Source organism: Trifolium pratense, linkage group LG1, assembly GCF_020283565.1.
Source record: "Trifolium pratense cultivar HEN17-A07 linkage group LG1, ARS_RC_1.1, whole genome shotgun sequence".
Taxonomy (NCBI): domain Eukaryota; kingdom Viridiplantae; phylum Streptophyta; class Magnoliopsida; order Fabales; family Fabaceae; genus Trifolium; species Trifolium pratense.
This window is the reverse complement of record NC_060059.1, coordinates 10,086,368-10,155,411: the sequence shown is the minus strand read 5'-3', so window position 1 is coordinate 10,155,411 and position 69,044 is coordinate 10,086,368. Positions and strand designations below refer to the sequence as shown.

At 32.0% G+C, this 69,044-nt stretch overlaps 5 protein-coding genes and 2 pseudogenes across 7 annotated transcripts; 4 read left to right on the top strand and 3 right to left on the bottom strand.

Annotated features, from left to right (window-relative positions):
* Positions 1-11,757: 11,757 nt before the first annotated feature.
* LOC123888097 (F-box/LRR-repeat protein At4g14103-like) lies at positions 11,758-14,463 on the top strand. Its single transcript, XM_045937063.1, has 4 exons — positions 11,758-11,859; positions 12,958-13,923; positions 14,057-14,228; positions 14,381-14,463. The coding sequence occupies exons 1-4, from the start codon at positions 11,758-11,760 to the stop codon at positions 14,461-14,463; spliced, it is 1,323 nt and encodes a 440-aa protein (XP_045793019.1).
* Positions 14,464-17,024: 2,561 nt separating this feature from the next.
* LOC123902617 (beta-ureidopropionase-like) lies at positions 17,025-19,387 on the top strand. The gene is made up of 6 exons (XM_045952385.1): positions 17,025-17,407; positions 17,638-17,745; positions 17,949-18,137; positions 18,211-18,438; positions 18,523-18,747; positions 18,835-19,387. Exons 1-6 carry the CDS (start codon positions 17,303-17,305, stop codon positions 19,198-19,200), a joined length of 1,221 nt encoding a protein of 406 aa, XP_045808341.1. The 5' UTR covers positions 17,025-17,302; the 3' UTR covers positions 19,201-19,387.
* Positions 19,388-21,231: 1,844 nt separating this feature from the next.
* On the bottom strand, positions 21,232-22,325 carry LOC123903067 (putative bark agglutinin LECRPA3). Its single transcript, XM_045952940.1, has one exon. It carries the CDS (start codon positions 22,274-22,276, stop codon positions 21,434-21,436), a length of 843 nt encoding a protein of 280 aa, XP_045808896.1. The 5' UTR covers positions 22,277-22,325; the 3' UTR covers positions 21,232-21,433.
* A 7,020-nt stretch (positions 22,326-29,345) lies between these two features.
* LOC123902643 lies at positions 29,346-30,501 on the bottom strand (annotated as a pseudogene).
* An 11,501-nt stretch (positions 30,502-42,002) lies between these two features.
* LOC123920694 lies at positions 42,003-43,247 on the top strand (annotated as a pseudogene).
* Positions 43,248-49,835: 6,588 nt separating this feature from the next.
* LOC123920701 (thioredoxin-like protein 4B) lies at positions 49,836-53,812 on the bottom strand. Of its 2 annotated transcripts, none has more exons than XM_045973006.1 (5): positions 53,601-53,812; positions 52,678-52,848; positions 52,398-52,555; positions 51,624-51,690; positions 49,836-50,815 (listed from the first exon to the last, which is right to left on the bottom strand). In XM_045973006.1, exons 2-5 carry the CDS (start codon positions 52,807-52,809, stop codon positions 50,717-50,719), a joined length of 456 nt encoding a protein of 151 aa, XP_045828962.1. In that variant the 5' UTR covers positions 52,810-52,848; positions 53,601-53,812; the 3' UTR covers positions 49,836-50,716. The 2 variants fall into 2 exon arrangements, with proteins under 2 accessions (XP_045828962.1, XP_045828971.1); XM_045973015.1 differs by having other exon boundaries at positions 49,836-50,169; positions 53,601-53,738.
* Positions 53,813-61,098: 7,286 nt separating this feature from the next.
* Positions 61,099-63,551, top strand: LOC123920682 (geraniol 8-hydroxylase-like). Of its 2 annotated transcripts, none has more exons than XM_045972978.1 (3): positions 61,099-61,179; positions 61,760-62,650; positions 62,753-63,551. In XM_045972978.1, exons 2-3 carry the CDS (start codon positions 61,766-61,768, stop codon positions 63,335-63,337), a joined length of 1,470 nt encoding a protein of 489 aa, XP_045828934.1. In that variant the 5' UTR covers positions 61,099-61,179; positions 61,760-61,765; the 3' UTR covers positions 63,338-63,551. The 2 variants fall into 2 exon arrangements, with proteins under 2 accessions (XP_045828934.1, XP_045828939.1); XM_045972983.1 differs by having other exon boundaries at positions 61,099-61,163; positions 62,753-63,549.
* Positions 63,552-69,044: the final 5,493 nt, after the last annotated feature.

Sequence of the window (69,044 nt, the reverse complement as noted above, 5' to 3'; positions counted from 1 at the left end):
ACATGTTAAAACATTCGATATATTGTATAAAAAAAAATAAATTCAATACTTATTTAAAAGTTTAAAAAAATAATACAAAATATCTATTTTTATTATTTCTTAACACCTTAATATTTTTTGTTTTTGTTTTCACCACCAGCATCGGATCTACTGGACCGCCTAATCTAGTTCGAAGATCATTTTTGACGTCAAGAAATTTTAGCCCCCTCCCGATCGCAGTTGCGGAAGTTCGAACCGTGATCTTTCGTACTCATTCCAGCGTCAGTTACCACTATATCAACTAACAGTCTTATAACACCTTAATATGTGCTTTTATGAAATTTAAATTTAGAAAACGTTTTAATTTTAATTATAAATTTATTCCGCTAATTTTAATATAAGAGAAAGTGTTTTTTTATTTTTTTGACGCAAGAAAGTGTTTTTTTAGTGAAGAATATAAAAAAAGTTATATCAATAAAAAATATTTTTATTATTCAATATTCCAAAAACCAAGAAAAAAATAATAGTCATTTCATCCCAAAATATAAGCAAAAGTTGGTTAATAAAAGTGAATGTACTTAGTCCAGATTTTTAACCAAACATATTAAGTTTTTTTGACTCGTTTTTACTTATATTTTGGGACGGGTGAAGTATGTACTACTACTAGATGGCTCAATTTGTTGGGGGTGAGAGAATAATTTTTGTTTTGAATAAATTGACGTAATTAATGTATTGGGCGTATACTAAACGGAATAATGGAGTTGAACATGACCAAACAAACTATTCAACACGGAAAGAAAATGAGGTGAGGACAAAATCTTTGTGCAAATGTATTCTTTTAAATAAAGTAGTAAATGGCAAATAAAGTAAGCAGTAATTGTTAACATGGCTCAAAAAAAAAATGGTAATGATGGTAAGTATTCAGCGGATAAAAATATGTGTGTGTAAAGTTTTTTTTACTCTGTGTGTTTATGTTCATTAAACTCTAAAAATATTGTGTGTAATATATAATAGTTAAAGTTTAAACTCTAGTATATAAATTATTTTGTATGTGAGACAAATCACTCACAATTGAACCCAACAATGTTTCATATAGTGTGAGTTCTCACCTCACATACTTGATCCAATATTAGAATTTACTCTCACTCCTCCCACCAATTCGAATTAGGGCTCATATATGTATTTCTTGGAGACGAGGGACCACTAACTAGAAACAACAATAAGACAATGTTCCAATATCATAAGAAATAGAGACGTCACATATCTTATACATCTAACGTTTAACTCATTCATGTAACTCTCTCATATCTTATATATATAAAATGCAATTAACACGTCTTATAAGACTTTTAGTACAAGGATCCATCACCATAGTGACAAGTGTAAGGTGAGTTAATTAAGTCTCACATTGTTTAGAAAAGTGGAGGTTGATCACTTTATAAGTGAGATGACTGATAAATCTAACACCTTAATGTTTTGAGTAAAAGTGTGGTGTCCAACTGACTTGTGAGGTTGTTCTTAAGCCCAATGTGGATAATCCCCTGGCTGCCCCCTTGTGACCCAACATAATCTGCTCATTCTCTCCACCAAGCCGATTCAGACTTTGATACCATTTGTTGGCGTGTTCGACCAAGAAAGTGTCAGGTGCAATAATGAGTCAATGCACTATAACCACAAGAGAATGAGTAAGGTTGTCCCCGACTATTTAGTGATGATGAAATCTAATAACTTAGATAACCTAATTGTGCTCCATGAACCTCCACCTAATTTATCATCGACCACTCTGTTAGTTAATACTTTTGGTGTGTCTTTTGTAAGGGCATGTTTTTTTTTTTCTTTTCATTTTTTTCTCACGTAACAAAAAAAATACTTTGTGATAATTGAATTGTCCTCAAATAGTAGTTTCCATAATCCATCAATCCCGCTTAGACAATACACTTTGTGATAAAAAAAAAAATTCAAATCGGTTTGTTTTATACACAAAATTTTAAATTAGTAGTTTTATGACCTAACTCAAATAATAATATTTGATATTGTTAGATTCAATATTTTTACTTGAGTCTGAATCTAAGACTTTATAATTATGTATGAATTTGAGTGATATTTGTCACTTCAATTAAGAAGAAAAAAATTCGAAACGAAAAACATTAGTGAATTTTTTCTTTTTTATGTACAATGAATTGTTGTTTTAATGAATTTAAAAATGTTGAAAGGGTAATGGAAGTAACATTTTGAGCAACTAGATCGTGGCCGTCGTAATTGGAGTGTGGTGTTTGGATCATATATGTAGGGGGTCTGTCAGTCTAACATTTCAAATTTGAAGGCACAAACAAAGTGAAGTTTTGGGTCCACTTGCTATAATTTTCCAACAATGGAAATGGAAAGAAAGAGGGAGAATGACAGAATGTTACAAAGATGTGCATATATAGTAAAATAAAATAATATTCCGACCGTTCCAATATATAAGCAAAAAGTGGTCAAAAAAAGTTGATGAATTTTGTTTAAAATTTAGTCAAGATATATTCACTTTTGTTGAACCATTTTTACTTATATTTTGGAACGGATGAAGTACTACAACAAAGACAAAAACCAAAGAATTTTATTTTTGTTACGGGGCCAAAAAGATTTTTACAAGGTTATGACTTTTATACTCCCTCCATCCAATTTTATAAGACTTATTTTGACTAAATGCACTATTTATATGTTTTGTTTTGACCGTATTTTTATAAAAAGTATATAAATTTAAATATTATCATATAAAATTTTGTTTGATTTGTTTTGAGGAGTGTTTTCAAAATATCAATTTTTTATAATTTTTACTAATATACAATTAAAAATATTCGTAATCAAAATTATGTATTGACATACGTGCAATGACCAATGAGTTCTATATTTTGGGACATAGGGTGCATTTGATTCGTAAAACAGCAGGATTGGACAGAAACAAGACATAACAAGATAATACAAGATAGGATAAAAATGTAGCGGAGAGATATATGACGATAATATTTTTATATTCAAAATCAAAATCGGTATTTTCGTGTTTTTCATAGTTGTACCGTAGACAAAAAGTTGTCCAGTGGTTCAATGAGGGACAAAAAATCTTATTTTTGTCCTGTCCCTTGGTACTTAATTTGTCCAGTCTCATAACCAATTTCAAATCAAACAGGATATAACAAAAATTATCCTGTTCAATCATATTTTTTAGTAGATCAAACGCAAGGAATTTTTATCCAAACTCCAAAATCCACATTCCATATTGATACTACTACTAATATTTTATGAAGAATGATGAATCAGTGGTAGCAGCCATACATAATTAGGAGTAGGGCAGCTTGGTATGATTCAACATTGGACCAAATAGAGACGGCTGACGAAGCTTGACTGACTGCACACGCTTAGTAGTATTATCATTATTCATCATATGGCCCACTCTCAACTGAATATAGAGATTTTCATTATTCATATGATTCTTATGACAACGGGAAATTATATCAAGAATACCCAATTTGGTTGAATGGGCAAATAAGAATTTGCCGGGAAATTAATTGAAAACTTTGTAACTTTTTGCCTTTTAGGAGTATCTATCGAATATTATGACCGTATGACTTTTCATTGTTGCCAACAAACAAGAGAGACGGCTATTCTAACACCACAATGTTTTTGACCACTTCCGTTTTTGACCACTTTAGATTACTATTACTATTTTTTTTTACAAAAATAAGTTTTACTCCTAAAAATCAAATTTTATGTTCCATATTTTTTTTTTTAATATTAGTCTTTCATAGGATTATTTTTTGATGATGCAGCCTAATCATTTATGACGTGCATAGTTTATTTTGCATATGTTTGTGGAGATAAATATTCATTATGGTCTAATAAGTGTTTTCATATCATAAATGGATAGGTTATATTATAAAAATGACCAAAAAATTATATGAGAGATTAAAGTTAAAAAGAAACGTTAAAATGGGAGACCAAAACACAAATTTTTGAAAGAGAGGACTAATACATTTTTTTATTAAACGGGGAAACCAAAATAAAGTGCATCTAACTTGTTTTGAAATGCTTAAAAAAAAAAACTTGTTTCGAAATAGTCCATGACTTATCAAATGTTACTCGATTATTTATAAGAGGGGGGAAATGATTGTTAATGAGGGATTACTTAAAACTTGTTTTGAAATAGTCCATGACTCTTATCAAATGTTACTCAATTATTTAAAAAAAAAAAACTTGTTTTGAAATAAGCCATTTTTTTTAACAGCTAGAAAGAGTTTAAGGCCAATTAAATGGTTTATTTAAATTTTCAAGTTTATAGTTGTGTTCACCTTTAACACAAGCTGTGATTTCTTCTTGTTGTTGTGTTTACCTCTCACAAATTTTCTTTCAATTTTTTGCAAATATGAACAAAAGGAACAATATATTAGTTGTGTTGGTTTTGGTACATACTATGTTAATCAAACTAGAAGCTTCGTAGGGGCCGCCGGGTGGCAGCTGCCATGGATAATTCCAAACTTCACAATGAAATGAAAGTAACATCTTTGGTCAATGTGTGATGTGAGAGATACGGCTTTGAACTCATACTTTATGACCACTCATTCTTTTTTCTTCTTTTTTAAATATGTGATGTGATTGGATTTAAATAAGTAATGAGTTTATTTTAAAAGAATAAATTATTTAAGAGAATTTACATTTTAAGTGAAACAATTTTTATTTAGAATTTATTTATTTCTGGATTAATTCTAAATTATTTTATTAAATTTTACTTATTTTTAGGTTGAATTTTAAATTACTAATTTTTTCTTTCTTAAAATTGGAGGATTAGCATATAAAAAAAAAATAAAAATCATATCTATCAATGGAAGAGGGTGCTTGTTGATTTCAAAGTCTTTTGTGAGATGCATATACAAGAGGAAAATTATATTTGAGTGATTTGTTCGTTCTCCTTATCTCGTTTTATTTCATTAATACTTTTGGTGATAATTTTTATTTCATTATATATTTTTTTGGTACATGAAAAGGGAGTTTTATTTCGTTATTATTCAACACAAAATTCACCGTGAAAATTTGATGGACCCGTAGATGACAATTATGGAAATTAAATAACAATTCCATTCCAATATATTGCTCTAAAATAAGTTGCTTAAGATTTTTATACATAAATTTTCATTATTTTTTTTATTTTTTTTTACTTTATTAACCTATGGGTTTCTCAAGAGAAGTGAGTTATGCATTTAAAAAGCTTTGTTTTGAATATTGGTGGTGATAATGTTCTTTTAGTTGAGTTAACAGGTGTGGTGTGATCATGATAGCTATTGAAGTTGTTGCCTCTAAAAATTGATCCAATTTGTGGTTAGAATCGGATTCTAGACTTGTAATTTTGGCATTTAGAAAATCTTCCATAAGATTAGAAAATCGTTTGCTGAATATTTTGCATATTGCCAAGTCCATGAGGTTTATGGCCATTCATATTTATAGTGAAGGGAACCATTATGTTGATAAACTTGCTAGTATATATATGGCCTATAGTGTCCAAAATTTTACTTGGTGGAATGAGGTTCATAGAGATATTAGTATGGATTTTCGTAAAAAATTTATGGGTCTTCCTTATTATAGATTTGTTAAGTTTAGGGGTTTGGGTTGATGTCCCCCCTTCTCTTTCCTTTGTATCTTCTCTTCATTTTATATATATACTCCTAGAAATGCTTTTGCATTCCTTTTCGAGAAAAAGAAAAGAGAAGTGAATTCTCATAATTTAAAATTTAACCGAAAGATAAATAATGTTTTAATATTGGTTGTTCTAGTTGGAATATGAACTAATAAAAAAAAAGATTTTGTTCATTAGTTAAGGAATTAAAAAGAGAAATAAAAAGTTTTCGTAAGCTTAACTCTGTTGGTAGCGACATTATATTATATATGTAGAAATTGGTGTTCAAGTTCCGGATACTCCACTTTTAAGGTGAAATTTCTAGTCACTAAACTACTTGAAAATAAAAAAAAAAGTTATGCATTGAAAAAGCCAAAATTTAAATTCTTAACATGTGTCTTATAAGCACGAAACATGATTTCGTGCAATAAATTTTGCACGCAGTTTCACACGATTTCGGATCTCAGCCATCGATCATAAATGAATGGTTCAGATTACAAACAGTTGATTTTATTAATATATAATTTGGACCGTCTGATTTTAATCTAATAGTCGAAATCCAAAACAGCGTGAAGCTGCACCGCAGGAAATCCAGATCCTTATAAGCACTACTTACCTAATTTTATTTTGATAAAAATGAACAAATATAACAATTTTACAACAACAAATCCATGAAATTGCAAGATAAACAAAGTTGGGATAGTAATTCAATGGACCGATTTTGTCCAACAAAATTGTAACAATCAGTCTAATCCTTGGATAGTGGGTGTTAGAGTTTGTGAAAATAATCTCGATCTTAAAAATTCCAGTTATATAAACGTGGAATGAAGGGAAGAGAAATTTAAATGTTATATATAGTTTATCATCGGGATCTTTTGGTAGACAATTTGTTTACATTTAAATGTGAGTCTTGCCACTAGACTACTTAAAAAAAAGACTTCAAGCCTCCAATTTTTCTGGTTTATTTCCGGTTAGTTTGTACTAATTAAATATTTTATTTTTTAAAAGTTGGGGCTTGTTGACCAACTTTAATTATTTGGTCTTTATAGTTTTGAAGCTCAATTAAATGAGGCAATTTTTGTAACAAAATAAATAAATAAAAAATAGGCAATTTTATAATTAAAAAACTAATCCACAAATTATAATTTAATCGGTAAAAATATCAAAATTGTTAATTGTTAAGTCGAATGCTAAAATTGCAGTTCAAGTTCTAGTCCTCCACTTTTATGTACTCCCTACGTCCCAAAATAAATGATCTAGTTGACTGTATTCACGTTTGTCAATGTATCACTTTAATCATTAATATCTTAAGTTATCTATTATTAAAAATTATATATTTTGAAAATACTTATCGAGACAAATCAAACAACATCTCATATGTTTATACTTGCATATACATATTAATATAAAAAGATGGATAAAGTAGATCATATGAATAGTACACAAAGTTAATATTAAGTCATTTATTTTAGGACGGATCGAGTATATGTGAATAAATAGAAAACTAATTGAGAACTATGATGATTAGCTTTATGAATTGCATCAACCTCAATTGTCACCAATATTTCTCCTTTATAATAATGCTCATCCCCATCAACTAATGTGAGTCATGACAATAAAGTGTACACTCTTCCAAGAAACACACATGGGAAAAGAATCTCCCAATTTTCAATCAATGATCAATTTCAATCGATGATCTTCTACATGAATAAGCACCTCAAATTAGGCGGATTTTAGAATGAGAGATCATAGGTCTGATTGTTTTTTATCAAAATACTCCTGGAAAAAAAAAATAATACAAAACTACCCTACCCTTTTGAAAAAACACTAAACTATCCTACTTTTTGGTATGAGGGGAACGCTCCATCCAGAGGATAGCGTCCATAGGAAGGACGCGCCATCCCCAAGGTAGCGTTCATAAGAAGGACGCGCCATTGGGAAGCTAGCGTTCAGTTCTGGCGTTTTTTTTCGTTTTTGAGAATCGGCAACGGGTTTTAACGGTTGCCGTAGGACTAAAAAAACATGATTCCATAAATAATTTATTCATTTTGATAGTTTTTTACAATTTTCGTGTGTTATATATATAATACGAATTTTGGAATTTTTCCAAACTTAGTGAATAAATAAAATCTATTTGATTCCTCACCTAAACGGATCCACAGACGTACACTACGTGTTGAGATGGAAGATTATTAAAAAAAATGGTTTGATACAATTTATTCATTTCGGTAGTTTTTTTACAATTTTTGTGGGTTATATACTACGAATTATGAGATTTTTCCAGTCTCGGTGAATAATATTTTTTCTTTTTGATTCCTCACCTAAACAAATCAACAGACATGCTATATATGTTGTGATAGAAGATTCTTAAAAAAAATAGCTCAAAAAACAATTTATTCATTTCAATAGTTTTTTACAATTTTCGTGTGTTGTAGACTACAAATTTTAGAATTTTTCCGATCTTAGTGAATAAATAAAATTTATTTGATTCATCATCTAAACGGATCCACAGACACACTATACGCGTTAAAACGTTGTATATTATGTCTAAGGGAACGATTTAAACCCTAAGCAACAGTTAAAAACTGTTGTCGATTCTAAAAAAAACGCCATAACTGAACGCTAGCTTCCCAATTGCGCGTTCTTCCTATGAACGCTACATTGGGGATGGCGCGTCCTTCCCATGGACGCTATCCTCTGGATGGAGCGTTACCCTCACACCAAAAAGTAGGGTAGTTTGGTATTTTTTCAAAAAGGTAGGATAGTTTGGTATTATTTAGTTTTTACACGAGTATTTTGATCAAAAAATCACATAGGTCTCTCACCAATGCACCACATATTTTGTGGATTGGATTAAATGTGTACATGATATTATGGTGTATTGTCAGTATTATATTATTATTTATTTTTTTTGGAAAAAAAGTTTTCGATTTTTTAGGAAAAAAGTTTTCAATATTTTTCCTGGAAATTTTTTTTTATTTTTTTTTTTCGGAATAAAAGTTCCCGAAAAAAGAACGGAAACTTTTTTGTTCAAACAAAATCTCCGGAATTGTTTTTATCTAAAATCGAAATTTTCCCCCCCAAAAATCGGGAATTTTTTTCCCGAAAAAAAAATCGAAAATTTTTTCCCGAAAAAGATTGAAAACTTTTTTCCGGAAAAATCAGAAACTTTTTTTTTAAAATAATATAATACTGACAGTACACCATAATATCATGTACACATTCAATCCAGTCCACAAAACACGTGGTGCATTGGTGATAGACCTATCATGATCTCCCACCCTAGAATCCGCCCTCAAATTAAAGGATATATAGCAAAATGATATATAGCTTATTCTGGACCAAGTCTAATATGGAAGAATTGATTTTATGATACACAAGTTATCAATAGTATTATTATAACGAATACAAATTTTATAAAATATATCGTTAAATTGAAAGTTTATGTTGTATAAGTCATCAATAATTTTTTTTATTAAAAAAATCGAAAATCATTTGATGTGTATTGAGATCCATCAAAATTAACGGTTTATGAATTTTTATTGAATACCATTAGTCTTGGTTGGTCTCAATAATATATTAAATAATTTTTAATTTCTTTAATTTATGGATAATCTCTATGATATTAATATAGTGAAAAAGTGTGCATAGCGAGTGATCCACAAGGGCAAAGACGGTCAAAATAAACATTTTCTACATAATTATAATAAGGTTAGTATATGCAAACTCATTTCTAATTTGTAGATTTGTGGGTTAGTTAATTAAGTCAAAATGACATAATTTCAGGTAAGCACCCAACGGCCTAATTCATTTGTTTGTTTGCTGACAAGTTAATGGGGGCAATGGAATATTATTTTTAGCTTTTTAACTTTTAAAAACTTGCAATTTTTCGCTATAATTTTAAAATAAGAATTTTGATCTCTTACTTTAGCCTATTTTGCAAACGATTGTCCCCATTGATTTTGACCAAATCAATATTTATACGAACGGTAGACCAGGTGACTCACATTACCACGTATGATTTTCTTGGGAACTACTAATAAATAAATAAAATCAGAAGAATGGCAGAAAAAAAATACAAATCACAGAGCAAATTTGTTATAATTATTTATTTATTGGTTGACATGAAACTCATATTTGGCATGTGAGTCACTTGATACCGTCTACATAAGCGCTAACTTGGTTAAAATTAATGGGGGCAAATCATTTGCAAACACGGCAAAAGTTAGAGGGCCAAAATTTCTATTTTTAAAGTTAAGAGGACAAAATTATAAGTTTGTGAAAGTTAAGGGGTCAAAAATGCATTTTAGCTTTTTACTTTAGTTTCTAGGGTTTGAGAGTTATATATTTGACTCATTTTCTTTCTGTCATTCTTGTCCGCCTCGCGTCATCTAAATTATCTGTCGCACATCACTTACCAGTAAGTCAATCTTCACTGGATTTTTGTTATATCATGCATGTATCAAATATTTACATTATTATCTAAGTCTTAAATATGCTTTTACTTGAATCTCAGAGTTGTACTTGAATCTCGGAGTTGCGTTCCTTGTGAGAGGTAACAATCATTCTTCACCACTATCTAGATCGGGCAATTTTCGTAAGCATAAGGTATCTGTTTATTTTGACATAATCCTTTAAACATCGATCATTTTTATAGATGCTAATCAAGGTTGAAATTTTGATTTTTAGGCGATTTTATTAGTCAAATTAATTGAGTATTTTGAAACAAATCGTTTGACATAAAAGACAATATATATCTAAACTATAAAATCTTATCTTGTGAATAATTATGATGTCCGCAATGTCTTATGGATTTGGATATCAATTTTGCGATAATTTTAATTCAAATCGACCTCGACTTGCACTTGTTTAGGGGTGAAATGCTAAAACATATCAAATCAAATATTTTCAATGATTGTATTGTGGGCAAAACCCTAAACTCAATATATTAAATAAAACTTGATTCATTTTGTTAATCTCTCTCTCAAACACGAAGATTGTGTGATTTTAGTCCTCGACTTTTAAATGAGATCCTTAGTTTTTTCTTACTTTTAGCTTCCTAAATAATGTGGTGACTTCTATTGTGAGAGTTTAACTAAATTCATCGGACTTGAATTCACTGCTGTAACTGCTTCACGCAGTTACACGCAATAAAGGATCTTGACCACATCTTTAATCACGCAGTAACCGTTAAATCCAAACCTAAATTCATCTGATGTGTACCATGTGTTTTAACTATGTGAAACTTGTGCTAGAAAGACTGTTAGTGTTAATATATCTGATTTTGACTTGTTAAAAAAAAAACTGCATGATATATTATTTAAAAAATTGAAGGTTGAGATATGTTATCTTTACCTAATAATCCTACGCCCTTTGGGTTTAGTTTCTTTGAAAACTCATGAAATTTTGATAGCTCAAAACACTGTGTGAGCATCTTCAACATAAAGACCTAATTAACATGTCTCATAATAATAAGACCTTATTATTTTTAACCACTAAAGTGTGCAAATGTGGAGTTTAAAATTGCTTACAAAATAATTTTCAGAGTTTTTTTTTTAACCAAACAAACTTAATTCATATCATTAACTATTAAATGTTCAATACATAAGGGAATAATCTCAAATCTATGGAAACTAGCTCGAACATTGGCCGTCCTAGCAAGAGTATGAGCAACCAAATTCGCTTGTCTCCTAACAAACTTAACCTCAAAGTTTACATAAGAAGATGACATAAGAGGAATAATGTCGTTAACAATTAAACTAAATTCCGAGTTGCCCCGCCTTCTCGAATGGATAGCGTCAACCAACAGCTTTGAGTCACTTTCAAATTGAACTCGCTCAACCCACCATGGATAGCCTCTTTCATAGCATGTAATAGTGCCAATGCTTCGCCTTCCACTATGGAATAAAAAAGCTGCTGCCATTGAGTCAAGCCAGCCACAAAATGCCCATTGGTATCACGAAATCAAAGACCTATAGAAGTAACACCGGACCCAACTACAAACACAACATCAACATTACACTTTATCCATCCAACTCCAGGTTTCTCCCACCGGACCGGCCTAGGATTATCCATCCCACTACAGGTTTCTCCCACCGAACCGGCCTAGGATCCTCAACAGGAACAACGTTATGACGCTGCAGTTGGTGGACAGTAAATCACTCATTCCAGACGACGAACGCCATGCTTCCAAGTTGGCTCGGGGACTGGATATTGTCATTCCAGATCTTGTCGTTTCGATTATGCCAAATGCACCAAAATAACGATGCAACTCGTCCTATCATTGCACTGTCCTCATTTCTGCACATTCGAAATATCTTGTTTGCGACAACCCCATGTTGGTAAGCTGCATTATGCAGCAACTATGACAGGCCTGCGACCGACCAACATTCGCGAGTTGCTACGCATCCAAAAAACACATGAATATCATCTTCGACCTTGCACACATGACAACTTAGTTCACATTGTACATAACGTTGTATCAAGCGGGCTCGCGTCGGCAGACACCCCCTACACAACCTCCATAGTAAGTGACGCGTTTTGTGAGAAGATTGAGCTTTCCAAATATCATTCCAATTGCCCTCTACATGGTGCCTATCGCTTCAAATAATACATCTCATGGCTAGATTGTAACCAGATTTAACTGAATAACACCCATTCCTTTCTTTCTCTCAAACCACGTTATCCTCTTTAACCGAACTAATAAGAGGGGTTACAATAATCTCGTCCACTATCCGACCTGTAAACAAGATACAAATCTTAGCTATATCCCATGCTTTATAATTCTCAAGTAACAAGTCTTTAACAACTAAATGATGCACATCTTCCACTTGAGGTGAGGACACTCAGCGATCATCCTTTTCACGCAGCGATGGATCATACATAAGCTTTTAAATATGTTTTTTTTTTTTTTTATTATCATAGGAATAAATTTATTTTTAATTTGTTGCTTAAATACATGTGGCAAACCGTTAAAAAAAAACATGTGGCAAATTGAGCCCATTAAAATATATCTTACAATGGTTCCTTCTTTTGATTACCCATTATTCATTTTACCATGAGAGTTTGGTATCATCGCAATCACATTTGTGGAGTCTCCCAATTTTTTTTGCGTGACTTATTATTAAATTTACTCTATCTTATGCTTTCAGATTACTCGAGCAACATAGAATATTAATTTAAAAAATAGAGTGTAGGTTTCAATATATATTAACTAAAAAAAGTGTTTTATATTTTGAGTGTTATTCAAGTTTCTTTAAAAGTTGTCTGTCTCAGAAACATATATATATAACATAATTGACTCTAAATTTTTTATATTTTGATTTGATCAGATGCAACATAGGAATGATTTGTCAAAGAAAGAGCAACCAAATACAAAGGTATTACGGCGTAGCCGTAGAAAAATGAATATGATAAATGAATTGGCTGATGTTATATTGGTATATATAATGTCATTCTTATCAATGCGTCAAGCTATTCAGACAAGTATCTTGTCTAAAAGATGGAAAAATGTATGGAAACAACTCCCTAATCTAATTGCAAAAAGTACGCAATTTCCAAACGCCGCCAATTTTACGTCTTTTCTCAACAATTTCTTAACCTATCGGAATCATTCCGACTCCTTGCATAATATTGATGTTGATTATTATGGTTTTATTCCCATTCATTTATTGGCCAGACTCTTTAAATATGGTACGTCACATAATGTCGAGAAAATTACAATTAATACTTCTGGCATTGGTTATCACCTCAGGAATTTCGAGATTTCGAATATCATGTGTGGTCGTTCTATAAGGTATCTTAGTCTTTCATTTGGTTTAACAAGAGCGAAAGTAGTAATTTCACACAGTTTGGACCTCCCTGAGTTGACACATTGTCTTCTTAGAAATGTTTCATTCTCATCAAATGACAAGAACGGTAATCTTGAGCTATTTTCGAGTTGTAAGAAGTTATACTTTCTGATTATTGATTGTTGCAACATAATTGGAGATACAAATTTGTTTGTGTCTAATGAAAATATTTCCAAATTGATCATACGATATGGTATTGATTATATTCCTATGGTCAAAATTCAAATGCACACTCCAAATTTGAAGTCATTTACTTTTGCTGGCCGTTTTGGTACTATTATAAATCGTAGCTATCCACTCTTTGACGACAACCTCAAATTTCTTGAAGAAGTAAACCTTCAACTTTGGATCCTCGAGATTTCTAGGGAGATTGGTGAGACCTTGATGTCTTGGTTAAAAAAGTTCGGTAACATATACTCTATGACACTAACTTCTTCAACCGTTGAGGTACGCAATTATTTTTCTATATAAACTATCGATTGTATATTTTTTGTATAACGTACTATAACTAAATTTTAAGCTACTATACTGTGTTACATATTACACTAATGAATTTGTTTGAATAATTTTTTGTGTCTAGGTTATCACATACATTCTTAATTTGTCCAACATCGAAGATGTTTGCTTTAGGAATATGGAGTCACTGCTCTTGAAAATTGACCCTTTTGCACCTACATTTTACTTTCCAAAGGAAGCATTGCAATTCTTAGTCAAGAAGAGTCGATGCAATGAAGCTATAACTTCTTGTGAAGGTTATTCTCTCTTTATATTAATGCTTGCTTTGTATAATTTTTTTATAACAATTTTATTTATTAGTTTAGTTAGTTGTTCCAATATGTGTTTATTTTATTCATTCAATGTTAGAAATTTACGCTTTTGCATTTTTTTTGTTGCTTTTCCACAGAAATACCATTGTTCTATGAAGGTTTAGAATTGAAGACAAAAAGTGGGATTGTGAGAATGCACCAAGAATTAGATTTGGCATGACATTGAGGTAGTTTATTTGAGGATTTAGCATGGCATATATTGCCATAAAGTTGTATTAATCATTCTGAATGATAATTTACTATACATCCATTTTAATTCTCTTTCATGAAATCTATGTTTAGGGAGAGTCAAATACATTATTGCTACTATTGTTTGTCACCATAATATATCTTATTTATTTTGGTGGAACATTGATCTTTTGTGAAAAATTGATTTTAGTTTATAGAGTTGTTGTTAGGAGTAAAATCATTATCCTTACATTAGATAATGATCAATGCCCGTTATATAAGGCTAATACAACAATGAATCCAAAACTAGCACGCTATGCGCCTAAGCGGGAATGAATTCTCTCAAGTGTAATTTACACTTGAGAGAATAAAGTGTGGTTTGTTACCATTGATCAAGAGAGAGAAACATATAAAAATTTAGAGAAAATGAATTTAGATGGTATTAGATTACACTTTATTCTCTCAAGTGTAAATCACACTTGAGAGAATCCATTCCCGCGCCTAAGCTGTGCCTAAAACCTATTACTTGCCACACAAGCACACACGCGCGCCTAAGTTAAGCTGTAAGGAGCCATTCTCTAACTGAAGAAATAAGAAATGCGATAATACAAGATTAGACATGCGTGCTTGTGTGGTTGATGAGCAAAGCAAGAATGACTAATCTTGTATTATTTCATTTCTTATTGCTTCAGAACAAAGACTAGATTAGGAACTGTTAATGATATAAGAGACAATGATGAAGATGGATGTAATTTACAAACAAATTTGCATAGCAAAAAGACCACTTCGTGTGTTATTCCACATATTGAGCATCAAAGTTCATCCGGATAAGTCAAGAAAAAACCTTGCAATAAGATTGACTAAATCCAACATATTTTAAAATATTTCTATTTTACCCTTATTTTATTATTTTGTTTTATTTTACTTTGTCATTTTTTGTTACCGTAACACTTATAACGAAGTGTTCTGATTTGTCCCCCACAACTTGATTTGCAATAGCAGAGACATTGAATAACAAGAGCAATCCTCTTGAATATGTAGAAACCAACCATGGAGGTTGCAATCGCAAACGCATCGTTTACCTTTGTAGTTAACAAACCCATGTTCGTTTCTCCATCTTCATCACGAACAATAAGCTCTACCAGAGCCACAAAATCCTCTTTAAGAAACTCTAAAAAAAAGTGGCACCCAGAGATATTTTGTTGTTTCAAATGGGATAGTTCTGATGCTTGGTGGTTACCGGAACACTTAAAAAGAGCAGAGATATTTTGTTCCGGTTTATTCTGGGAATTATCACAAACCAGAACACTTGTTATAAGTTTGTTAAACACAGGAGTCAAATTTGTTAGATCCAAAAATTCAACAAAAACTTTTCAAACCGGGACAATTTGCAAAAAAATTTCGGAACTTGCAATATGATATACTAAGCTAACTCCTTCAATTTGATTTCTCTTATTCTTTGTCCCTTTCCACGCCTCTTCCTTTTCATTCAAAGCTATTGGTGGGGACCTTCAATTTTTCATTTAATAAGAAAATGAAATCAAAGAAAGATTATGTGCAACAAGAAGTTCTGGGTTCATAACAAAATAGTTCCGGAAAACATTTATATAAATCTTTCAGGTTTGTAAATTCTGTGTTGTGGCAATTTTATTCTTTCTGAAATTATTTTTCAAATTTTTTGGTATATAATTATGTTACCGGATTTGTCAAAAAAAAAGAATTATGTTACCGGAAAACTGCAAATTCATTCAATCTCGGAAAAGTTGTACATACCGGAATTATTTTGAGGGGTGAAATCAAAAGGGTAATATTGGAATTTTTTAATATTTGTAGGGGTGGAAAAAAAATTGTTCCTAATTTTGATAGTCCGTTTTTTATTCGGGCTTTTTAGCCTGGCCCGACGAACCCGAAGCCCGACCGGGCTGACCTGAAATGTGTCGGGCCGTCCGTTTTGACAGTTCTAGAAAAAATCATTTTGAAGAATATTTTTTTCCTTAATCTCATAAAATTAAATGTAAATTGCATTTTATTTTCTCTCTCTTCCATTTTCTCAATAAACAACAACTAATAAAAATTAAATTTACATTTTTCCATGCAATTTATTCCAAGAAAAGACCACAAAAACATATTTCAAATTAGTATCATATTTTACATTTTCTTAATAAGTGTGATTTTTATTTTTTCTGTTATAATTTAGGACAGAAGGAGTACTATATGAATATTTAATTATTTTTTTTTTAAAATATATGAATATTTAACTACCAATAAAATAAAATTATGGATACATTTAGTAAAATTGCTACCCCACATGAAAGCCACGGGTCCTTTATATTTATCGTATCCAAATCACTAATACACTATGAAGTTGACCATATACTAAGCCACGGGTCCTTGCAGGACCCTACCATTATGTTGAAAGTTGACCATATACTTTTCTGAACAAGAAAGTTGACCATATACTATTCTACATCAAATCAAATAAAAAATAACACTCAACTTAGTAAGTGACAATTTAAATAAGAAAATGGATTCACGTGTGAAGAAAAAATAACATCATATAAGAAAATGTATTAAAAAACAAAACATGAATCATTATTATAAGAAAAATGATAAAAAGTGCCACGATCACTAATTAACTATATTAATAATTAAGAAAATTCTGCCTTAAATTTATAAATTCAATACTTTAAAAATATAAAAAATTATCTTATCAACATTAATTTCAACATTTTTTTTATGTTTAACAAATATCGGGTACGCTGTTTAACAATGAGCTTATTATAAATAAGAGTATTTGTCCTGCAACTCTTCCAAATAGTCTCAAAATAGAGATGGAGAAATCCCAAAATGGAGAACTCAATGAAGATGCTTCTATTTGTGGCTATGATTCCCTTCACCATCTTCTCAAGGAAAATCTCAAACCACATCACTTTAAGGTCACTCTCTACTCTCAAACTCAAACTTACTTATTCATTTTTTTGACATGCTGAATTTGATCATTCTTGTTTATTAATTCAAGTGCTCTTTTGGATTTTCCCAAGTTGTTTTGTTATTTTTTATCATGTGAAATTTTGTATAGTGAAGTGAAGTTTTGTGACTCTCTTCAAAATGATATTACATCAATCACATGTATTCTGATGGGTGCTATGTGAGTACCATGTTGCAGGAAGTTAACCGTTTGCTTACCGGACTCAATTGTGGAAAAGGACTTGAAACCATTACTCTACCAGAATCCGCTACAACTCTTTCTATCGAACATGATTTCGACCTTCAGGTATGAATACAATTCTCTTTTTGGTTGCGTTTCTTCCTTAAACCGACGGATATATGTTGGATTTCTTGTCTGGTTGTTTGATTCCTTACAGTGGTGGAGTATATGCTAGACTTCTTTACGAATTATATTGACCGAACAAGATGGCGCAACAAATTTTTTCCACGGCATTGAAACTTATATGATTTTAAGTTTATGACTTTCAGGCTTTCTGCTTTCATGCTGAAAAAGAAGTATTAAGGGAACCTCGAGTTGTGAGGGTCGGTTTGATTCAAAACTCTATTGCCCTCCCAACAACGGCTCACTTTGTGGACCAAAAAAACGCCATCTTTGCGAAACTAAAGCCAATTATTGATGCTGCCGGTTCATCAGGGGTCAATATATTATGCTTACAAGTAAGTTGCATTGTATGCATTATATATTTCTCAGAAAATCTTTGGTGTTTGTTTTTATATAATTCAATTGTAGGAATTCTGGATGATGCCATACGGCTTTTGTACTCGAGAGAAGAAGTGGTGTGAATTTGCAGAATCTATCGACGGGGAATCAACTAAATTTTTACAAAGCTTTGCATTGAAGTATAACATGGTGATTATAAGCCCGATTCTTGAGAGGGAAATGAACCATGGAGAGGTTATTTGGAACACCGCGGTTGTAATTGGGAATCATGGCAATATAATTGGAATACACAGAAAGGTAAACTTTCCAATTTTTCTACTTCTGCTCTAATGGAATAACACGTCTTTCAGCAATCTAATAAACGCACAACATTTATCGCAGAACCATGTAACAAGAGTTGGAGACTTCAACGAGAGCACATATTATATGGAAGGAAATACAGGTCACCCTGTATTCGAAACAGCATTCGGAAAAATTGCCATTAATATATGTTATGGTAGACACGTTCCTTTAAATTGTTTAACTTTTGGCTTGAATGGCGCGGAAATTGTTTTCAACCCTTGTGCCACTGTTGGTGATTTCACAGAACCAATGTGGCCAATAGAGGTTAGTAGTTTTGATCATCTAAATTGTTTCTTGTGTGCTTAGATTTATTAATTGTATAAATAAAGGTGTTACCATTATGTTTTTCAGGCACGATACGCTGCAATAGCAAATAGTTACTATGTTGCTTCAATAAACCGTGTTGGAACCGAGACTTTTTCCAGTTCGTTTACTTCTGGTGATGGCAAACCAGCACATTCAGATTTGGGGCCTTTTTATGGATCAAGTTATATTTCAGCACCAGATGCATCATGCACGCCGTCTTTGTCACGTAATAGGGATGGCTTGTTAATATCAGACATGGATCTTAACTTGTGTAGGCAGTTTAAAGATAAGTGGTGTTTCAGAATGACTGCACGATACGAGATGTATGCGGAAACACTTGCTCGGTATTTGAAACCTGATTTCGAGCCTCAAATCATCCGCGACCCCTTACTTCATAAGAGATCCTTATGACCTGTGCTAGAAAGTGTTCATTGCATTCTCTTCAAACTGTTTTATGTATGTATTATGTTCAAAAGAAACAACCTGAAATCAAGTTTCCAATATTCATATGTTTGAGTTTCTTTTGAGTTCAAATAAAGACCATGTTTAAATCTTCCCTATTAATAGACATTCTTCAGAAAAGAAGTGTTTCATTTCAGCAGTGTTCTACAATTTGTGCTTGTGTCCGGAGTAATGTTTTTTCACTTGCGGGATTAAATTTGAGAGTGAAATTTGCTATTTTGTAAATTTGTGGACCCAAATTTCTTGATTTTCATAATTTTGCGACTCAATTTAGACGTTTACGGTTTCAAAAATGTTATTTCTAAATAGTAAAAAAGAATTTGAGGCACCGTTGTTTTCTTTTTGTATAATGATTAGTTTAGCATATGCAAAGTTAGTTCTAATCCATCAATTTATGGGTTAAGTGAACTAGGTTAAAATGACATGGTTTTGTGATCAACGACATTCCTGCGAAACATTGTGATTTTTTTTTTGTTTACAATAGAGCCGATGATCAAACCTAGCTAAGATTTCATGTATACTACCCAAACCCCTCAACATTAGACCAACTCTAGTGACTCGTAAAATACTGTGACTTTGAAAGTGCACCTCGGGAAATATATAGAGTCCAATAGTACTATATGTTTATAAGGCAAAAAATTATAAGTTTTTGGATGCGTAGATCAAAAGTAATTTTGGGGGTGGGAAAAGTTCCTCCTTGTGTTTTTATGTAAGCTACCTCATAAAAGTTAGCCAAAACCATTTATTTAGTTTTTGACACAACATGGCCCATTTGTATTTTCCCCCTTTTTAATTTATTTTTCCTACTTGTTGAGATCTATATTTTTTATGTTATTTTCTCTCTTCAAAGATCCATATATATATAACTCGTTTTGCTAGGTTTTAAAAAACGGTCTTACCGTGATTTCGGCCATTACACAGGGCCGTCCCAAGCATAAAGCGGCCCAAATCCTAGGTAGGACAAAAAAGTACAATGCCTTTAAATACAACCTTAAATGACAAAAAAATAAAATGACATAAAATAAACTATTATTTTTGAACCAAACTATTATTTAAAATAAACTAAAATCCTAATACTTATTTCCTGTTACAATACCCTCCCCTTCAAACATCCTTGTCCTCAAGGATGAAAATTTCCATGTACCATGCTTAATTAGGAGGTAAAGTCTTCCATTTGAGCAGAACTATAGGAACATGAACACTTCCCCTTTCAATAATTGTTCGATGTAGAATAGCCACAAAAAGATCAACATTAGCAGCAAGCTTACGAGATCCATGCTTTGGAAGCCAATTCTTCAAGTTGGTTAAAACTTTAAGAGCATGAAAACTATCCTCGTAGATCATCTTCATATGCAAAACAAGCACATATTTTCTTCTTTGATGGGCTAGCAAAAAACTTTGGGTAGTGGCAGATGTGAAATAGACAGTTTCAATCTGGGACGGATCCAAAAACTAATCGGACGGGGGTCTGAGATTTCTAATAAATATTACATAAAATTTAATTGTAATTTATATGAATATGGATCAAATTATACCGATATAAAATTATTTTACACTGATTTATTTATCGGAATTAATTTACACTATAAGTATACATACAAATTAATAATAATTATATATAAAAAAACAACTTTGAACACATGAGATGATCATAAATAGTTACGCATGAATAAGCGTTTCATAATTTATCTAGGCTTGCTTATGTAACATTCAAATAAACACATGAGAACCCGATCGATTGATTTGAGACAATATGGATGCTACTACTATATGAGTTGATAATTCATTATTAATAATTCATTAAAACATAGTACATAAGCATGGTGTTCTTGTTAGTTACATAAAGATAAGATCACATATCACATGCATAGATCAAGGCTCATATATATAACGTTACATGCACATCTCACCCATCAACAAAGTTTGTAATAGGAGTTGAACCTACGCTGCGGGATATTAATTACCAACTAAACAAACATATATTGGCAAAACAAAACTTCCTGAGAAGCCGCATCCTCGATGGCCAACTCGTCAGTCTGACAGTGACGGAGCAAGCATCTTTATAAGAGCTAGCGTGATCATTATTAGAAAGAAAGAAAAAACTGAAACATGGATGACAAGCTAGATCATATAGCTAGCTAGCTTATATATTGTCCTTATTTAGAAAACAGTAGTGAAATCATCATGCAACATAGCTTGAAATATTAGCACTTGAGTTGGTGCTGCTTGTAGTTGTCTTAAGAATTGAAGTAAAATCCCAGGAATGAATGTTGTGAACTTGACGCGACAGTGTTGATGTGGCAGCAGAAAAACCAACCCTAACTGTTTCTGGGAGTGCATCTTTGAAATCAACAACTTGAGCGACAGTAGAAAGTTGGCCAAGATCATCGGTTAAAACAACACTCAAAATCTTAGAATCAGAGTCATAAGCGATACTTACCTTGACCAAGGCCAGGTTCACCCTTTTCCATGGTTTTGTCTTCAATGATTTGATAGAGTTGACGTCGATTCCAATATGTGGATAATTGGGATCCCATTCATTGATATAATTGTCGAATTCTACACCAACAAAGTTATTGTAAGATTTACCTGCATCAACTACTCCCAAGTTTCCACCAGCCGAGTCGCCGGGATACCATCCATCACTTGGTACAAGTACGAAGACAAGTCCATCAGCTGGCGGATTAGATCCATTAATGTCTTCCAAGGTAAAAGAGAAGGTGGTAACAAAGCTAGCAACGTTTCCGGTGGAACGGTCCCAAAGGGGAATGGGTTTTGTATACAAGGCACGGCCTACCTCATTAGTAACCACACTAGCGTTGATAAGTTCCAAAACCCCACTTTCTGAAATACTGGCATACTCTTGAAGGATTAGAGATGATTTTATAGTTCTGAAGTCTGAGATGCTGAAAGAAACTGAGTTCACCAGATCTGTTGCTAGCAAGATCACTAAAACAACAGTAAATAGTTTCTGGATATTATTAGTTGGAAATAAATTAGCCATTGTATTCAAGCTTGTTTTCATATACTAAATAAATGACCGATGATTTTAGTTGTGAATGAGAATTGTAGGTTTGGCACGTCTATTTATATAAACTCTAGCTCGATCGGTTTTGTACTATAATAATATAATATAATATAATATATACTCATATCCGATAGATAATATGACTTTAAGTATTGAACTTTATATGTTAGTAGTATACTCCATGAAGTATTATTATAAATTCTTTTGTAATCCTTTATTTTATATCAAGCTAATGCAAATGCTATTCTATTGAAACCCTAGTCGTCTTTCTCCTTTCCTATTTGTGTATCTCTACACTTCTCTTCCGATTGCATTGCACTTCTCTCTATTGTATTTCTCCATATTGTTTCTTCTAATTGCATTGCATTGCACTTCTTTCTATTGTTTCTTTTGATTGATTGATGTTTGGTTCTCTCTATTGGTTTGGTTCTTCTATCGGATGCTTCTTTCTTTCGATGGTGGTTACACCTTTTGGCTGCTATTGTTGCTCTTGGTTATGATATTAGTTGTGTTGGTTTATTTTCAGGGTTAATTTGTAACAAACTTAAAGCTTAGTAAGCTTTAGCTTGAGGGGTAGTATTAAGATAAGAAGTTTTGAGTTTATATTTTTAAATATGTTTTTCGTTTTATATTTGACAAACTCTCGATGCTGTTAGATATTAATTATTTATGTTTTTATTATATCTTGTATTGGTAAGGGTAGTTTAGTCTTTTTCTAGTATCTAATATTTATACTCTATTGTAACCTTTACTCTTCAAGTTTTGTTCATTGTATTGAAACCCTAAATCAAATTGTCTTTATCTTATGTATGGTTATCATTCTTAACATGGTATCATAGAGCATGGTTCTTTCCACTCATCAATTTGAAGAAACACAACAAAGAAAGGGAGAATGATATGGTTAGTTGGTTTTATGAAAAAAGAAAAAAAAAATCGGTTTTGATTTAGTAAAATTTGGGGTTTCTTGAATCAATTTGGCATTTGAGTTTATTCTTTGGTGTTGCAATCTCATCTATTCAATTCTTTCCATTTGTTCAATTTTAAATTCTTTGAATCCTTGAATTGGCATTGATTTTCTACCCACTTTGAATTTGGGAAATCATATACTTATATACTTTGAAGGAATTAATAGGATTGATATTCCTATTTGTGTGCTGCCGCTGCCGCTGCCACGTGAATGGTGTTTATAGGATCTTATATCATTGGGTTTATTTCTTGCTTGTTGCAAGCATAAAGTTTGTATTTTGGCACATTGTGGTTGTGATTTTTCGGCACATTTTGGCTTGTTATTTTTAACGGCAGTTTGGGGATTATTTGGTACACTTTTGTTTTATTACGAGCTTTGTTGTTGGTGTTCTGTCTATTGATTTGGTGATTGGTGCTTCTGAAATTTGTCTTCCGCTGATAGGCTACCACTTACTTTGTTACTCCGATTGTTTGTTATGGCTAATGTTGTTGCTGCCGCTCCTTCTCCCATTGGCTCTAGTATTGGTCATGTATACCCACATGAGACTACTTCACGAGTGTTTGATCTTGCTGAGCAATTCCAAAAGTTTCTCGCCACTCAGCCTCATGCCACGTCTGTCTCCTCTATTAAAGGTTTGACCCCGTCTAATTTGTCAGGTACATCTTCCATATGGGTTCTTGATTCTGGAGCATCACATCATATGTCATATGATTATAAGTCTTTTTTGTCTTTAAATCCTACATCACCTATGTCAGTCATGACTGCCGATGGCACTCCTATGCCATTAGGAGGAATTGGGTCAGTGTCTACATCTAATTTGTTTCTTTCTGATGTTTATTATATTCCTAATCTCACTTTGAGTCTTGCTTCTGTTAGTCAATTGTGTGATTCTGGTTACTCTGTTATGTTTTCTTCCACTCATTGTCATGTGCAGGATCGGCAATCTGGGAAGTTGATTGGGACAGGACGTAGACATGGGGGACTTTATGTTCTGGATGAGCTGAGAGTTCCTGATACTGCAGCCTCAGTTTCTACTTCTGATATTGATTTATCATCTTTTCGTTTAAATTTATCATCTTCTAACTTTTATTTGTGGCATTCTCGTCTTGGTCATGTTTCTGCATCTAGATTAAAATACTTAGCCTCTACTGGAGCTTTAGGAAAGATGCAAATTAGTGATATTTCTGATTGTTGTGGTTGCAAACTTGCCAAATTTTCTGCTTTGCCCTTTAATAAAAGTGTTTCTATATCCAAAGCACCTTTTGACTTAGTTCACTCTGATGTATGGGGTCCATCGCCGGTTCTTACCAAAGGTGGATCTAGATATTATGTTTCTTTTATTGATGATTGTACTCGTTATTGTTGGGTTTATCTTATGAAAAATCGTTCTGAGTTTTTTGAAATTTATCATATGTTTCGTGCTATGGTTAAGACTCAACACAATGCTGTTATAAAGTGCTTTCGTTGTGATTTAGGTGGTGAATATACTTCTAATAAATTCTCCGAGTTACTTGCTTTTGATGGTACTATTCACCAGACTTCATGTACTGATACTCCTCAACAAAACGGTGTTGCTGAAAGAAAACATCGTCATATTGTGGAGACTGCTCGTTCCCTTTTGTTGTCTGCTTCTGTTCCAAAAGAGTTTTGGGGCGAAGCAATTTTAACTGCCGTTCATGCCATTAATAGAATTCCATCATCTGTCACCTCAGGTTTGTCTCCCTTTGAAAAATTGTATGGTTCTTGTCCTGATTATTCTTCTTTGAAGGTCTTTGGTTCTACTTGCTTTGTTCTTCGTCCACACGTGGAACGTGATAAATTGTCTCCTCGTTCTACAATATGTGTTTTTCTTGGTTATGGGGCTGGTCAGAAGGGTTATCGTTGTTATGACCCCTCAAGTAAAAAATTGTATGTATCTCGTCATGTTGTGTTTCTTGAGCACATACCATTTTTTTCTCTTTCCTCTGATTCACATGATTCTAGTAGGTCTGAACTGACTAAGATTGATCCTTTTGGTCTTGATAATAATGTTTCTAGTGATTGTAATTTTGAGAGTTGCAGGGATGGTACTACTGCTACTCCAGATATTGATATCCCCCTTGTCCCCACGGCTACCCAACAACCTCCTACGACTGTTGCTCCGCCGCCTCCTCCTCGTTATCCCTCTCGTGACCGTAAGTCTACTCAGTTACCTGATTTTGTCTATTCCACTTACTCTGCTTCTTTTGCTTCTTTTCTAACCTCTATCCACAGTTTGTCTGAGCCATCTTCTTATGAAGAGGCTATACTTGATCCACTCTGGCAGCAGGCAATGACAGAAGAACTTTCTGCTTTGCACAAGACAGATACTTGGGAATTAGTACCTCTTCCTCTTGGAAAACATGCTATTGGGTCTCGTTGGGTATATAAAATCAAAACTAAGTCTGATGGGTCAGTTGAGCGCTACAAAGCACGCCTTGTTGCTAAGGGATTTTCTCAACAATATGGTATGGATTATGAAGAAACATTTGCTCCAGTAGCCAAGATGACAACTATTCGTACTCTTATTGCAGTTGCATCTGTTCGTCAGTGGCATATTTCTCAAATGGATGTTAAAAATGCATTTCTTAATGGTGATCTTCACGAGGAAGTTTATATGGTACCTCCACCAGGTGTTTCTCATAATCAGGGGGAAGTGTGTAAGTTGAAGAAGGCCCTATATGGTTTGAAACAAGCTCCACGAGCTTGGTTTGAGAAGTTTAGCACTGTGATTACATCTCTTGGCTTCCGCTCTAGTGATTATGATTCGGCTTTGTTTGTTAGAACCACTTCTCATGGTCGTATTTTACTCTCATTATATGTTGATGATATGGTTATTACAGGTGATGATGTTGATGGGATTGTTGATTTGAAATTACAGTTAGCCAAACAGTTTGAGATGAAAGACTTAGGTTCTCTTCGTTACTTCTTGGGTCTTGAAGTTGCCTACTCTCCTAGAGGCTACCTTCTCTCTCAATCCAAGTACATTGCAAACATTCTTGAACAAGCTCATCTTTCGGATACAAGAACAGTAGATAGTCCTCTTGAGTTGAATGTGAAATATGCTCCCTCTGATGGTGTTCCTTTACCAAATCCCACTTTGTATCGTACTTTGGTTGGCAGTCTGGTGTACCTTACAATTACCAGACCTGATATTGCTTATGCTGTTCATGTTGTTAGTCAGTTTGTTGTCTCTCCCACTACAGTTCATTGGGCCGCCGTTCTTCGCATTCTTCGCTATCTTCGAGGGACACAGTTTCAGAGCATTCTATTTCCCTCATCCTCTGCATTGGAGTTACGTGCTTATTCTGACGCTGATTGGGCTGGTGACCCAACTGATCGTAAGTCTACCACCGGTTTTTGTATTTTTCTTGGAGACTCTCTTATTTCTTGGAAGAGTAAGAAACAAGATATTGTCTCTCGCTCCTCTACAGAAGCCGAGTATCGTGCTATGGCATCCACTACTACTGAAATAGTTTGGTTGCGTTGGTTACTTTCTGATATGGGTATTCCTCTTTCTGAACCAACTCCCATGTATTGTGATAATAAGAGTGCCATTCAAATTGCCCACAACTCGGTATTTCATGAACGCACAAAGCATATTGAGATTGATTGCCATTTCACTCGTCATCATCTTCAGCAGAGAACGATTACTCTACCGTTTGTCTCCTCCTCCTTGCAGATTGCTGACTTGTTTACGAAAACGCTTTCCACTAAACGTTTTCGTTTATTGATTGACAAACTCTCGATGCTACCTGTTAATGCATCGTGAGTTTGAGGGGAGATGTTAGATATTAATTATTTATGTTTTTATTATATCTTGTATTGGTAAGGGTAGTTTAGTCTTTTTCTAGTATCTAATATTTATACTCTATTGTAACCTTTACTCTTCAAGTTTTGTTCATTGTATTGAAACCCTAAATCAAATTGTCTTTATCTTATGTATGGTTATCATTCTTAACAGATGCATCATGTTGTTGCATTATGAGTTTGAGGGGAAGTGTTAGATAATAGGACTTTAAGTATTGAGCTTTATATGTTAGTAGTATAGTCCATTAGGTATTATTATAAATTCTCTTGTAATCCTTATTTTATGTCAAGCTAATGCAATAATATTCTATTAAAACCCTAGTCGTTTTTCTCTTTTCTTATTTATGTATCTCATAACAATCTCGTCGGAAAATAATTGTGACACACATATATTATGATATTTAATTATATAGGTGAATTATTCTGCTTACATTTTATTTGAAGATATGTATCCGTAGTGGTAGTACTGCTGAGATGTATGATTCTAATATTTATATTTGTTAATTTTTGGAAAATAAAATATTTTATGCTTTAACTTTAAAAAATTTACGTGTCATATTTATAGGCATATGAATATAATAATTAAGATCAATTGGTTAAGTTGCTTCTCTTGGGTGTCTCCCCATGCTAGTTTCTCTCTTCCTTTTTTAAGACGACTCTTCGTAGGTGTGGACTAAAGTGGATTTTTTTTTGTCTAAAGGACCATTGTAAAATATAAAATGTTTTTACGGATCATTAAACTAATTAAGTCTTTAAAATTTGTTCACTTATTACTTACTTAGAGATATCCTTACATTTTGTTCACAATCTCATTCTTTGTTTTATTTCATTTCTTTCGTCCAATTAAATTTGACGCTTTGTTGGCAAATTTGTTACCTGGTAACAAAAATAGTAATAATATATTTATAAAATCATTTGTGTACTCGAAAGGCCAAGGACCATATTAATTATTATGAAAATTGTAGCATTCACAAGTGCTACATGTAGCATGCTTTAAACATGCAAGATATACACGGACCGTATAGTGGGTCATTTGTAAAGAAAGAAATGCTCTAATATTTTGTTATCGGGTCTTTTTCTTTTTTATTTTGATACATAGACAAAATTGTAAGTCAATAAAAATTCATACACACATAAAGTGGAGGGACCAGAGATCGAACCCAGGTTATGGCATCCGACATTAGCAATTTTAATATTTTTATCCGTTATTAGGTCTTTTTTGTAAAGAAAAAATGCTCACATTTTTTTCGTAATAAGGTGTTATTTTAGCCGTAACTTATGGATATTGTGGTTAAGTCTAAGAAGCCGAATGTTAGTCTAGATTTTAATATCTGGTGGACTAACCCTTTATAATATATTTGTTATGGATTTTTAGTTTGATGTTTGTTATTTTATCGGCTTGTTTTGGATTTTAATTACCGGAAGTGTGGAGGATTAGCAAACGCAGATCATATTGAAAAGAACACATGTTTGTAAGTGACAAACCCGCCAATAAAGTTCTGGAATCTACCAGATTTTCGGAATTTACCAGAAAGAATAAATAATTTGGAATCCACCAAACTTGAGAACTAGCGATGCAGCTTGTTGCCCATTTATTTTTCATTAAAGTATAATTTTCTTTTTTTGCTAAACGAAGAGCATCTAAACATCAGATAACAAAGCAGGCTTCTCCCCCATCCTTTGCCTATATCTCCTTATTATATTAATAAAAGAAAAAAAAATATATGTATACACTGAGGGGCATAAACTTTAACCTCCACACTTACGCAGGACATAAACTTCAGGCTCTATATACCAACAGATAATTGGTGTCACTAAACTCTACAGTGACGGAAACCTCCGTAGCTAAAAAGGGTTGTAAGCTCTACATTATTTATACATACCCATTACCGAGTCGGTAGGTATAACCCAATATTTTGTACCAACAGCTAAAAGTCGTCACAGTATCCTATAGTTATGGCAAACTCCGTAGGTACGGCAAACTAAAGACTTCTGAAAAAATGCCGTTGGAATAGGTTTTTCGGGCTATACCAACGGTAAATAGACATTTACCTACGCTTTTTGCTGTCATTAAACGTCGAATTTCTTGTAGTGTTATCATATAAGTGTTCATGTATGAGTTATTTCAATAATAAAAGATATAATAAAGTCAAATTGACTTAATACATAAGCTATAAGTTGTCTCTATAAGTTATCCTTAAGAGTTTATGAGAATTAGTTGAAAATAGCTTATAGACACATATCACCGGTTGTTTTCGTATGCCATTGATGTTTGTTTAAAGTGGTAGAGTTTAAATAACATATTATTGATTCAAACATAGTACAATTATGGTCTTCTTTCTCTCTTTAACATAAGTTTAGGTGAGTTAGATTCGTCAAGTTCACAAGGGTCAGAGCAAGCCTCAAGGCACGCTCTTATCAAGTATAAACTAACTCTTACCGACTGAACCAACCGTTGGTTACAAGCACGGTCTATATTTAAAAAGATAGAAAAAAACTCAAACATTGATGACAAAGCTAGAGATATGGCTAGCATATATTGTCTTTATTAAGAGAATACTAGTGAGATACTATATCATGCAAAGCTTGCAATATTGATTGAGGTGATGTTGCTTATGTCTTCAAAACTGAACTGAATGACCATGATTGTATGGTGTGGAGTTGACGCGACGGTGCTGATGTGGAAGCAGAAAAACCAATCCTGACTGTTTCTGGGAGCACATCTTTAAAATCAACGACTTGAGCAACAGTAGAAAGTTGACCATTATTATCGGTTAGAACAACACTCAAAATCTTAGAATTAGAATCATAGGTGATACTGACACTGACCAACGCATGATTCACCCTATTCCATGTCGTAGTCTTCAACGATATTAAAGAGTTGACATCAATTCCAATATGTGAATAATTGGGATCCCATGTATTGACATAATTGTCGAATTCTACACCAACAAATTGATTGAAAGCGTTGTTTCCATCGACTAGTCCAAGTTTTCCACCGGTTGAGTTGTTGGGAATTCGAGTGTCTGTTGGTGCAAGAAAAAAGACAAGTCCATCTGCCGGCGTCCTAGTTCCAGCATTGTCAAGGATAAAAGAGAAGGAAGTGATGAAACTAACAACGTTGCCCGTTGCACCGTCCCAAATGGGCACGGGCATATTATGCAAGGCACGGCCTACAAGCAAGTTAGGGTCATTAGGGTCAGTAAGTGCCAATGTCCCACTTTCTGAAATCTTGGCACTTCCTTGAAGGAATATAGATGATTTACTGGCCCTGAAATTGGAGATGTTGAAAGAAATTATTTTTTGTGAGTTCACTACTTCTGTTGCTAGCAATATCACTAAAACAACAAAAAGTAGTTTCTTAATTTTAGTTGGAAAGAAAGCCATTGTATTTATTTTTTTGTGAATGAGAATTGCAGGTTCATCACGTACGTGTATTTATATATGGGCTAGCACGGTTTCGTATTTGTCACGTTATATTGTACTAGTATTAATTACATTATAAATGTAATGTAATAACAAATTTGACAACATGTAAATTATACTATTGGTTATGGATCTTGCTCAAAATTAATGTTGGCTTGATTCAATTCATTTTTCTTTAACAATTTAAGGTTGAGATTGTCAGACAAAAAATTCGATTCATTGTTCTGTGTGTATTTTTAAATAAATAATAATTAATATATTTAAATTATTCCAATTTTTTTGAGTCAAGTGCCCCTTGTATATTATTATGATTTATCATGAACAATTATTATACAGGTTTTATTTTCTTGCTGGCAAATTCTAAATTATCAGAGTCCCCTTTTGCTAAGAACTAAATGGTTAATACCATAAGAAAAATTAAAGGGCTTGAGTTTGTCGCATAATGGCCAATAAAATCAAGATATCTATCATGTACCAAAAAAAATCAAGATATCTTTCAATTTGCTAATACTAACATATGTCCTTCGTAAAAAAAAAAAAAATACTAACATATGTCCTAGCAACATATGATAAATAACTTATAATATAAAAATATTTCTCCAAAAATCTGTGGATTCCCTTTTCAAAAGTCATATTATTATATTTTTCAATAAAATAATTTTACTTTTATATTCATTAACACGTGTCCTTAGAAAACATATTTAGAAACACTCATTTGTTATTGCAGACTTGATGATCATGGCATATTTTTTAGGGCAATAACCGTAATTAAGTAGCTCAGCATTGCATTGAACACGTTGGGCTAAATCTAGAACAGGTGTAGTATAGCTTTTGATATTTGGCAACCCGAAGAGCCAACGGTACACATAAGAATTTTAATTACCACCAAAATAGGATAAATCAACAGCTCCTCCGTCTTTAATTATAAGCACCAATTTGTCCTTAAATATAAGTTCATTTTCAGTTACCTAAACACATTTATTGTTATTTTTCCAAACATAGTCCTACTTTGCATTGAAATACGTAAAGTTAACTACAAATTCATCTTTTCACAAAAGGATAATATAGTAATTGCAATACCTAAAAATACACATTTATTACACTATCAATTTTTTTTAATATACGTGAAAAATTACAAATGAGGCTTATATTAAAGGACAGAGAGAGTTTTTTTTTTTTTAACGGCTGGATAAATCAACTACTACTTTCTTCTAGTTGCACCACACTCATTTCTGATTTTACATATAACTAAACTAATATTTTATAGAGATATTAGATTAATGATGATATTTTAAAAATATCAATGAATTTTCAAAATTTTATCCTATCGACTTTATCATATCAGGACATAATTAAAAACATGTTTAGACAAATATGAGTACAACGACTGTGGTACAAATATTTCACAAATTTTGTCATATAAAATTAACAAATATATAAATCTTATATTAATATGTTGATATTTTGAAAATACTCATAAATTTTGAAATTTCATCATATTAACTTTATAATATCATCACATAAAAAAATAATTTTAGTAGATTTAAGCACATAAAATCAACAACGAGCTAGCGTGGTGCAAGTCTACTACAATCTACTACTATAACTATAAGAATTAAAAGTCATTAATTAATTAATTTGAATTTCAAAATAATTATTAAATTTGAATGTTAAAATTAAAAGAGTTTAATTGTTGTGCACCGTCGGTGTAATTTTTTTTTACACATACATCCAATGACGCGTTGCCACATCATTTAATGAATGTGACACATCATGTGTTTTTAATTACCATACATGATGTGTCGGTATATTATTGGACGCATGTGCAAAATAACTTTACACCGACGGTGCATATAAATTAAATTCAAATTAAAATGACAAATTATATCCATCAAATTAAGAATTTTATTGGAACTGTCAAGGATAATTAAGGAATTTTGGTCATAATTAAAATTCTTATAGTACGTAATAGTCACGGTGGACTTCTTCAAGGCTAGGTTGTTGCTATAGTCACAACAGTCCGGTCCAATTTTTTTTTAAAAATAAATAAATATGAAAACTTCGTCTTTTTGTAAAGTGAACAGAGACAAATAGTTTGGCAGCAAAAACTGTTTACGCGTTTGGTTTTTCCTTTCTTCTTCCTTCAGCTTATTCTCACCGCTAAACACCTTTTTGGCTCACATTTTGTCTGAGTCTTACTCTTAGCCTTCCCTCATTTCTCCTCTCATCATGGTATTATCTCTTCTGGTGTAAGACAAAAATTAGTTAACTATACATCTTTGTTTGCCGTGGTTTAGAATCTTCGTCCTTCGCAGTTTTCCGTTCGCCGTTGACGTCAACGATAATCTCACTAGTTTGCTCTAAAATTAGTAACGATTCCATGTAAAATTTATGTGATTTTTGGTTTTGAAACATTGAAATATATTTAGGAAGACTAGTAACTGCATTACTGTTAATTTGAAATATTTGGAGGATTTATTGAAATTAAAATATTTTTAGCATTCATCGTAGTAATTACATTAGTGTTAATTTGAAACATTAGAATTTACGAAGACTAGTAATTCACTCTGGTTTATGATTTTGAAACATTGAAATGGAATTAGCTATGATGTAATTTTATCTCATTTTCAACAAATGAATAATACTCCCTCCGTCCCAATTTGATTGACACAGTTGACTGTTGTGCAATATGCACACATGTTACTTTGACCTTATTTTTCTACTAATAAACAAAAATAATAAATATTAGCATATAAGATGTTGCTTGATTCGTCTCAATGAGTATTTTAAAAATATCAAATTTATATAATTTTTACTATTATACAATTAAAAATATTAATCGTCAAAGTTATGCATCGGCATGCGTGAAACAGTCAACTGTGTCAATCAAATTGGGACGGAGGGAGTAGACTATTTTCTTGTAAGTTTAATTGTCACTACTGTTTTTATTATACCTTTTCAATAATTTTTTTATGAAAAACTTTTTAGTAAATTTAATATAATCTACATCATTACCAAATATATTTACCACACTTAGGGTTGTCAATTTCCATTCGGTGGAGCGGATCTCCAAGAGGATTGCCCTGTTCGGAGTTCCGAAAACAAAGATTTTATCCCTGTGGGGATGGGGATGGAGACAAAAATCCCCCCGCAGGCACTTCTGGGCGGGGATTGGGGACAAAGCATTTGTCCCCGCGGATTCCCCGCATCCGTCCATATCTACACTATAATATTATTATTATTATTATTATTATTATTATTATTATTATTATTATTATTATTATTATTAATATATATTAAATGTTGATTTTATTTTTTTTAAAAAAAAGTAACCGAGGAGTCATCCAATTTGGTTGGATATTTACTAATTACCAACAATTTTGAGATATTTATCTAATTTTATTTATCTAATTTGGTTGGATATTTAGCAATTACCAACAGTTTTGAGATATTTGGTTATGAACTTTTGTATGATTATGCATACTTTACAACGGAATATTTTGGCTGTTGGGTTTTGTATGATTATTAGTAACCAAATATTTTTGCAATGTTTTTTGGTTATGAATGCATTATGTGTTGTTTTTATTTTTTAAAAAAGAAAGACGCAAAATATTTGTTTTTTTAAATAAAACAAAAAATAATGTCATACTACTGTCATAATTTGACCGAAATATATATTTTTTTTTGACAAAATTTGACCGAAAAATATAGAAATTTTGTTAATATTTGATATTCGTCGATCTCCACGGGATCCGTGGGGATGGGGATGAAGACAAATATCCCCCCTGTGGACGAGGATGGAGACAAAATCTCTCCCGCATGCACTTCGGAGCGGGGAACAGGGAAGCTTCCCCCACACATTCCTTGCCCCGTTGACATCCCTAACCACACTAACAATTTATCTCATTTCCATCTAGTCAATAATCGGATGAAAATGTGTCTCGTTAGCTGACTTAGCTCTTCGGGTTACCTATATACTACACCTGTTCTAGATTTAGCCCAACATGTTCAACGGAATGCTCAGCTACTTAATTACGGTTATTGCCATAAAAAATAAGTGTGCAGTAACACGTGTGTCATAACACGTGTGTAATAGGTACATATGTTAATGAATTTAAAAGTAGAATTATTACATTGCCAAATAAGACAAATTAACTTCTTTTTTACTAAAAAAAAACAACATTCATTTATTCAAGTTCATAGGGAATACATCAATCGAAATCATTACATACTTAATTTCGCTAAAAATTAATAAGGATGAATCTGCAAACAAGCTCAAAGCATCAGAGTTAATAGCATAAAACGCCCTAATGTCTGTGACAAAAGCCTACAAATGATATTACATGATTCAAATGTCCGGAATAATCATATATCTAAATCTGCACTGAATTTGAATTGAAACAAACCTGTAAATCTGAACAAAATAAACGTCGTACAAAGACGGGACAAACAATGTACTAAGACGGTAAATCAAACAAAAACTCCGCACTAAAACGGGATTAAAACAACATCAGATAAAAACACACGAAAGAAACATAAAAAAAATGTGAATATCACTTATTTAAACAAAAAGAAACAAAAAATTATCAAGAAGGGTGATTCCGGATCGAAATTAATCCTAAACCACCCCTCTCTAATTTATAAACCAGAAGAAAAAAAAATCAAGGAAAGCCACTGATGTGCGGCGGCAGCAGAGAAGAAAGGCAAATAATTAGCTTAGAGAGAGAAAGGTTTCACGCACATGTGTATGACAATTTAAGTTTTGAAAATGGTAATGCATAATTTTTTAAAAAAATATTTTTATATTAAGTTGTTTATGATATGATCTTAGGCACATGTTAGTACTTGTCTAACAAATTGGTAGATATCTTGATTTTATCGGCCATTTCTGCGACAAACTCGAGCCATTTTTTTATGGTATTAACCCTTTAGTTCTTATAGGAATGGAGTCCCGAAAATTCAGAGTTTGACCGCGAGACAAGTAAAATCTGACCAATAATTATTTCTATAAAAAATCAAATTCAGATTCTTCTGAACAATTCGAACCCTTTTTCTTTTAATAATGTGATTATATCGTAAGTCATTCATTGATGTATATGTGAACCGTCGTCTATAAACTAATATCGTTCACTTATTATAGTTTTTCTTCTCACACTCTCTAGGTTACATGTGTGCCCCCTATTTTCCAATTTACTCCTCTCGCTATGTAGAAAGCGAGTGTGTGTATTGGCAAAAACTGTTACTAATACACCATTCGCATGCTGCATGGTGAGGAGATACGTTCGCCAACAAGAAAGCGAACTGGTCGGCAGATAAAAAATGGCCTCCCATGACTGACACGTGGTCAAACATAATTGGTCACATATGTGCCATTTTGTTACACCATTCTCTCCTCCCACATTCTCTCTCATTTGTTTTCATTTTTTTTAGTTTGTTTGTTGTTAGGTTGTTTGTGTTTTTTTTTTTGGAATGATATGAGTAATCGAAATAGATGGTAAGGCCGAGGTGGAGGCCCGCAAAACTAGCTGATGGTGCAAAGTTTACACTTGGGACCACACAAATTGGGTTCTCCCATACACAAATGGGACTCTCCCATACTTCAAGTGGGGGGCCTTAATAATGTATTATTTTTGTATATGCCCACAAGCCCGTGTTTTCCCATTCGATGTGTTAGTGTATTTTTTTTCTCGTTTAATTGTATAAGCCCACGAGTCCAGGCTTTCCCAAATGGGGTTTTATTAATGTATTATTTTTGTATGTAATTTCCGTTGTAATGAAAATCAATAAAAGTAATGTTATTGAAATTGTAACAGACACGCTCATCATCTAGAAAGTGAACCCCGTCAATCGTTCGTTGCGAAGAAAGCGAAAATTGTATCCGTTCATGTTTTATTTAGCGAACTCAACCAGAACAGACAACATTTTTATTTTCTGTACAACAACTATTAATATGAGTAGATATATAAACAATAAAATTAATAAACAGATAATATCAAAATATCATTTCATATATATATATATATATATATATATATATATATATATATATATATATATATATATATTAATATGAGTAGTCAATTTACATTATGTACTTTAACCATTTTACATCAAAAAAATCAAAAAGTGGTTCGAAGTGTTTAGTCCAACGATATACATTTTTAAACTAAACAAATCTAATCTTGTGCTAGATCCACGGGTTGTACCACAAAACTACCGTCTTCAACGTCTATCACCTCCTTAATTTTATCTTAAACTATAGTTCCACTGTGAGCACGTTTTAGATTATTTTAGCTTTCCATACAATCAACATATCTACTGGGCCAATTGTCAGCGGATTTCAAATTGTATTGAGGTATTGGACTGTCCGACTTCAAATATATCTACATGAAATGGTTGCGGTTCACACATCCGAGGCATCAGGCACATTAGTTTTTGTGTATGTGGAGGCTCACCCTCTAACGGAAAATATGTTTCAGAATACCTGTTACTCGTCAGTAGGACAACTGCATATTTGTACTTTTGTGCTATTAAAAATCTCATGTCTGGCATAATTCTTCAAGTGCCCGCAGAGACGTTCTGGAATAAAAGCGTCCATTATTTGATTGAATCTTTCTTCAGTACCAAATACTTCTATATATATTTTTCTGTTCTTCTTCAGTTCAATTGTCAAATCAAGACGAATCATCTGGCGAGAATCTTCATTTTCTCTAATTATGCCAGCAACAACACATAATCCGCAATGTCCATCCCCTGCAACGTCTATGCCATTTTCAATAAACGGGTACATGAAAAGAGGTAACTATCTGCTCATCCTTACTATAACTTGGCCTCTTTGACCAACCTTTTGCCGCACCTTTAGTTTTGACTTGGTCTGGAGGTGGACACATCGTCGTGGTCTCGGGATACACAAATTGTCTGAACCGTTATGTTATATGAACCTTCATGTCGTGCTCAGCACTGTTGAACATGCATGGCATGTTAAAGTAAAACATTGAATACCATGTTAAAAAAACTATAAATGTTTTGTTACCGGTGTGGTTCGCATCTTAGTTAGTGAACACTCTCTATGTTCATTTTCTAGATGGTGAGCTAGACTGGTAAAAGCAATAGAATATTCAAAAAAGCTTGTTTTCCTCACAAACTCTAATAAATTTAAATCCGTCAAATAACAGTACAAAACAACAACATTAACAGAAATAACAATTTTTTATACCTGTAAAACTTTCCATTCTGGCAAGAGGGATAAATCAGCATCTTCTTCCTTGCATAAATCACCGGCGTCAAATTTCAACCTCTTCCAATGATTGTGGATGTCATCAAAACTAATTGGTTTGCCTTCCTTAACCGTCTTAGCAAGTGAGCACGTGCACGACAATCCTATTGTTATCCTTAACAGATATTTGCACTTCATCTTACCCGTTCCAACTCGGTCCACCCGATGAACCTTCAACTTGATCCTTGTATACAACATCCGTGCCCATTTGGGATGGTCCAATGGGCAACGTTGTTAGCTTCATCACTTCCTTCTCTTTTGTCCTTGACAACTTTGAAACCACTACGCCAGCTGATGGACTTGTCTTTTTTCTTGCACCAGCAAATACTCAAATTCCCAACAACTCAACCGGTGGAAAGCTTAGATTAGTTGATGGAAACAACACTTTCAATGAATTTGTTGGTAAAATTTGACAATTATGTCAATACATGATATCCAAAGTATTTACGTATTTTAATTAAATATTAATTAAACATATTTTTTTATGTCATTTCATATTAATAAACTAGTTTAACCGTTAATTTTATCAAACACTACAAATTCAATCAGTCAGTTTATTCTCTATAAGTTAAAAGCTAACTTATAAACTATTCGCTATAAATTCATCCGATCGAGCTTATTCGCTATAAGTTAAAAGTTAACTTATAAACCATTTGCTGTAAATTCATCCGTTATAATTAAACATATTTTTTTATATCATTTCATATTAATAATCTAGTTTAACCGGTAATTTTATCAAACTCCTACAAATTCAATCAGTCAGCTTATTCGCTATACGTTAAAAGCTAACTTATAAACTATTCACTATAAATTCATCCGTTATAAGCTATCTTATCAGTTCCTTAACCAGGAGCTGAACCCTGAACCTCCAACTCCCTTAACTCAACTAGTTTAACCTGCGGAGTTACCCTTCCCGCTCAATATAGCGCTTAATGTTTTTTTTTACTAAATCTTCAATGTTAAAATAGTTAAATCTCATATAGCCATATGCATTTGAGAGGCACAAGCACAACACGCAAATTGGATTCTTGCAATTGGTGAATCAAACTTTTCCTAAGCAAATAGCAACGCTCAACTATACTACTAATAATAATAACTACTACTAATGTTATTTCAGCCGTTGCTGCTACTACCACTACTACCATCACCACTAATAATAATAATAATAATAATAATAATAATAATAATAATAATAATAATAATAATAATAATAATAATAATAATAATAATAATAATAATAATAATAATAATAATAATAAATGTTTTTTTATAATAATTGACAGAAAAATAAAATTCTTAAATAAACTCTAATTGTCATGTTGAAAAATCAACAATGTTTGACAATGACGCCAAAAATTTGATGAGGTTTTAGAAAATGTACTAAGCGTGTGTTTGGTTCTGCGGCGGAGAGAATTGATTTTGGCAGAATTGATTCTGTAAAATTGATTCTGGCCAAAATTGATTTTAAGCTGAAGTGGTTTATGTTTGGATATATTCATGAAAAAGTGAGTTGAACAAAAAATTTGAGTGTAAAAATCAATTCTAGAATCAGAAGCTACGATTTCTAGCTTCAAGTAGAATCAATTCTGGAGGCAGAATCAATTCTACTTTTGAGAAACCAAACAAGTCAGAATCAATTCTACACGTCCAGAATCAATTCGGGATGCTCCAAAATTGAAACCAAACATACACTAAAATTGTCAAGTAATAAAAATAGTAAAAAAATTAAAATTGTCTCCATAAGAATTGTGGATTTTAATAAAAATAGATAAGATTTATGAAAAAAAGATAAGATTCGGGGGTTTTGAAAATTGATTTGAATAAGCATAAAAATACAACCCTATTAACACAAGGCATATTTTTTTGCTTACCCTCTCATTGGTTTCTTTCCCATTCCTTTTATATGCTAATCTTTTTTGCTTACCCTATTCTCCAACATCGTACCGAATATTATCTATTGTGATGTTTCTTTTTTTTGACAGTATTGTATGATGTTTCTACCATCATTTAGTAGTGACTAACTTTTATTGGAGAGCTTATAAGATATACAACGTGGATTTTCTCATTTCAACTGAATTTTTTTAATATGCAAAAATCATTGATCAAATCTCTTACTTAAGAGATCCAAGACTCGTACTACGCACTTGGATAAATTTCTTGTTGCTTCGTTCATTATTCGTTTTTATTCAAATGGATATGATTGTGAAAATAGCAATGTTTTTAAAACCGGACCGGACCGGCCGGTCCGACCGGTTCGCCCGTGAACCGGGCACCCCAGCGGTCCGGATGACTAGCCAGAACCGCTAGTCAGTGGAACCGGTAAAAAACCGGTGTGAAGCGGTATGAACCGGCGAGAACCGGCAAAACCGGTGAACCGGGAACCCGGAAAAACCGGCCGGTTTTTAACTCCCTTTAAAAAAACGATTTTTTTTTTTAAAAAATCCATTTTTTATTTTTCTTTTTGCTGAAATTGAACACGCGTGAAAACACTGAAACATCATCTTTGTCCTTTCAAAGAAAGACTTTTCTTTGTTTCATTTTCTATTTTCCACTAAAATTCCAATATTTATTGTTTTTTTTCTTTTTTTAGATTTATTGATTTGAAATCTTTAATTCCCTTTTCACTCTCTCATAAGATCCAAGAATCCCAAAAGTATTTGATCGAAGTGAAAGAAGAAATGAAATTGGAAGATGTTTTTGAATGAAATTGAAAGAAGTTTTTGATAGAAGTGAAGATGAATAAACCATTTATTTGTGTTGTTGTTTTTTAATTCATGTTAATGGTTAGAGAGAGAAGAGGGAGAGAAAGAAGAAGAGATGAATTTGAGAAGAGATAAATAGTGGTGGCTGTGTTTTAAGTGTGTTTTCATTCTTTTGGCATATGTATGTGAGTTTGCAACTTCCTTTTATATCTAGGGTTAGTGTAATGGGCTTGGGCCATGTCTTCTTGAAATGTGGGTTAGTGAAATAGACATTTGTATTTTTATTTTTTTTACTATTAAAATTTGAGTTTGATGTTGAAATATATATTTTATATTTTATTATATATTTATTTATTTATTATCCGGTTCAAACGGTTCTAAAACGGTCGAACCGATTGAACCGGTTGAACCATGAACCGGAGGCCACAACGGTTCGACATCCGATCCGGTTTTTAAAACATTGGAAAATAGTTAAGAGATTAATGTTATACCATAATTTTTTTTTTGTTTTGATAAATACCATACAATTTTATCGTTGCTTCTTTAGATTACCCGTTCAATTAACATGTTTTATTACTCCCCTGTCGCTAATTATAAGTTTTGTTAAGAATTTTTTTGTCCCTCAAAATAAACCACTATATGCAATTTACTTGATATATTTATTACTCCCTCCGATCTTATATATAAGAAAATGTTTGTTTTTCTCAAACATACATCTTATTAATATTACTAATTTATCTTAGAATTTGAACGGGTGCTTATATTAAAGTATGAAGAGTACTTTTTCTCCAAATATAAAAGGTAATTTAGTAAAAATTTCATATAAAAGGTTCCCTTCACTCCGGAGCTGCAAGATAGCGTACTGACACCCTTCCAATAAATAAATAATATATATTCTCCAGTACATACATTTAATAATTAAATGTTTGACTAAATTACTTGATAAAAAAAATAATATAGGATGGCAAAGTATTCACTTTTTTAATATATAAAAAAAAAAGGAAAAACTCTACCAAAAAAAAAAAAAAAAAAAAAAAGGAAAAATGTTACCATGAGTTGTAAATTAATTTCTCCTCAACCATAAATTGTTAAAAATAATATAATATTATCTCATCCTTAATTATAAGACTCTGTTTGACCAGTGCACGTACGCCAATGCACAACTTTGATCACTAATATATTTAATTGTCTATTATTAAAAATTATAAAAATTTAATATTTTGAAAATACTCATCAAAACAAATTGAACAAGATCTTATATGCTAATATTTACATTTATATATTATTAAAAAAATAAGGTCAAAACAAGGTAAATGAATAGTACATTTTTGTCAAATAAGGTTTTATAATTAGGGATGGAGGTAGTATAATTTAATGGAGTCGGCATTTTGAGCAAGTTGTCAATTTTTTTATGATTCATATGTTGTCAAATGCACAAATGTAATATAATACCATTTAACGTGACAAATACCAAACTGAGCTAGTCCATATGATGAGTGTATAAATACATGCGATAAACCTGCAATTCTCATTCACAACTTAGAGAAAATATTATTATAAGTACAATGGCTAATTTCTTTCCAACTAAAATTAAGAAACTACTTTTTGTTGTTTTAATGATCTTGCTAGCAAAAGAAGTAGTGAACTCACAAAAAACAACTTCCTTCAGCATCTCCAACTTCAGTGCCGATAAATCATCTATAATCCTTCAAGGGAGTGCCAAGATTTCATCAAGTGGGACTTTGGCACTCACTGACCCTAATGACAAGTTGATTGTTGGCCATGCCTTGTATACAACACCCGTTTCCATTTGGGACAGTTCCACGGGCAACGTTGTTAGCTTCATAACTTCGTTCTCTTTTATCCTCGACAACTTTGGAACTACTACGCCAGCCGATGGACTTGTCTTTTTTCTTGCACCAACTAATACTCAAATTCCCAACAACTCAACCGGTGGAAAGCTTGGATTAGTTGATGAAAGTTTCGCTTTCAATCAATTTGTTGGTGTAGAATTCGACAATTATGTCAATACATGGGATCCCAAGTATTCACATATTGGAATCAATGTCAACTCTTTAATGTCGCTGAAGACAGCGACATGGAATAGAGTGAATCATGCGTTGGTCAGTGTAAGTATCGCCTATGACTCTAATTCTAAGATTTTGAGTGTTGTTCTAACTGATAATAATGGTCAACTTTCTACCGTTGCTCATGTCGTTGATTTCAAAGAAGTGCTCCCGGAAACAGTTAGGATTGGTTTTTCTGCTTCCACATCAGGACCGTCGCGTCAAGTACACACCATCCAATCATGGTCATTCAGTTCAGTTTTAATTTGAAGACAACTATAAGCAGCACCACCTCAAACAATATTGCAAGCTGTGCATGATATATAGAATCATATCTCACTAGTATTTTCTAAATAAAGACAATATATGCTAGCCATATCTCTAGCTTTGTCATCAATGTTTGAGTTTTTTTTTTTTCTTTCTATCTTTTTAAATAAAGACCATGCTTGTAGCCAACGGCTAGTTCAGTTGGTAAGAGTTAACTCATACTCCATATGAGTGTTTGTTCAACTTTTATTTGCTGGCATAAAGACCTTTTTGTTGGTGGGTTATCTATAAAGTACTTGTGTAGGTGCTATGAACCTCGAGGCTTGCTCCGACTCTTGTGAACCTCATGGATCTAACTCACCAAAACTTTATGTAAAAAAGAAAGAAGACCTTGTATTATGTTTGAATGAATTAATAATATAATATGTTATTTAAACTTTGATTATATTAAAGACTTTGGTTAATAATATTGTTGTATTATGCTTTGAAATGTAGTTGTTTAAATGTCATAATTTTGGCTTGGAATTAAGCTTATTTTGCCTAGCGAATTCGTGTTCACCTTAGATCATGAGTTTACGGGAAATACTTAGAAAAATTGATGGGGTTTTAGTAGAGCTGTCAAAACGGGCAGTCCGGACAAATTCGGGACAGCCTGGTCGGGCTTCGGATTTTATCGGGCCAGGCTAAAAAGTCCGGATAAAAAACGGGCTACCAAAATTAGTGTCCGAGCCCGGCCCGGTACGAGTTGTCGGCCTTCGGGCCGCCCGGTTTATTTTTTTATTTTTTATTTTATATTTAGTGCTCAAACTCAACATTATAAATATGATCAATAATTTTCGCGCGTCCTATTTTTACTCATCCGATACTTATATATATATATATATATATATATATATATATATATATAATAATTATCGTGCGCAGTATTTTTACTCATCCGCTATCTAAGAGTTTCTCGCGCGCCCTAATTTTACTCATCTGCTACCTATGAGTTTCTCGCGCGCCCTATTGTTACTCATCCGCTACCTATGAGTTTCTCGCGCCCTATATTTTTACTCATCCGCTACTTACGAGTTTCTTGCGCGTCATATTTTTACTCATCCACTACCTACGACTTTCTCGCGCGCCGTATTTTAAGTCATCCGCTACTTATAAGTTTCTTGCACGCCCTATTTTTACTCATCCGCTACTTACGAGTTTCTCGCGCGCCCTATTTTTACTCAACCGCCACGTACGAGTTTCTCGTGCGCCCTATTTTAACTTATCCACTACCTATGAGTTTCTCCGGTGCCTTATTTTTACTCATCCGCTACTTAAGTAGCGGAGGTGTTTTATAATTTATATTACGAACTAAGTTCAAATCATCCAAAACAAATTATTTATATTTATTTTTAATTTTAATTTTTTTATTTTAATTTTTTCGGGCTTGCGGGCCGCCGTGGGCCATTCGGGCTAGCCCATATTTTAATCGGGCTTTATCGGGCCAGACTAAAAAGCCCGGAAATAATTCGGGTTAGGATTTTCAAGGCCCGAGTCCGGGAAAAATCGGGCTTGGCGGGCCGGCCGATTCGGGCGAGCCCATTTCGACAGCTCTAGGTTTTAGTATGTGTATTAAAATTGTCGAATAATAAAAATACTCATTTCGTTACTTTTTAAGTGTTAATTTTTTATCACGGCACACATGTCAATGCACAACTCTATTATAAAAAATTATGAAAAATTTATATGTTAAAAATATTCGTCGAGACAAGTTGAACAATATCTTATATGTTAATATTTATTTGTATACTTTAATAAAAATTATGGTAAAAGTAGATTATGTTAATAAAATAATCATAAATGGTTTTTGTGTTTATTCAAATTTGAGATCCGACGAGTTTAGTTGCTTTCTTCAAAATGTCAAATTTGGGGTTTGTGTTTTTCAAGATCTTTTCTTCAAGATCTGACGAGTTTAGAAGTAGATTGAGATTGATGTTATTTGGAAGTGCATTTGAGTATAATTTGATTTTTTGTTTTTCAAACAAAAGCTCAAACCATTTCATTTAACAAAAAAAATTCAATACAATGAGGTATCATATAAAAGATGTAATAACTAGACCATATTCGCCGTCCTAGTAAGCGTATGAGCAACCATATTCGTTTGTTGCTTAATGAACTCAACCATATTCGTTTGATTTTTTTTTTTGAAGTTTATATTCTTCTCATCCTTTATGTAACACAGACCTTTAAACAGGCTATAAGGTAAGAACAGACTTTAAAAGGCTCAGGTCAGGCAAAAAAAAAAGCATTTGATAGGCCAGACTTAGGCTGGAAGAAAAATCGTAGGCCAGGCGCATGCCTTCCAAAATCTGACCTGGCCTAGTCTATTCCCAACCCTATCTGCCGTGTGTTAAATTGTTGACAACAGTTAGCTATTATTCTATCCATACCAGCTGTTTGTCGCGCTACTGAGCTGTCATTCCAGTGAAACAACATTCATCATTCCTTTTTTTCTTTCTAAGAATTTGATTTTGGTTTAAAGATGAAGAAGATGAATATATGAAGATGATGATGAATACTCGATTTTTATATTTTTAATAAAATAAAATAATATATTAAGAAAATAAAATAATCCTATAATTTTTTTTAAATAAAAAAAATGAAAGAAAGGACTAATATGTGTGTATCACAAACGATGAAAGACTTGAATGAAAAAAAAAATTAATAAAGGACAATACGCAAATTGGATTCTTGCAATTCGTGAATCAAATAGTATAGCTTTAATGTTAAAAACTTAAAATAATTAAATCTCATATAGCCATATATGCATTTGAGAGACACAAGCACTATAAGCAAATTGGATTCTTGCAATTGGTGAATCAAACTTTTCCTAAGCAAATAGCAACGCTTAACTACTACTCCGTACTAATAATAATAATAATAACAATAATAATAATAATAATTACTGCTGTTGTTGCTACTACTACCACTACTATATATATCATATATCACTACTACCACCACTACACTACTACAATTAATAATAATAATAATAATAATAATAATAATAATAATAATGTTTTTAAATAATAATTGACAAGAGATAATTTTTTTAAATAAACTCTAATTGCCATGTTGAAAAATCAATAATGGTTGACAACGTACACCAAAAACTTGATGTGATATATATAGGCCTTGGCAAGGATGGCAACGTTGATTGGTTCAAATCAAATGTGAGATGTTGTGTGGGAAATGGTCTTAATGTTGGCTTTTGGAGGTTTAAATGGGGAATTTTTTTTTTCTACCCCAATAATTATCTCTCTACCCCAACATATTTTCCAATATCCCCATTCTACCATTATCAAATTTCAATATTTTAATATTTTTTACTTTGTCGTTTTATAACCTTTTCGGTAGACTGGTCACACCTCCGAAACACGGTCTCGATACCTTTTTTTTCTTCGATATGTTAATTTTACTAGAACATTTTTCAAAGTGTTCTTGGAAAAAATATGGATTGTTACCGAAATACTTTTTAAAAGTGTTCCAGTTTGTATCATATGCATAATTTTTATATTACATATCGGAACACTTTTGAAAAGTGTTCTGGTATTATGAAAAGTGTTCTATGAAAAATGTTCTGATATTATACAAGTGTCCTGGTATGTTATATTTCTTCCTTGTTTAAAAATGTAGAACTAAAAACAAGTCATAGAAAACCCATTTTCTCCATTGTTTTCCTTCTAATATCAACTTGCATTATCAAATGGGTGACAACCGGTGTGAGGTGGAGACGACGACCTTCTTGGCCTCCTGGAGATTGGAAGTTCACCGGCGGAGATCTGACAGAGACTGGAAGAACCTTGGTTGTTTTGATTTCGACCAGTTCTGATTTTGTGCAGACAATAACATTTCTTTGTCATCCTTAATTTCTTCATTTTTTTTCGACGCAATCCCAAAATCACTATGAGAAATTGATATAACATAATCAACCATACACTTTCGCCAAATCACTAAAAGGACAAAAGAATTAAAATCCATAAAAGGAAAACAATTTATCATCATTTTCTTTAATGTTCATCATTCTTCAACCAACAAAAATCTACAACCCATAACCAAAAAATTCACAAATCCAGAAATCATTCTTTAACCCATAACACGAAATTCACATAGGAGGGAAATATAAGGTTGCTGGTTAAAGAGAGAAATTGAATCTGGTGTTTATGTTTTTGTTTGGAGGATTGGAAGGGTGAGTGAAAATTGAAAGGATTTGATGTTGGAGGTGAAATGGGGTTCAACGATGAGTTGGAATCGGAAGAATTTGATGTGCATCCAAATCAACGATAAGACCGGAACACTTGTATAATACCGGAACATCAAGTGTTTTGGTATATGATATAAAAATTCTATATATGATACAAACCGGAACACTTTTTAACAATTCATATTTTTTTCAAACCGGAACACTTTGAAAAAATGTTCCGGTAAAATTAACATACGGGAAAAAAAGAAGGTACCAGAACAGTGTTTTGGGGGTATGATCAGTCTACCGGAAAAATTATAAAAAGATAAAGTAAAAAATATTAAAATATACTGAAATTTAATAATGGTAGAATATGCATATTGAAAAATATTTTGGGGTAAATGAATAATTGTTGGGTAGAAAAAAAAAATTTCTTTAAAGGGTTTGGAAACCAAGTATTTAGTGATTTTGTTTCCTAATCTTTTTCTAAAAGAAACAAGTCCATATGTGCTGATATCAGATAGACTGAAGTGGAACGACAAGACTCTCCTATGGAATTGGCAGTGGCGTGTTGAACTATCCGACAGTGAGTATCAACGGCTTTTAGACCTACAAAATTTGTTAGTAGGTTTCTCTTTTCAGCAAGATAATGTTGATAGGTGGAGATGGGCATGGGGATCGATTGGCCTATTTTCCGTAAAATTTTGTGATAATTTGTTGCTCAAAGCTCGGTATACTAATTTATTGGGTTCGAATGTGTTAGGTGTTATTCAGAAGCTATGGTTGAATGATGTCCCATCAAAGGTTGTTGTCTTCGTATGGAGATTATTTGTACAAAGGTTACCTACGCGGGTTGCTCTAAATCGTAGAGGTATTTTACTTGATACGCACGATCTTCCTTGTATCTTTTGTTTTCAGTTCGATGAGGATTGTACCCATCTTTTCTTCTGTTGCTCCTTTATCAAAGGTGTGTGGAGAGAAGTTTTAAATGGTTAGGCCACAATCCTTCGTTGGGTTTGGAAGGATGGGACCATTTTTTGTCTTTTGGGAATTTGATCAAGTCAAAAAAAGGTAACCGTGTGAGACATTTGATTTGGTTAGCTACTACTAGGGGTGTACGTGGGCCGTATTGGGTTGGGTTTGACCAAAACCAAAACCCGAACAACATAGGATACTCCGGATTGGGTCGAGGAAAATAACCACCCGTTATAACATTGGGCCGAATTGGGTAAATCCACTAATTTCCGGGTTGGATTGGGTAGTGGGTTACCCAAATTATTTTTCTATTTTTTTATATTAAATATTTAAATGTCGAATCATCATATTTTTTCATAAAAATAACTGAACCATATTATTTTCTTGAAAAATAGTGTAACTTTTTTCACTATAAAAAATAATCACATATTTTTCGTGTAAACCCACTAATTTACGGGTTAGATAGTTTGCTACCCAAATAATTTTTTTTGCTTTTTTTAATATCAAATGACTAAATGATGAATTATAATATATATTCATGAAAATTATTCAAGTTTTTCTTTTTATTTTTTAAATAGTGCGATAAATTATCATATTTGTTTATAAAAATTATTCAATCTTTCTATTTTCTTAAAAAATAGTATAACTTATTTTCAATATAAAAAATATTTAATGATCAAATGGAAAAATCTTTAGTATTTTCATAAAAAATATTTCAAAAAACATAGCACTAGTGGATAAGTGGGTGTTTTGGGTTGGGTCCGGTTTTACCCGTAAACCAACTTTTTTTATGGGTTTTTCATTTTTGAAATCCATATACCCACCCACTTGCTCGACCCAACCCACTTTTTTGGGTTGGATTGGGTGGGTTTGACCGGGTCAACCGGATTTGCCCGACCCATGTACACCCCTAGCTACTACTTGGTGCATTTGAAAACTTAGAAACGACGTGGTGTTCAAAGGAGTACTATTTAAGACTATTTCTTGCATTTGGTATAGTAGTCGTGCAGGTTGTTTGTCTTCTATATCTTTCTCAAATTGGTGTTTTGATCGATATGGTTGTCTTCAAAGCATATTATAACTTCTTTATTTTATAAGGGTTTGAGTACCTCATGCACTCTTTATAATAATATTTTTCTTATAAAAAAAAATGAATAAAAAAGAGAGTTACACTTTTAGACAAGGAAATGAGAGTTTACTCTTATTTTTTGTTAATAGTATAGTCTCGTACATAGGGATGATTAAATAATACTCCTTCCGGTCCTTTTTATAAGAAACACTTTGAAAAAATCACACAGACCAAGGAAACACATTTAACATAGTTATTTTCATTTAATACTCTTATAAATTTAAATTTATTCCATGTTTACCCTTATTTAATTACTATTTATTCAACTAACTTACTTATTTTTAAATTCTCTTTCATAATAAATAAGGGCATAAATGAAATTGAACATTTAGAACATTTGAAAATTGGTCAAAGTTTCTTATAAAAAAGACCAATTTTTTTTTCCCAAAGTGTTCCTTATAATAAGGACAGGAGGGAGTAGTTTAAGAACTAAGTTCTCCTTTTCTCTCCTCTCCTAAATTCTAACCCTAGTCGTCACTACTTTTTTTTTCTTGTTCTTAGTTTATCAAAGAGGGGTGATTTGAAGTTGACCTCAAATCATCCCTCCAGATTGTTTTTTCTTTGTCGTTATATTAAATAAGTGTGATTTTCACATATTTGCTTGTTTTTGTGTATTTTGTTGTCCTGTCATTGTGCGGTGTATTTTGTTTTCCCGTCTTTGTGCGGTGTTCGATTGTTTTAGGTTGAAGGATTAATTCCGATCAAGTGTAAGAATTTTGACAATTATGTCAATCCATGGGATCCCAACTATACACATATTGGAATCCATCTTAACTCATTATATTCGACCAAAATAATGAGTTGGAGATATAAGTATGATACAATGGTGACAATAACAATCATTTATAACTCTCTCTAGTACCTTGACTGTTGTTGCCACTGATGAAGATGGTCAACATTCCACACTTTCTCAACAGCTTGATTTGAAATGGTTGCTACCAGAGATGGTTGTGGTTGGTATATCTGCTTCTTCAGGGACTGCTCAATCACATGAGATCTATTCATGGTCCTTCACTTCAGTCTTGGAGACAACTAAGGAGCAGCTCGGACAACATCAATAATATTACTGCCAGCTATTGATGACTCTATTTGGTCTATATTGTATGAATCAGCTTATGATAACTTGTATTTCTAAATAAAGATCATGTTTGAGTTTGAGTTTGTGTTATTTAAAATTTGGCTGATCAACTCTTGTAGTTGGATATAGTTGAATATTGAACTGTATATGTGATAAGATCTGGACAATTTCTATATACAAGTCAAATTCATGCAATTGAAGTTCAAATTCACTTAATTAGACTAATCTCAATCTCTTGAGCAAAAGCTCTAGGCTGAACCAAGAACCCTAAAATTGCATGAAAGAGTAAAGAGAGGTAAAACTAGGATGATGAAGAGATGTTGGTCACTGGATGGTCCGTCCAAGCTCCGAGATTTTTCCCAAGGCTTGAATTCTTCGGTGGATAGGGAGAAAACATGAATTTAGGGTTCAGAGCCCCTAAAATTGTCCCTAATCTGCAAGTCAATTATCCCCGCGCTTAAGGGAAAGGGAAAAAAGGGGAGGGTGGTTTGAGTATAAATTTTAGACATCCTTATACAGTAATTGGTATTTTGGTATCCTTTCAGGTGGGAGAGGACAATTCACAATGAGCTTTCCATTCATTGCTCCTCTAAATATTGTCTGTAGAAATGCAAAAACAGTTTCATGAATATTAATAACAAATACTTGGGATGCAAACATTTTCAGATATCCAACTTCTTAAATTATCTACAGAAATTTCAAAATAATAAAACACAAACAAACAAATAAAACTACTAGAATGCTAAATTGGTGTTGCTAAAGAAAGATGCACTCAAATAATCAAGTATGGGTTTGGGAATCAATCTTGAGCTTGAGGGGACAAACTTAAATTTTATATACTGAAGTAAAAAGACAGAGTAGCACACCTTTTTTCTATTTGTTGAGAGAACAACTTTCTCCTATCCTGTTCTATTCTGGTCGGTATTTTAAGTTAAAAACCATAGAAACATTGGTTAAGAGGGTTGGCTAGATGAGAAAAGGTCTGATAGTTGGAAGTAAAGGAATGCCAAAAAATAAACATTAAGAATTAGAAAAGGGTAACATTGCGCTATTAGATCCATGTAGCCAACCTCATCTAGTGGGAAGTTGGATGATAATAATACAAAAGGGAAGCAGGTGTTAACAAATAAAAGCAATAGAACCGTCACAAATAAAAGCAATAGAAATTTGGTGTGTGTTCACTTTGTTCTCCTTATCGCTAATTTATTATTAACAAGACTACCGCACATGCTTCCACGCTTATGCTACATAGTATTGTAGGCCTTCAAATGATCATTGTCTATTACTATCTTAACTATAAATTTAATATTCAATAAGTCATTAGCAATTAAAGCAATTTATAATCATTACAACAAGATGAAAGATCCATATAAATCACTTTATTAGTCCAGCAAACAAGGATGCGTACCTCTACCACATCAATGAAGTCTTGCTTTTTGTGAAAAGCACCGATCCATTTAGTATGATCCGCAGTCCTACATATGATAACAAATATGTGAAAAACATAGCCCATAATTTCATTGTAACAAGTCAGGACATAAAATTTCTTTTGCAAAACTAAAATTGATGACATCGCAACTTCTAGAGATCTAAGCCAACGTTACAGAACAGGAAATTACAAAAAACAAAAGGTAGTACTTTGCATTTGCACCATGTAACGCTTTTTAGAACACATAATTTATTTGAACTGCGGAGATAATGAAAAGTTTCGTAGATTGGGGTGTACATTAGATCGCAACATATTTTTTAGACCCAATACTTGATTTGATTAAGCTTCACACAGCCATAAATTTCAAAAACCAAACTTAATAAGACTTCCGCCCCACCAAACATTAGTTCGGATTACACTTATCATTGAAAGTGTATAACTACTTGCTTATAGAGCAAGCTCATTTGGCTTGCTACTAAATGAGCAAGCTCATGGTAGTTTTTGTCTTGATTGAAGTATGCATGCCTCAAAACTATTGATATCAATCAAACATGAAACAATAACTAATAGTTGTAATTAACAGATTATCAAACAACCATGAAATTTATAATATTAGCTGCAAATTTTACCACCACAAAAGTTATTATACATAATCTCTATATAGAAATAAATAGTTGAAGAAATTTGCAATTAAAAACAGAACAATAAGCAACAATTTGAAGCAAAAACACAAAGGAAGTGATACGACCATACCCGGAGTCCATTTTCATGTGATGAGCATTGAAGAAAAACACTGTAGATGGAATTAATGTGATATCAAAATATTTGACATAGACTTGAATGTCCGGAGAGTCAATATCAACCAGTGCCACAGTTGCAAATTTGGACACCTCTCTTGCTGCTTTAGAAAGCTGTATCACACCACAAATGAAAACTAAAGGGTTTGAATTGGGAATAATATAAAATTCTATAAATAAAAAGTATGTGTTTAAGGAAAAAAACAAGAAACAAAAGTGAGAAAAGGAAAGCATACAATTTCATCAAGCTGCAGACAGATAGGATCAGAACCACGACCAAAGCGGAGAACAAGAACCTTATCAATGGTATCTCTGATGATGGAATCAACCTCTCTCTTTTGCGACAACGTAGTTAACATGTAACTCATTCTTCTTCACCACAGTTTTGACCTTGCGCCTTACCTTTCCTGTTTTTTGGAAAAATAAAAGAAATCAGACAATGTTCTTTGATCGGCATCAAAATGAAACTCAAGCAACTAATCAATGTTTCAGCCTTAAAACTCATTTAAGTACGAAAGTTACATACTAAAAAATTTAAAACTAGATCGCAACACAAGCAAAATTCAATTCTAACAATGAGAAAGATTCAGGCCGAGTCTAACCTGCATTCCATTAACAGTGGACTTTAATTTAAACAACTATTGTACTACTCAGATGAGGCGTGTCCTGGTGTCAAACACGCGACATGACACGGACACATATGATTACATTGAATTATGTCATTTTCTCTCAAATATTGTCGGGTGTCAATGTGTCCGTGTCATGTGCGGTGTCTGTGTCGAAGCACCATAGATTCTTATTGTTTTCTCGATGAATTCATTACAAATTCTCAAAATTTTCATCATTGCTTCATTCATGTGGTCAAGACATTTCATCAAACTCAGTTTTTCATGGTAATTAAAGTTGAAAACAAACAATTTGAAAAACCTCGAAGAGCATTAGTGCAAAAACACAAGAACTCATAATCATAAGAATTATTATTTTACAAGATAACTAGATATGAAAATATTTCCATAAATTATAGAAATCCTACAATTCCTATCTATTGTAAAGAAAATAAAGTTGGATTCATAATAGTTTTTGATCAAATTACAATAACAAATTTTCTCTTAATTAAAAAACTTGTTTGAACAGATGACTCTGTAAATTGAAAACTAACCTAAACACGACGGTGGTGCGACGTTTAATTGCCGGCCGGGTTGGGAGGACGACGGGTTCTGAATGGCGGTGCACGCGCGATAGGATTTCCTTGAGGAAAGATTTGGCTTATGTACCATTAATATATGCCATTGGATTTGAATCTATCAAAGTAATTTAAGGGTTAAGATTTATTGAAAAAAAGAGAGCAACACCTATGCCTTGCATCCACCCAATAAATGTGAAGGAAAATGTTATTTAAACATAACTTTTTTTTTAAAAAAAAAAGAGTTTAATATTTATTGCACGCCTTGATATCCGTGTTGAGAGGGAAAAATATACTTTTTCTGTCCCATTTTATAAGAACTACTTTGACTAAATGATACTATTCATTTATATTGCTTTGACTATATTTTTTTCCCGACAATTTGACTACCTTTTTTTGGACCGATCCCCGGGTGGATGAGACTCCTTTGTGTGAGCAGTTTGGGCGCCTGTTTGAGTTGGCGGTGACCAAATCGCGTACGGTGGCAGAGATGTTTGCTTTAGGGTGGGGGCGGATGAGGCGGCTTGGGAGTGGAGGAGGCAGCTGAGGGCGTGGGAGGAGGAGATGTTGGGGAGTGTCAGTCTTTACTTCTTACCATTTCCTTGCAGGTTCAGTTGACAGACAGGTGGCAGTGGTGTCCAGATCCTGATACCGGCCATACTGTTAGGGGAGCATATCAGCTTCTGACTTTTCTTGATTCAATTACTTTGGATGCTGCGAAGAACCTTATCTAGCACCCTCAGGTTCCTTTGAAGGTCTCCATTATGACGTGGCGTTTATTGCATGACAAGTTACCTACGAAAGTAAACCTAGTCGCTCGTGGCATTTTATCTCCTACTGCTCACACTTGTGTTTTTGGATGTGGAGAGGCAGAGTCGGCCCATCACTTATTCATTTCTTGTAGCACTGTTGGACTTCTTTGGGATTTAGTTCGCTTGTGGATTGACATTCCTTTGGTGGAGTTCACTACACTGCGTGATCACTTTGTCCAGTTTACATCTTCAGCAGGCGGATCTCGAGCGCGCCGATCTTTTTTACAGCTCATTTGGCTTGCTTGCGTTTGGGTGGTTTGGACGGAGAGAAACCATCGATTGTTCAAAGGCTCAACTGACACGTATCATCTGTTGTTGGACAAGATCAAGTTTTTCTTTTTTAGGTGGTTGAAGACGACGAATATTACGTTAGCTTCGAACTACCATAGCTGGTGGTCTAGTCCTTTACTTTGTTTGGGCCTTGTATGATTGGTTTTCTGGTTTTGACTATTTGTAAACTTTTGTAGTCTACCTTGGTACGTCTTGTGCTGGGGAGGCTGCTTGTGTTAATATATCTCATTTTGGCTGTTTCAAAAAAAAAATATAGATATAAATATTACTCCCTACGTTTTCTTAAAAGTGTCCAGTTCTATCATATTTATCGTTTCTAATAAACTGTCTCGTTTGTGTTTTAAGGATACGATTTGTCAATTATATCATTTGTCAATCATTGTTATCTTTTTCAATATATTTTTTATATATATATATTTGAAAAACTAAAGTTTTCTTTTTAAAAAAAAAAAATTCTTTTTTTTACGGTAGGAAAGTTTGTTGCTTCCTTGTTATATTTAGATATAAACAGAAGGGTTTTGCTAACATGTGTCCTAAGGGCACATTTTAAGGTGCATTTAATTAACCAATATCTCATTTAATTTACTTTAAAAATAGCAATAATCAACTTTATTAATTAAAAGATATGATTCACTATATTTATTACCAATTTAAAAAAAATTGCATAGGCAAAATATGATACTTGCCAAATACTTGATCTATGATCACGCGATTGGTCAATTTTTTTTGCTACAAAACTTTTTTTTTTCAAACTTTTTTTTAAGATGAAAAAAAATTAAATTATATTAAGTATTATAAAATTCTAAAACATATTAGCAATTCAAAAGCTAAAATAGTACTAACAATCGTTACCATTACAACATAATACTATAATACTTAGACTTGTTCACCGAAAAAAAAAAATCACAAGTTGGCATAAATCAAGTATTACCATGAGTACTATAAGTCTGATTGTTAACAAACCAAAAAAAAATATTGGATGCATATAATTATGGTCGTATTACCAATCGCGTGATCATAAATCAAATTTGGCAGCATATCATATTTTGTCTTTCCAATTCTCTTAAATAGATAATAAATATAGTGGACTATATCTTTTAATTAATAAAGTTAATTATTACTATTTTTGAAGTAAATTAAATGTGATATTAGTTAATTAAATGCACCTTAAAATATGTCCTTGGGGCACATGTTAGCATTTGCCTAAACATAATTTGTTACCTATAATAATGACTCATTGAAGATTTAAATAAGATGAGTACTAGGTGCAAAAAAATAGGAATTTATTGATGAATTAAGATGAGAGTATAATAGGAAGATAGGGTGCAAAAATCCACTTTCTTAATTTGGTGTTATCATTCTAACTTAACACTTTTAAGAAAACGGAGGGAGTAACATATAAGATCTTGTTTGATTTGTTTTGATGAGTAGTTTCAAAATATCAAGTTTTTATAATTTTTACTAATAGAGAATTAAAAATATTGGTGATTAAAATTGTGCGTTGACATACCTGCATTAGTGAAATTAACTCTTTTTATTTTGGGAAGGATGGAGTGTATATATATATATATATATATATATATATATATATATATATATATATATTTTTTTTAACTTTCACCACCAGTTTAATCTGATTTTGAGTCAGTTCTGACATCAAGTGGTTTCAGTCTCTTCTCGATCACAGTTACGAGTGATCGAACGTGATCTAACTTTTTATATTTATATAGCACATTTGAAATGTGAACATGTTGTATTATTAATGGCAACAGAGGGAATATTTAAACCATAAGAATGTTAATTAGTGACCGGGAAAACTAACTTAAAAGATGTCAAATGTAGGAAAAATAATATGTATTAGAATTTGTATAGTCAAATTATTTAAAATATAAAATAGTTCCTTCGGTTCATTTACAAGGAACAATTTGAAGAAGAAGAAAAATTGATGATTTTTATAAGAAACAATTGTATCAAATGTAATGGATTCCAATGTTATGCATTATTTAGAGTGATATATATATATATATATATATATATATATATATATATATATATATATATATATATATATATATATATATATATACACACACCAAATGTTAGTTTTGGAATAGATTATAAAATTTTAGAATTTTTAATAAGAAAGATAAGGTTCCTTGGTCTGTATTTTTCTTTCTAAATTGTTCCTCGTAAAAACGATCGGAAAAAATATATTGTTTTCAATGGAAAATTTATTAATTTTTAGTTCCTTAAATAATCTCTCAGAGACACTAGTTAATTTTCTCTTATATCGAGTATTAAGTATAATAGAGAGTAGTAATTTTTTTTAGATGCATTAAGGGTCGTGAATTTAGACCTGAACTACTGCATTTATCGGTCACATAGATATTTAACTCTCAAATAATCCAAAAAGACGAAGTTGCATGGTAGGTACACTTGAATGTCCGAGCCAATCTTCAATATTTATTTTTTTAATTGTAGATTAAGTGAAAAATATCACTTAAAATCTATCACGGATGATAAAGATGGGTTTAGAATTCAAGTGAAGACATTTAACCTAACAATATGACATAAAATTTATGGACATTGTTTTGAACTTAGTGAAGGCAGCTCATTCACAAACTGAACTATATTACTTGAACTACGTCGAGTTGAGAAGACCATACGATAAATATGCACCAAAACTAGGGATGACAATGGGTAGGGTATGGGTACTATAGTACTCATCCCCATACCCGCAGTTTGAAAAAATATACGTACCCATCCCCATATCCGTGTGGGTAACAACTTTTGTACCCGTCCCCATAACCTTGGTACCCATACCCGTACTCATTACCCACAATTTTACTAAAAATAAATCGATCAATTATAAAATATCATATAGTTTTAATATAATTAATTTTTTTAAAAAGATTTTAATGTTGACTCATCAAAATTATAAACAAAAAATTTAATAACCTCATGTTAAAGTTAATTTCTTTGTTGACATATTCACATGGTGTTTGTATTATGTTATAAGAAACTTTTTTATTAAAAATGTATAATAGTTTAATATAGTATTGTATTTTTTTAAATTGATATACATATGTAATTTATACAAAATAATATATATAAAATAAATAAATATATATTATGCGGTTATGGGGCGGGGTGGGTACTAAGGTATCCATACCCACACCCATACCCGTTCATTTTTGCGGGTAATTATCCATACTCGTTCCTGTACCCAAAATGCGGGTTTTTACCCTATCCGTTATAAGTATTTTTTACGGGTGCCCGTTGGTATGAGTCAAATTGCCATCCCTACCCAAAACACACACAATTAATGCTGATTGGAACAAGCGGACCATTGGATAATGCTACACACCGATCGTTTCTCCAAAACCCTAATTTTCCATCTATATAAGTCTACCTTATGATCTAGGTCAAATATATCACATATAACTCTAAATAATTCTCAACTTTGGGTCTACTGTCTTGATCTTCGCATGTGCAAATATATATTTCCCCTCTCAGTGGGGTTCAACCACCATTAGTCCAAAATCAACAATTTATAATAGATATATCATTTATATCTCAAGTCTGGGAAGGATCAGACGCAAACCTTCATTTTTAAATACCATAAATAAATGAATATGAATCATGTTTGAGAATAAGACATATTTAGTCAAGAACAATGAGAATAAGAAATGCAAAATGGTAGTTAGATGACATGCTATTGCTCCTTATTTTCATTTGTTTATATACATGACCGCAAATGTGAACCCTCCCAATGACTAAATTTAAGAAATAATAATTCTAATATTCTCATATTCACATCTCAAAAGCTTTGAACATAATGACTAAATATTTATATTATCTCTTGTTTTGTCTCGTACGTACACAAGAGTCAAAAATTTGAATTATTTTTTGTTATAAATATTTTTTTTATTAGGTAAACTCGCACTTATTATTTTAATTTACTAACTAACTCGCATACTTATTATTGTATCTCTAATATTATAGTTGCCCACCATGTGTTACTTGTGGTATTGACGCAATCAGAGAGTTCGTGATGAACACTTTTTTGTTTGCCCGATACGTGGTATGTGGTGCTGGATTATGTTAAAGCCTATGATGAGAGTGTTGATGTAGATCGTAAGCTGCATCATGGTGTCTAGGAACAAGTTCACATTGCTTGGTAAACTACCCCACGAGGCTCATGCAGCAAAGAGAGAGAGACGCGACAAGCTGGTTGCGGAGGTGTGCTGCGCGATGAGGATGGGCCATGGATCGGAGGATTTGTGAAGTTTTTTGGACATACCGATGCATACATGACTGAATTATGGGGAATATTTGAAAGTATGAAGTTAGCGGGGCAAAGGTGAATGCAAAATTGAGGTTCAAGCCGATTCCTTGGCCCTTGCTCAAAATTTACCGAGTGGAAAACGTGGGAGTGTGGCATGTTATGGGGAGGGGGCGTTTTTTAGATTTTTAGTCCTAATTAATAAGTAATATAAAAAAAAATTGAATTCCTAAAAAACACATACAAATTTGTTGGATAATAATCTATGGCTTTGACAAATTCAAGAATTTCAAATATTGGCATCAACATATTTGACAAAGACATTTACAACACTTTTCAAATTAATCATTAAATCACACACCTTGAAGAACAAGAAGAAAAAGGATTGAAAATCACATATGAGAAAATAAGAGAAAACTATAGATGACTGATCAATTGCAGATATGCATCGAGATAAGACGATTGGTTTGTGTTGATATGCATCGAGATTGCAAAAAGAAGAGAAGTGCAGACGTGCAGCGATGAGGGGGTAGTACGAAGGCAGTCTGGTAGAGAATTTGATACTTAATACGAGTGAGAGATACATAATTTGATCTTTGATCAACCATATCATGATATTTACATATCCTTGTATTAACTCATCAATTATCAATCATATCAAAGTATCATTGTTGGGCTTAATAGATCTCTATCCTTTCAATTGAATCAGATTATTTAACTGTGTATTTGATCTCAATCGTCTGATCTAAGTTGAATAGTTGTAATTGATTACTGTGAAAAACTTTCACAACAGTAAATTCCTATCCCTTTAATTGGGGGAATCTATTTCCTACATTTCTTTGGTAACATAACCTTTTATAAGGGTGAGATATAACACAATAAATATGTTGACACATTTCTTAAATTAACCGCTTGATTTGCAAGTAACGGTTAACGATCAAAGTTTGAAAGCAAAACTACATCTATTTTTTTACTCGTTTTTAATCTACGTGAGCATAACTTAATTTGTAGGAACATTACATATAATATGTATAAATTGAGGTTTGAATATACATTCACTTATTCATTTTTTTTTAAAAAAAATAACAATATTTTATTCATTCCAATAATCGATAGAGTACATTAGATGTAAGTACAAATTCAACATCGCTTAAAACAAAAAGGATGAATCGGCGAACAAACTCACAACATCCAAGTTAATAGCATACAACGACAAAATGTCTACAAATAACATGATAAAATTAAAGTTACGGAATGTCCATGTTTCTGGATCTGCAACATTGATACTCAAATCATTTACTGAATCTGCAATTGATTGAAGATGATAAATCAAACACCGCAAGAAAACGATAAATCAACCAACATCGTACCAAGATGACGACCAACACAACGCCGCACTCGGACGACGAAATCACAAATACAAAAGAACACAACTAAAAGACTTCATATATGTGAAAATCACTTAATATACGAGGAATTCACTTATTCATCTTAAATAAATAAAATTATTGTTAGATAATAAAATAATAGTTTATGTTATTGGGCCTGTTAGTTTAGAGTCCATTAAGTTTTATTATATATTATCTAGGTAACCTTTTTGTAACGTAATGCATTGATATTATATTGAAACCATAACCGTCTCTTTCTCTTTTCCTATTTACGTATCTTTGACGATTATAACCACTAAATTACTTTTAAAAGAAATAAAAATAAAAAAGACATGTTCATACTAGCTATTGCAGTATAATAACAAATTAAAGTTTGGAAGGGAGAAGCCAAGATGATGCTTTCTTCTTCTTGTTTTTTATTTTGTGTTAAATCCAAGATGCTTGTTTGATGCTTTCTTCCCAATACACTTGTCATAAGAAAAAATCGCGAAAGTAATTAATAATTATAATAAGATTTATAGTCAACTAAGAACCCTTTTTTTAAAACACCAACTAAGAGCCATTTAAATTTGATTTTTTTTTTATAATATTGTATGAACAAAATTTTTACCTAAAAGTTCTAGCTTTTTTTTTAATTTGTTTTGAAGTAGACACGTAAACCTCCATTCCCTCCTATAAATTGGGGTGAACAAGAAAGTAAGTGGCAAGAAGTCCTTTCAAGAAGTCATAAAATCTTTGTAAGCTTTTGAGAAGTACTTAAGTAGTAAGTCCTTAATTAGGTATTCTTTCTGATTAAGCTTTAATCAATATTGGAGAATGCTATGTCATAAAGAAATAAATGTCGAAATAATTTTTTGATGTTTTTTTTTTTTCTGATTTATCATTTCATAATTTGAGGGTATTTACCCATCAACCAATGATAATAAATCACATAAGTAGATTTATATGTGGTACTACCCACAACTAACTTGTAACCAACTTTTAATTCACATGCAAATCTACTTATGTTGCTTGTTCTCATTGGCTTTTTTGAAACTTGTGTAATTTAACTTTTTAAGCATTAAATTTCTTAAATTATTAAATACAGTTTTTTTTTTTGGTCAAGTAATTAATCTAGTGATTAGAAATTCCACTTAAAGATAAATAAGTAGAGTGTCCGGGGTTTGAACCTCCGCTCCTGCACATATAGTGTGATGTCCCTATCAATTGAGCTAAGCTCACGGGGACATATTTTCTATATTAAGATACACGGTTAACATGACCCATCAATATTTCATCTGACTTTAATTATATGTTAATTAATAATGATGCCTTAATTTGTAAAAGTACTTGTACTAAACATTCCTCTATTGATTACAGGTATATATGGATTATGTTAAGAGTGCGATGATCCTTTTGGCGACATGCATTGTCACATGCTTTCTTGGTTCAATTTATGCAAGAAGCAGAAAATCAAACTACAAACTTCCACCTGGACCTTCCATTTTCACTATTATGTCACATGTTTTTGAATTATACTATAAGCCACAACAAACACTTGCTAAATTTGCTAAGTTTTATGGTCCTGTTATGCTTATTAAATTATGCACTGAGACCACTGTGATTATTTCATCATCAGATATGGCCAAAGAAATTCTTCATACTAATGATTCTTTGTTCACTGATAGATCTGTTCCTGATAACACAACTACTCATAATCACAACAATTTTAGCTTAGTCTTTCTCCCATTTTCACCACTTTGGCAACACCTTAGAAAAATATGTCACAATAATTTATTCTCTAACAAAACTCTTGATGCAAGTCAAGAACTTAGACGTATGAAATTGAAAGATCTTCTTAATGATATGCATAAAAGCAGCTTAAAAGGTGAAACTGTTGATATTGGAAGAGCTGCTTTTAAAGCTTGCATTAATTTTTTGTCATATACTTTTGTGTCTCAAGATTTTGTTGAGTCATTGGATGATGAATATAAGGACATAGTTTCCACTTTATTGAGTGCTGTTGGAACACCAAACATTGCTGATCATTTCCCTATATTGAAGATTCTTGACCCACAAGGCATTAAAAGGCACACTACTAAATATGTTGCAAAAGTGTTCCATGCCTTAGATATCATAATTGACCAAAGAATGAAGCTAAGACAAAGTGAAGATTATGTATCAAAGAATGACATGTTAGACTCATTGTTGGACATTTCCAAAGAAGATAGCCAAAAGATGGACAAAAAACAGATTAAACATCTATTACTTGTATGTATTTTTCTCTCCCTATCTATATTATGTATGCTATTTTTTCCACAATATTTTACTTGAAATATTTGACCTAACATGTGACTATTGTACTTTTAATAGGATCTGCTTGTGGCTGGAACAGAGACATCAGCATATGGATTAGAAAGGGCAATGACTCAATTAGTACACGATCCAAAGGCTATGTCAAAAGCAAAAAAGGAACTTGAGGAAACTATTGGATTAGGAAATCCAATTGAGGAATCCGACATTGACAGACTTCCATACTTAAACGCAGTGATAAAAGAGAGTTTGCGTTTACACCCTCCAGCTCCAATGTTGCTTCCTCGAAAAGCAAGAGTAGATGTGGATATATCAGGTTACACAATTCCAAAAGGTGCACAAGTTCTGATCAATGAATGGGCTATTGGTAGAACAGACATATGGGATGATGCTCATTTGTTTTCACCGGAAAGATTTTTAGGATCTGAAATCGATGTCAAAGGTCGACACTTTAAACTTACTCCGTTTGGTAGTGGAAGACGAATATGTCCCGGCTCACCACTTGCTGTTAGAATGTTACATTTGATGTTGGGATCATTAATCAATTCCTTTGATTGGAAACTTGAAAATAATATGGAAGCAAAGGACATGAACTTGGACAAACCTCTAAGAGCCATTCCCGTTGCACTAAACAACATTAAGTAATTAATCAGATCAGTGTATTTTCTTAATTAAGCTTGTTGAAGATTGGGTTTGATGGATCCAGTTTTATGGGAATATATTGTGTATCTTTATCTAGCTTTATTTATTTTACAAGTTTACTATATTATAGTTTGAGTCGGTTTGTATAAATGTCTTCTACCATTTCAAGTTTCAACATATAATAAATCGGTTTGATTGTGAATAATTTTTATTTATATAATTTTTTTTACATGATAGTTGTTAGTATATTGTTAGAGAAGTGGGGATCAAATTCTAAACTTCTTTCTCAAATTTCATTAACGTCCCAACCATTTACGATTTTTAAGAACTTCACATGATTAGATTTTATTTGTGTTTTCAAATGTAATTTTACTTGGCCAATGATCAAGCAAATATTAGAAAGTTTCAAATGAGGATTATCATAATTTTTCTTTAAGTAAAATTACATTTTTTTTTTACTAAAAGTAAATAAAAAAAATATATTCATGTACAAGCAATAAAAAATTACATTTTTTTATTGCTTGTACATGAATATTTTTTTTATCGCTAAGTAAAATTACATTTGTAATCATTTAAATTGGACCAATTTTTTGAATTGGTTCTTTAATTTATTTATTCTTCTTAAATTGGTCTTTTTTTTTGACTAATTCTTAAATTGATCATTTCAATCTCAAAATTTGCATGTTTCGTAGTCCTTATTTTAAACTTTGTTAGAAAATACAATCGTTAGATGCTGCCATGGCAAGTAAAAATCAGTAGATGAAGTTGTTTAATTAATTAATTTTAATAAAAAATAAAAATATTGGATTGGTTAAAAAAAAATTATGTAGTTAATAGTACGAGAAAATTCTAATTAGGACTACCTCTATAAGAGGTTCATTGTGGACTAGTATTTAAAATTCCAACGATGACATACATTGTTATTTTGACGTATAAGTTAATGACCATCTTCACTTTTATGTAGCAGCGGTGAAAGAAATCAAAACCCTCTTCCGATTGATTGTCTCGATTTCACTGCCTTGGTTGGCCACCATTTCTACTTCTCTCCAACGCCTCCTTCTTAAACCCCTTCGTACTGCAATCCAATCGATCAATCATTTGGGGACTAAGTTGCTTACCAAAAAAACAAAAATAAAAAATAGGCGGACTAAGTCTAAAAGTATAATTTCGTATATATAAAATATAAGTTATTTAGATTTGGTCTAGTGGTGAGAGGTTTGGGTACGTATGTTATAGATCCTGGTTAGATCTCAATTCATTGTAAACCAAAAAAGAAATGTAAATTTTCAGATGCACTACTATAATTAAGACGTTGGTTTGGCTTCTCCTTTTATTGTCAATGTACATATCCTCCGACATGAATTTTCTGAGCATTGAGCACTTTAATTTCGCTTCATATTAGTATGCATTATGTTCTTGTATGTTATAAATGTGGGTGCTATAAATTTGTTTGAAGATTCATTTTTTTTAATTTTTAGTAATTTTAAATTTGTATTGTATAATATATTTTATTTTATCAGTTTAATTTAAAGGAATAGATAATCAAAAAAATTGGACACGTCGTTGAAAGTCAATTGCTCAAGATGTTTTCTCTTCCAACCTCCCGTGTTTTTTTATACCCCCTAAACTTTCAATTTTGCCCTTGCAAAAAACTTCAGTTTCTAGAAACTGGATTTTTTTTGCCTTGAAAAAAATCTCGGTTTCTAAAAATCGAAATTTACTCTCAATTTGCACTAGCAAAAATTCGGTTTCTGCAAACCGAATTCTTTTGCAAGGGCAAAATTGGAATATTGAGGGTATAAAAGAATCACGGGGGGTCGGAAGAAAAAACATCATTGCTTAATTAATACGGCCCAGTTGCTCAACATCGTTAAATAGAAATTTTCTCATCTCACTCACTCACTTTCTCCGCTACCCCCCTAGCAATTCGGAAAACGTTTTCCAAATTTTTTATAATGTAAATTTTACACTAAAAAAATAGTTCGAAACATATTTTCCGAATTTTTTTGTGCGTTAAGGGAGTAGGCGGGAAAGTGAGTAGTGAGATGAGAAAATTTCCGTGATTTATGTGTTGTTTAAGCCCACACGGCCCAATTGGAATAAAATAAAGGTTAGAGAGTTCAAATAAAATTAAAAACTCATGTGGATACAAAATTTGGTAATTGAAATTGGCATCAAAATATGGTAGTATGGTAGATTAGTCAATTAATTGGTAGAATCTTACAAAAAAAAATTTAGGCAGTAGATACTAGATAGAAGTTTCCAAGACATAGCTGTATAGTGGGGACCTATAGAATATAGATGATGACAACTATTATGGTTGACAAACAAAAACACCACCAGATACAGCTAAAAGTAATAACATACTCCATCCGTCTCAAAATATAAGAAAAAATTGGTTAAATAAAGTTGATATATTTAGTTAGTCCAAATTCTTAATCAAATACATTAATTTTCTTTGATCAATTTTCCTTTATATTTTAGGACGGGAGTACTACTTAGTAGTAAGCTATTACTATTGTGTGCACATGTGCACGGGAAAATTTTTGTGTGAATTAAATTAAAAATATTTTATTTTACAATTAATATCTAAAAAATTTTAAAATTTGACATAGGAAATGGAAAAATAAGATTTTTAAGCTGTATGGTGTATATTGTAAAAATAAAAAAAAAGTAAATTTCAATCCGCCATGTATTGTGTGGAAGCTTGACATTATTCTTTTTTGGCAAAATTACATCAGATGTTATTTATCTTATTTATTTATAACACTTTGTTCCTTTATATTTTATTTGTAACATATAGGTCTTTTATCTTATATATTTGTAACATTTCAATCCTTTTTCCAATTTTTTATTTTAAAAATAGTGACATGGCTTGCCACATCAAATAATTTTATTTTCTAAAATATATTTTAATTAAAAAAATAAAGAAAATCTTTTTTTATTTGAGAGAAAATAAAGATCATATTTCATCATCTCTATCATGTTCATCATTCATTCAAACCCTTTTCCTAATTTTTCCAATACCAAAAACCCTAAATCACCAAATGGTGCAGAAGCTGATATGGAAGGAATCTCAACAAAAAATCCATTGACTTCTTCAGGAATCTCAAGGATTGAGTTTAGAAACCGTAATCGATCTGTTAATTCCATAGTATGAGCTCTGAGAACGGCATTAGCGGCTATATTTTCAATACACGCTTCTTCTTTAGCCTTAATGCTCTCCAACAGTTTTTTTCATCCAGATTCACGATTTTTATTTGCGACCCTCTCGCAGATTCACGATTCAAAAGCATCCTCTTCCTTTTCTTCTCATCAATTGTTCCAGATTGTAGATCTCAACCATGGTGCATAAGTTACGGAAGCTGATACAGAAGCAGATCTCTGTGTTGATTCGATTTTGAGAAAAAATTTGAAAGTGAAATTGAATAGTTGGAGAGAGATTTGTTCATACACACTCCTCATATGTTACAAATAAAAGATAAATGATCAAAGTGTTACAAATAAATAAGATAAATAACCTCTTGTGTAATTTTGCCTTCTTTTTTAATAAAATCCCTTGATGAAAATGAGACAAATAACAATTTGAAGAAGATGGATATATAAAAGGGGATGCATCGCATGTTCCAATGTTTACATATGCATGAATTAGAGCAAACCAATCTTGGTAATGCAAAGTGCAAACCTTCGATACTCCCTTCGTTCCTTAATATAAAAGATATTTTGTTTTTTAGATTTATTGCAAATTTAATGTATTTAGTCAATAATATAGATTAAATACATTAAATTCTCAATAAATCTAAAAAATAAAATTTATCTTATATTAAAGACCAAAGGGGGTAAGAGAGAAGAGAAGATGGAGAGACAAATTCTTATATACTTGAATCAATCGTGTGAAGGTTGGAACAGGTGAAAAGTGTATTGTACACACATCTCAAATTCCCGTGCACATTCAAATCATTCGAGTGGTAGTATTACATGACGTAGTACTTAAAGAGAAAATTTATTTTTTAAATTCATTAAGTTTTTAATATATTTAACCTATAATATAGACCAAATATCTTGTTAAAAAAAATGTAGATCAAATACATTGGAAATTCAATGAATTTAAAAAGCAAATTTCTCTTATATTAAATCGGAGGGAATAATTTTTTTCTTGAAACAATATACACGTACATTGAATACATGGCGTGCAGAAGAGTCAATTTCCAAATAGTATTTTTTAATACTCCAATAGTTAATTCCTAAAAAAAAAAAAAAAAATACTCCAATAGTTAAATATTAAAAATAAAACATAAAAATAATTAAAAATCAATAACCACTAATACTATATCTCTGATTCTTTTTATAAGGAACACTTTGAAAAAATTACACGTATCAAGGAAACACATTATACATAGTTATTTTCATTTAATACTCTTAAAAATTTAAATTTATTCAATCTATGCCCTTATTTAATTACTCTTAATTCAACTAACTTACTTATTTTTAATATTCTCTCTCATAATAAATAAGTGTATAAGTAAAATTAAACATTTAAAACATTTGAAAATTGGTCAAAAATTCTTATAAAAATAACCAAAATTTTTTTCCAAAGTGTTCTTAATAAAAAAGATCAAATTATATTTTAAAATATCAACGACTCTTATCAGGTGACAAATGACAAACTTGTCAAAGAATTCCTTTTGCTTTATTATATTCTATGATTCTATGGTAATAAGAAAAAAAGTTAATTAGTATTCATTTAGCCTTTATAAAACTATCGAAAACTGTTAGTCAACATCTTTTTTAATGATTTTAATTGGTTATATAAACATTTACATATATGATCCTATTTATAGGATAAAACAAGACCTTCAATTTGTCAAACCAAAAAAAGTTTGATGCAGAATCAAAATTATATACTAAGCCACCATAATATAAGAAACAAAACAACATATTAGACTAAAAAATCAGTAAATAATCTAAAACAAAGAGTTGGAAAAAATTCAACTAGAGGGTGCAATATAATAAGGGAAAAAAACAGAAATCCAGCAAGTTGGGAAATAATATTTTCCGAAATTTAATAGCTGAAGTCAAATATGTACATTTTGATAGTGTGTGACACTACACTACTACAGCTTGCTCTTTTCAAGCTTTAGCTTGTTAGTGATGTGATGATATTTCCCACTTGCGCAGCCTGTTAAGACTAATTACTTCTCTTGCTTTGAAAAGAAAAACATAATTAGTATTTCATACATAAAAATAAATTATGGATATATATATTTTCCACGACACAAATTAAGAGTTTAACTTTGTAATCTTAAATGACAGATATAGTTGCTAGTTTATATATATATTTTACTTGACAATATATTTGTTCAAAATTATCAAACTTTTCTTTGATTTGGAAACAAATTAACATTCAAGAATATATATGGTTGCTAGTATACATATTCAAATGTTAAAAGTTTCTAATGATTATTTAAATATCAATTTTACTCAAGGATAAAAAGGATAAAGATGCTAGAGAAATAAAGGTATTTTTACTCAAGGATACCTTTGAATATCAATTGAAAAATACCTTTGAATATGGAGGTATTTTAACATTTTTTTTTCAAGGATAAAGATGCTAGAGAAACACGGGGATATTAAGGATTGAGATTCCCTGCAATTGAAAACAATATAGTTTTTAGACAGTTTCAGATCTCAGTTAATAATTATAGATTCG

What these genes read in the sequence shown, in the direction of transcription:
- LOC123888097 (XM_045937063.1), top strand. Translation starts at nt 11,758, where the DNA reads ATGACGCTGCAGTTGGTGGACAGTAAATCACTCATTCCAGACGACGAA. An exon ending in TAACTTCTTCAACCGTTGAG is followed by an intron (nt 13,924 to 14,056) that starts GTACGCAATTAT and finishes TTTTGTGTCTAG; the next exon opens with GTTATCACATACATTCTTAA. An exon ending in AGCTATAACTTCTTGTGAAG is followed by an intron (nt 14,229 to 14,380) that starts GTTATTCTCTCT and finishes GCTTTTCCACAG; the next exon opens with AAATACCATTGTTCTATGAA.
- LOC123902617 (XM_045952385.1), top strand. Translation starts at nt 17,303, where the DNA reads ATGGAGAAATCCCAAAATGGAGAACTCAATGAAGATGCTTCTATTTGT. An exon ending in TAATTGGAATACACAGAAAG is followed by an intron (nt 18,439 to 18,522) that starts GTAAACTTTCCA and finishes CATTTATCGCAG; the next exon opens with AACCATGTAACAAGAGTTGG. An exon ending in AACCAATGTGGCCAATAGAG is followed by an intron (nt 18,748 to 18,834) that starts GTTAGTAGTTTT and finishes TATGTTTTTCAG; the next exon opens with GCACGATACGCTGCAATAGC.
- LOC123903067 (XM_045952940.1), bottom strand. Translation starts at nt 22,276, where the DNA reads ATGAAAACAAGCTTGAATACAATGGCTAATTTATTTCCAACTAATAAT.
- LOC123920701 (XM_045973006.1), bottom strand. Translation starts at nt 52,809, where the DNA reads ATGAGTTACATGTTAACTACGTTGTCGCAAAAGAGAGAGGTTGATTCC. An exon ending in GTCTGCAGCTTGATGAAATT is followed by an intron (nt 52,556 to 52,677) that starts GTATGCTTTCCT and finishes GGTGTGATACAG; the next exon opens with CTTTCTAAAGCAGCAAGAGA. An exon ending in ACTTCATTGATGTGGTAGAG is followed by an intron (nt 50,816 to 51,623) that starts GTACGCATCCTT and finishes GCATTTCTACAG; the next exon opens with ACAATATTTAGAGGAGCAAT.
- LOC123920682 (XM_045972978.1), top strand. Translation starts at nt 61,766, where the DNA reads ATGGATTATGTTAAGAGTGCGATGATCCTTTTGGCGACATGCATTGTC. An exon ending in AGATTAAACATCTATTACTT is followed by an intron (nt 62,651 to 62,752) that starts GTATGTATTTTT and finishes TACTTTTAATAG; the next exon opens with GATCTGCTTGTGGCTGGAAC.